Here is a 72,089-nt window from a genome sequence, read left to right on the forward strand (position 1 = left end):
AACAAATATATAAACATATACAGACTTGTAAACAAAACAACTTGATGGTTCACCCATCTTACGCCCTTGCGCCACCTCCTGTAATACAAATAAAACTGAGTGGGTCAGGCTTGAGATCTTGGTGAGCATATAGGGTTTTCAACCCACAATAAATAATTAAATTAATTATTATCAACCAACAATAACCCAATTACCCATTTCCGTTATTCTCACTTTATGTCCCTAAAATAACTAACACAAGGGGCCTAGTCTAAGAATATTTCATCGGGGTGACAACACATGCTTCGTGGGTTCCTCAGCAATATAAGTCAAATAAGGCAACCATGAGGGGGATGGAATACAACGAATGAACACCCAAGTTCATTAACACCTACAGGTTATGAGCCTGCTAGCGTTCCACTGGACTGTCTAGAAAAGTCTGTGGTCGTCATCTAAATTCCGCTAGATGACTGGATCAAAACAACATCGAGGCCTCTCATCTGTTTATTACACACCAACTATCTACCCATGTTCTACCCAACATATTAGTATATAAAACATACATTTTTATACATAGTTTCAAAACCTGTATAGCATGCTAAATCAATACATTTCCACATAACAGATGAGGCACACACACATAACACGTATCTCATATAGAAATAATCAGATCTGTAAGATAGAAGAAAGTGAATATACATTCACACACATAACAACAAAATATACACATAACACGTATCTCGTATAAAATACTTCATAATTATGCGTTAGAAGAAAGTAACAACACATTCACACATATAAACAACAATATACTTAATACACTCAAATCATACTTGTATTATTATCGTGTTTATGAAAGGTAGTATACACTCACTTGATCAAAAGATGATCGGACATCACTACGACTTGCAAAAGTAGTAATCCTCAGCAGATCTGGAAGATCTCTACAAAAATCGAACTTCTCGCGGGCAGAGCTTCGGCTCGGAAACCGCACTTCTCGGGATCTTCGGGATCTCGGGACTTGCTTCGGGACTTGTGAATATTACCGGGGCTTCGAGGTACTTCTGGCATGTAAATCGAGGTAAAACGGGAGAGAGAAGAGAGAAAATAGCAACCCTAAACGGCTGGCCCTTCAAATCTATTTATAGGGCAAATTTAGCCCTTGCCACATCGTGGCAACCTTTTTCCACGTCGTGGGTTTGGTCGTCACTGCATGCATCATCCCAAGTTGCATCTGGGGGCCTCCCGGAGGTGTCAGGACACTTGCCACGTCGTGGTCTCTGACAGTTTTGGGGTTTCGCGCCCCGAACTTCATAAATTCATAACTTTCGCATACAAACTCCGTTTTCGACGTTCTTTATATCGCCGCGAAGGTGAGATTATGCTCTACAACTATCGTTTAGACTCCATTGGCTAATTTTGACTTTATTTTTAATATATTATAAGTATATTACTTATATATTATTTTTAGTAGGCCGGGGCAGGAAAACTTCGTTCGAAATTCATAACTCCTTCATCTGAACTTCGATTCCGTCCATCTTTCCGTCGTTGCACTACTATCGATGAGATATTCAATTCTCATTTAGATCACTAAGGATAGATATCTATCTACCTTAAATTCACTATTTACATCGCGCTGGGTCGTGCCGGTTCTGTCGCGAAACTTCGACAGGTCATAACTTCTTCGTTATAACTCGGATTTCGGCATTCTTTATATATTCGGAAACCTCGTTTCAACTACTACAACATTATCCATAAATATAGGCTTTATCTAACATTTCATTTTGATGCTGATTTTTATTCTTAATTAAATTAAGACACACAATTTAGCACATAACACATAATACTCAAATAATACACTTCTATTATTTCAAAACGGGTTACAAAGGTTAACCTAGACTATTATACCAACATTAATGACAAACCCAGAAACGCAGGCATTATAGAGTCACAACTTAGAGTGTTCTTCGGATGAAGGTGAACTCGACGAGTTGTTCATACAACTCGTCGAGTAGGATGAAGGACTATTAGCCTTGGGTATAGAGAAAGGGACTCGGCGAGTTGGCAAGCCAACTCAGCGAGTCTGGTCAACTGGCAGTTGACTGTGACTTGACTCATGACTTGTTAAGGGTAAATGGACAATTTACCCTGAAGGCGGTTAACAATATTTAACTGAGTTTTTTGTGGGAATTATAATCGGAGGATTTCCGGAGCGGCAGCAGCAACAGACAGTCAATTTCCACACAGATCGGCAGTTACTTTGAGGTGAGTTTCCTTCCAATAGTAACGGGTCTAAGGCACCAAGGCCGGCCCGTATAGACGAGACATTAGTATTAGAGTGTGGGCCGAGTCCGTATCTCTTAGTTGAGTTGATTATGATATATGCCAGTATGGTAGAGTTGTCTATACTTGTTGTCTATGTGATACTTGTATGATATGGGTTAGCGGCTGAGTGTGGGCTAGGCCCGTATCTCTCTGAGAGTGGAGTGTATGCGAGGCCCGTATCTCCCAGATAGTGAAGTGTGGGCGAGGCCTGTATCTTCCGGCTAGCGGAGTGTGGTCAAGGCCCGTATCTTCATGAGTGTGGGCAAGGCTCGTATCTCCTAGCTGCATGTTGTATGCTTGCATGGTATGAGGTATTATGGGGGAGCTCACTAAGCTTCGTGCTTACAGTTTTCAGTTTTAGTTTCAAGTACCTCTTATTCGAAGGGGAAGGAGTTGGCGCGGTAGCGGTACATCACACACACACACACCTGCTCGTATTCCGCATTACGATATCTTCCTGGGAAAATTGTACTCTGATATTTTTATGATTATGACGATGTTTTCTGACATGCAACATTGAATGAATTATTCCTAATGTTTTGCTAAGTACATGTTTTGAAAACGAAAATTTTGGCTCGCATTTCTGGGATGTTACATTCATATTTGGACTTCATGTTAATTGAGTGTCATGCATGGGGTTTTGAACCCACTTCTCTCATTTTTCACATAAGCTGGTGTGTGGCATGTATCGAACATGCATATCCATAAAGTTAGGATTTTTGTGAATCAGTTGGGTGCAAATAAGATTTTTGGAAAGTTTGAGTGGTATAATCAATGGATTAAGGACTTAATAAGAGGATGGATCTGTCACCGTAACCACAAAATGGTCAGGTGTTGAGTACGATACGGTGGACTAATCCATCAAGATCCTTGGCTAAGGCTTTTCCACAATGTGATGGTCTATAAAATTGACTTTGACTGTTGGACATTGACTTTTTGACCGCATTAACTTTTGGTCAACTTGATAGTTTTAGATAGTAAATTGATGTTATACTTCTTATTTTATAACAAGTTGCGTGTAGGACCAGTCTTCTGATCATACAAGTTGTGATGTAGTATACTTTGATTGTGAAGTGAGTTTTCTCATTATACCGTATAGGATGCTAGACTGTCTTTGTGACTCTGCCATGTTTGTTATGTATGTTAGGTAGAGCCCGTTATGTATGCAAGGTGAGGCTCGTATTGGTATGTGGTATATTAGGAAAACCCACTAAGCTTCGTGTTTATAGTTTTAAGTTTAAATGTTCCAGGTACTTCTTGTAGCAATGAGAAAAGCCATGATTAATTGCATCGTGTCAACTGGAGTTTTCACACTTTTTTATGGTAATCTAATCTTGTTTTGGATTTATGATAACTTCATTTTATTTACTTCTTTTTATAGTTTTTTTAGCACATTCCATTCGCATTTTAGTTAATTTCCATGCATATTTTGGTTTTTGTTATTTTTATGACCATTTCGGGTACTTTTTAGTTTCTTGAGCATTATTGCATATTTTAAGGAAACTAGAGGAGCGGGAGTATGCGGGATCTTTTGGAAGGCGATTGGACTTGAAGAGCAGTGGGGATGTCATGCTTGATAGCTTTGGAGGTGATCCAGGGAGTAGGCTTGTCGATTTCTTGAAGGCGCAGAAGTGTTGAACTTTAAATTTAAAAGGGGCGCGAAAGAATTCTTAAGTGTGCAAGATCGATGTTTAAGAGTTTGCGGAAGTTTTGAGTGATGTGGAAAGACAAATTGGGCTTTAATTGAAGAAATATTGAAGAAAATAGACTAGGAACTGATTGAATCCGAACTGGGCCAATGGATTAGCTTTGGGGGCACAATACTTGAAGAAGCCCAAAAATCCCGTCGAAGCCCGAGGCTCGCGTAAGATTACCTGCGGCCCGCGTGGATTCCTGACAAGGGCAATTTCGGGATTTTGCTAAGAGCTCTATATTGGGAAGGTTGGTGTGCCTCTTTAGCTTCATCTTGAAGGTCTGAGTTTGACTTGTTCTCTTTGGAGTTTGGAGTGCTTTTGAAGGCCAGTAACACCTCAAGAACATCTTGATTTCACCTTTTGATTATTGTAAAATGTTTGGTACAATGTCATCTAACTTTGTTCCTTTGAGTTTAGTCACGCTTGGCTAAACAAATATTGGTTGATTTCTTGTTGAATCCTTTTAACTTATGTTGAATGTTGAAGAATCCATGAACTTGTTCTTAAATCTTTATGAAAATGTTTTGTGTTTTATCATCTTATCACTACTAGTATGTTTTTATTCATGAGTTTAAATGTGTTTGTGGTGATTAGTTGGCTAATTTCTTGATTAAGTAAGGGATCCTCAAATTAGCAAGCAACAAATGATTTTTGTGTTGTTTTTGCTTCACACAATCATAAAAACATTTTCTCCAACATGGTAGTGAAAGCAATTGACTCCTCTTGGATTTGGTGACTTTTTGGTTCTTAATGCTAGTTGACTTTCACTAATTACATGCTATTTGGAATTAGTGACTTTGACTAAGGAAATTGTTATGCGCTTCTCTAGCCATTTCAACAATTAAGAAAAGTCTAGGTAATTTCAAGCTCCTTGGATTACTATATCCAAATTAAGGATTTAAATCAAAGTATTGCACCATTGGATTCTAATGATATGTTCATCAAAAGTCAAAGTGAGGAAACTTTAAGTCAACCATCACTCACTTATTGATTTTACATAAAATCCTTATTTTTGTTGAAATTGTCCATTTAATTCATAGTTAATTCTAGTTTGTTTCAAGTATTTCAATACACCAAATCCCCCCTTTTATTTTTATTGTTATTTTACAAGTATTTTTACGAAGAGATTTTTCATAGAGTTATAAATTGAACCAATCTCCGTGGATTCGATCCTTTTACCACTATACACTATTTTAGTGTGTAATATTTAGGGTTATTATTTATGTTGGCATCGACAACCACCAATCTACTTTCGATACTATGATGATATTTGATGAAATGGAATGAATGATTTTTTATCTTTTAAAAATGAAAATTTTTCTATGAGTTTTGGGGACATTTTTAGTTTCGGGTGAATGAGGTTGGAGAATAAGGGAAACCCTAAAATTCAACATTATAATATATGGCTCAAGGTCCGATATCTATGATTTTGAGCCCAACCGCCATAGCGGTGTGGTCCGCACCTAACTGCATTGCCACTTAAGTATCTAGACCGCGCCACGGTTCCTTATCATCCGCGTTACAACATAAGGTTTTTCCCAAAACCTTATTCTAAAAATCCTTAAGTCTTTAGCTAACCATTCATGAAAACAGGTGTTACAGGTTTGTCCTTAGGATAAAGGATAATATAATGTAACACTTAGAAAATCACAATAATTTAAAATTTTCAAAATCAACAATTCGTCATCATTTTTTACAAAGACAGTCATTGTTTCAAAGGTATTATTTCAATTCAAAGTTTTCCCCAAGATTTAGTGACATGAACAGGAAGTTGTATATGGTCACACTTTTGCCTTTCCACGATCCTCTGAAGTACCTCAAATGATAAACTAAAAACTGTAAGCCAAAGCTTAGTGAGTTTCCCCAAAGTACCAACACACGAATACATATAATAACATATAATGGGTTCATATCCTATGTCTGGAATACCCCTACGAGGTCCTTAACATAAGTTTGGATTACCCCCGAGTGCTCCGTATGAGTCTGGCATGCCATTCGGGCCCTCTGCTGTAACGCCCGGGTTTTCAGGGCTAAGCATTTTTGTCAATGTAATAGTCTAGGTCAACTATTGTAACTCTTTTTGAAGTAATAAATATGAAATATTTGAGTATTATGTGAATTATGTGTGTTTATGTGTTTATTATTTAATTATAAATGTATAATTAATAAAGAATAAAAATGAGCGTCAAAATTAAAGTGTGAGATAATCCCGATATCTCTACATAAAGTTGTAGAATATGTCCCAAGGTTTCCGTGCATATAAAGAATGCCAAAATCCGAGCTATAAAGAAGAAGTTATGGCCCGCCGAAGTTTTACGACAAAACCGGCACGACACCGGGAGACGTAAATAGTGAATTTACGATAGAAGACTTTTTAGCCTTAGCAATCTAAACAAAAGTCGTAGAATATGTTAAACTAAGAACATCGATAAAAAGAACGCCCAAATCTGACTTCGTATGAAGAAGTTATGATTTTTCTAAGATTCGGCTTAGCAGTGCACGGCCTGAAACTCGAATTTTAGTTCGAGCGGTTTTTGGCTTACGCAACATAAATGAGAGTTGAAGATCTCATTAATAGGAAATCAACGGTAAAAAGACAGACAAAAACAGAGTCCGTATGTAGAAGTTATTAATTTTACGCAGACGTTTAACAGTATAATCTCCTTGTACTGTTAAATTTAAGATCGGTCGAGAATTAGCTGACGGTGTCAAAATGAAAGTTGTAGATCTTATTATTACCTATGCGTGGATATAAAGAACGTCAAAAACGGAGGTCGTATGTGAAAGTTACGGATTTTAGAAGTCGGAAGTGTGCTGTGCGAAAATGGGTGATGTGGCACAATCTTGGCCATTGCTTTCTCCCCAAGGCTTGCCACCAGATGGTGACATGTGGCACCAAGTTCAGCCACATTTCACCCTATAAATACCATCTCTCCCACCCTCATTTTCTTCACACCTTTCCCATTCTTTCTTCTCTTTACTCTCTCTCTCTCTCTAGAACCTCTCTCTAGCCCCGAAATCCCCCGAAAAGCCTAGGGAACCTCCCTAGCACGAGGCGGAAGCCCCGGAGTGCTCGAAGGCTCTGAGAAGAAGAGCTTTTCGGCTCGGGAACGCTGCTCCAAGCAAAGCCCGGTTTTCTATAAAACCCGCTGTAAGTGAGCTACGCCTACGCTATTTTTAATATAACTTTTATTTAATTATAGTAACGTTATTAGGAACTTATAATAAATACTTGGGCTATTATTATGGGTTATATAAGTTTTTTTTGACGCTTATATAATAATAATAATAGCTAGACTATTAATTAGTCTCGACGAATAATAAACTAAACTCTAGTGGTAATAATACTAGGTTTCGTCGAAGAAAAATTCTTTTTAAGAGGCGAAGCGCTGTTTGAGTTCGGAATCACCACCTTTTCCGGTGAGTGCATAGTTACCTTCAACTTACACATAGATATGAAGTATTTTATATAAATTACGTGCTATGTGTGCATATTATCTGAATACTTGCTATCTATGCTAGATGAACGTTGTTATACATGTTTTCAATGATTTAAACTGTATATGTATTTTATATCTACGAAAATGTTGGGGTAAAACATGGGTAGATGTAATAGGTGATGTGTGATAAAATGATGAGAGACCTCGATGTTGTTGTTGTTGATCCAGTCATCTAGCGGAGTATAGATGACGACCACGGACTCTTCTAGACAGTCCAGTGGAACACTAGCAGGCTCGCAACCTGTAGGTGTTGTGAACGATGTGTTCACCGGTGTACTCCATCCCCCACATGGTTGCCTATTAGGACATTTATTGCTGAGGAATCCCCTTAGCAGTAGTGTCCGTCCCGATGATGATCCTTAGGCTAGGTCCCTTATGATAGGTGTTTAGGGACGTAAAGTGAGGATAACGGGAACGGGTAATCGGGTTATTGTTGATTGATGAAATTAATAAACTTATTGTGGGTTGAAAACCCTATGTGCTCACCAGGCTCCCAAGCCTGACCCACTCAATTTTATGCATTACAGGTAGTGGCGCATGAGCATAGGTGTGATGTTTTGGACGAGGGATTACGGATATAGGCCTGTAGATATGAAATAATGTAGTAAGGCTTATATTGTATTGTTTATACTTTTGATCTGTACGAACATGACATCCCGAGTCTTTTAATGAAATACATTTCTATGGAAATGCTTTTGATAAATCTTTATCATATTATTGTTTTGGGACAAATTCCGCAACCCTTTTATTAAAAGATAACTCTGATTTTGAAATAAAGTATAAACAAAACCGGTCTTTTCTGGCCGTGATTTTGGGGATGTCACATCTGCTCATGTATGGAATGCTCCTGAGCCCTCGGTATCAGTATGGCATACCATTTGGGCCCTCAGATTATATTTGGAATGCTCATGGGTTTGTTTTCTACAACACAAAGTAGTACAACCTCAACCCAACTCGATATGTTGATATATGTAACAGATAAACATAACATAAAACCAACAAATACAAGTAATCATGCATATCTACTAATCAACCACAAACTAACATTATACTATCCTAACCAGGATAAACAATCTAGTGGGCCGACATTGGTGTCTTCAACCCACGGGTTTAGTGAGGAAGAACTCACATCACAATATGAAAGTAGTATGAATAAATCCCTACTCCAATAGTGTAACGACCCCAAAATAATGACATAAACTTTTCGTTTTTAGATTAATAAATCGTTAATACATGTCATTTCCATAAAACCAAAATAATCGAGATTTAGCAAAACATCATCGAATCAGAGTAAATCACATAATGTAGAAACATGTAGTATGTATTCTGCAATCATCCCAAGCTCTTCCATTTGAAAACCAAAGCACTTGAAATATAAACTGAAAAATGTAAGCACAATGTTTAGTGAGTTTCCCAATATACCTCATACTATACATAAAATAAACATATAGTGGGCCCCGCCCAGTCATAAAGGCCCCGTGCGGCATCAGATCCCCCCCGGTCATCGAGCTAAGCTCGGTAATAGATTGGGACCTCGCCCGACATGAATATAACATATATCAAATAAACACATACACATACAATATAGATACATAGGATAAAAATAGTCATCGGGCCCCACGAGACATTGGACCTTAGTCCGAAAGGCATATACACACATACACATGCAAGAGTTACGGAGACAAATAGCATACTAACATAACATAAACATGGGCCGACATTGGTGCCTTCGACCCGCTAAAACCAATAAGGAAACTTACATCGATCTGTTGCTAATCAGATAACACTTGGCTGCCGAACCGGAAATCTCACACTAACAATAAGTAAAACCTAATTAATAATTATGCCATAATCCAATATCTGTGTTCTCTAATCGAAATTCCTGACTCCTAGGGTAAAATACCATTTTACCTTTTCCTTAATGGGCCTAACCCAAGCTTGGCCCAAGGCCCAATAATGGCTCGACAACATAAATCGAGGCCCATACCAACCTAAGGCCCACTTAAAGTCATAAGGCCAAACTAGAGCCCAAATAGATAATTCATAGCCCAAATAAACAAGCCCAAACCCCAAAACAAGACCATGACCAAAAGCCCAAGAAGCTCACTGATGAACTGAACACATTGTATTCCCTGGTGGAGCACAGGGTGTTCGTTGCCACACCACAGATCAGGACCCCTAGCCTGAACGCGTCACGTTCCCGATATGAATGCACGACGTTCCCGACCATTGACCAAAAATCACACCAAACATCTTAATACTATAAATCTAATGTACAAAACCTCAAAATAACTTCATATGAATGACTTAACCCATAAATTTGTCAACTTGGCGCCTTTTCATGGTCCCAAAAGGACCCAGTCATGATTTCAAGCATTCTAACATCATAAAAAGGCCAAGATGTAAGCTTTTACCTTACGACCTTAGTCCAAATTTCCATATCTGTTTCAAAGGGAATTCTTAAGTCATAAAGATCCTGACTTTATGATGTTGGATTAGGTGTTTAAGCCCAAAACTATAGATGAGATGTACTTGACCCGATAATAGCATGGTCCTTCTGGGTTGCCTTCGCACTGGTTACTAGACATGATGACTGTCGAGGAGAGAAGCTGATTTATTATTAAGAATAACAAATTGGGGCATAAATATGATTTATTAATATATTATATGAACAACATATTAATTTGGAATCATATTATTAATTAGTATTTAATCAGAAATTAATTTTGATAGTCGAGGCTTTGGGCCATTGGATCACCCTTATTAGGGCTAGGGCGAAAATCCTATAATGATCTAGGAGTTTTCGTCCAAGGCCTAAGGCAAGGAGGTCCATGGACTCGCTTCGGCCCTAAGCTAAGGGATTAGGGTTTCCGCCCTGAAACCCTAGTTGGACCCAAGTATAAATAGGACCCCTAGGCTTGAGATTTCGGCCCACCTCTTGATAAACACTGGAAGATATTATTTCTATAGCAAGTTACCTTCTCTTATCTCAATCATATTCATCATTTCACTCTTGTGTGTTTATGAGCCATTAGAGGTACTACATTTGTGGTACTTGTTCTCAAGAGCAAATGAAATTCATGATTTAGTTGTATTACTATATAGCAACAAAGGTATGTATTATAATCCATTTTGTTTGTAAATTTCGAAATATTAGATGCATGTTGGGGTTTGCTTTTGTATTCATTTGTTGTAGGTCTAATGGTGAAAACATAGATCCAAATTAAGGTTGCATACACACATGGGATTGTTTGTATAAAACCCAACATATGAATTAGTAAGACTTAATGAGACCCAAATCAAAACCCTAAGTCCCAAACTTTACCAAAGGACCACAAAAACATGCATGAAAGGTTAATAATCATGAAAAATCCAAACTTTGAGACTTCATAACTCCAACAAGGACCAAATATGTACCTCAAAGGTTCCAAAGTAACTTCTACTCACAATAACCACCACAAAGGGACTAAAACCATAGCCAAAACCAACTAGCTAGATCTACATGAAAATTTTGCCAAGGTTGAAAATTTATACCTCCATAAGCTAGATCTATCTAAATAAAGCTTGGATCCAAAAGCTTTAAGACAAGATTTGACTCTTCAGGAAGTTCCTTATTTATTTTCAAGCACCAAAAAAAAAATCACCATGAAGCTCAAGAAATACACATGTGGAGGCTAGGGTTCCGTTATTACGGTTAGAGAACATGGAGGCTGAAGAATGGAATAGGTTTGGGTCCATAATGATGATTATAAAGGGGTCAGACCCTAAAAAGAAACTTCTAGAACAGTCCAACGAATGCCCAACATTCCTACTTTGGCCCACAACTAATCTTTCTTGAACGCCATGCATTCCCATTAGGTATGCCCTGCGTGCCCGGTTCGGTCCAAACCCTTATACTTCAAATCATCATAACTTTTGCACCCCTTATTTGTTTTCGACGTTCTTTATATCCACAGAAAGGTGGAGAGAAGCCCTACACTTCCTATAACTCACATCCACCTCAAAACCTCTCGAACAAAACCCAAAATCCATAAAAGACCAATTTATCAATTTACGATAATACCCTTAACCTCTGAAGACATAAGCGAACACCTGAATCACTTAAACCATAACACCCACACCCGAGAAGGGCCAAATTCTTCCTTTCCCAAGGCCCTAAGCCTCGTGACCACTGAAGATTGGGACACAACCCCAAATAAAGAAGTAGATCCGAAACCGAGTGTTACAACTCTCCCCCACTTAAATTAAATTTCGTCCTCAAAATAACTCCTTACCAAAAACCATATCAAAACGAACAGCTTGAGGAACTCAACCAAAAATTTTGGACCGAAGGGTAGCGTGGGAAAAGTCATAGGTCAACTTCTTACATGAGAAATGGATTTTTGTTCGAGGAGTTCTCAGTCCAAGATATATAGATATTATTGTGGGGCTTTTCAATATCTTTTTTGTGGATATAAAGAACATTAAAATCATAATTAAAACGAAGAAGTTATTATCATTCGAAGTTGGATGGTTTTTTAGTTTCAACATAATACGTTGGGTGTGCTAGGCAAGAGATGATTATGCAGTTGAACCTGATACGCTGGACGTACTAGGAGTACGCGAGGTGTACGTGGGTTGATTCCAAACCCTAAATTTTAGGGTTCACCCCTGTTTAAGGGCATTAACTCACCCTTGGGCCTCCCTTAATCAACATACACTCCTTCTAAACCCTAATATCGGGTGTATCCTCTGTGAGTGAAGATTTGGAAGCTTAGTTGTGAATTTGGTGGCCTTTTGTTGAATAAGAAGATTAGTGAAGAATGAGGGGTTTCTTGTAAGCTTTTGGATCCAAAAGCTTCTCCATTTGGTGTATCTTCTAAAGGTATGAAGTACATACCTTGATGAGTTTCCTTCTAGATCTCTATAAATGGGTTTTTGATGAACTTTTGTCCCAAAGCTTGGACCTTTGTCAGTATGGAGTACTCTAGAGCTTATTAGTTATCATTTCAAGCATTTTAGGCCTTGTGGATTAATAATAACGGTTATTTGGGATCAGATATGAGAAGTGGACTTAATGAATTAACCATTTAAGTCCTTAATGATAAGTTTGGGCCGTTGTGGAGTACATTGGGTGTACCCAGCTCGTACGCAGCGCGTACTGCCCAAAGGTGGCGTATGGTGGGCATAGATCGAGTAAGCAGGGCATACTTAGATTGTCAACCGTTGTTGACTTTTGTTGACTTTTGGGTTTTGGGCCATAATTGGACTACTAAGGTTTTTGGTCTTGTTGGTTCACTAGTCCTTTTTTGACTTTGGGTCATTGTTAAGCTTTGGGCCTTCTTGGATTTGGGCCCATAGTGGGCTTTGGGCACCATTTAGGATTTCATTCCATTGTAGGCTTTTGGGTGTCTTTGGCCAGGGCATGGTTGTGGTTTATCTGATGATATTTAGTCCGAAGGTTTTCCGGATCAGGAGTTCGAACATTTATGTGGTTGTTTTATTAGATTGAGGTGAGTCTTTTCTCGGTGCTCGTGAGCCGAAGGCACCAATGCCTTCTCACTAAATTATATATGTGGGATGTCATATATCCTTGTGACTCTTGCATGTTTGTATGAACTTGTGTGGTAGGATATCTGTATCTGTGATGACCAACTAGGGCTAGTTGTTGTTATTGTGCTATGTTGTTTATATGTGTCTGAGACAACTGATAACCTCCAGGGTTGCTGATAACCCACCGTGCGTGCTGTTAGCCCACTAAGACTGCTGATAGTCTCCATGGTTGCTGATAACCCACCGGGGGTGCTGTTAGCCCACTGAGACTGCTGATAGTCTCCAAGGTTGCTGATAATCCATCGGACATGCTGTTAGCCTACTGAGACTACTAATAGTCTACAGGGTTGCTGATAACCCAGCGGGTGTGCTGTTAGCCCACTTGGACAATTGATAGTCCACATGATTGATGATAACCCATAACTGTTTATTTGTAATGTGTGTGATATTTTAGGAAACTCACCAACCTTTGTGCTTACGATCTGTGCCTCTGTGGTTTACATGTTTCAGGTTTTCTTATATTAAAGGAGGGACACGGCTCGATTGCATCGCATCAATAAGGAACTTGTGTATTGATAACTTTTAATGATATTCTAATAAATGTTTTAAGATCATGCAATTGTGATTTCAATAAATACTTAAAGTTTTACTCGAAAAAATTGGGTTGAATTTTGAGGCGTTACATTGAAATCCTCGCACGTACGCACCGCGTACGCGATGTACACCCAACGTACTAAGCTCTTCACATGTATGCCTTGCATACATCCAACATACTAAGTCTCGGCCCAAAATTACCAAAATGCCACTTTGGGCCATTTTGCACTATTTCCCACGCATAAAGACATAAATGCATTATTTCTTCATATATAGAGTTTAAATTGAAATTACCTAAACATCGGGATGTTACAATCAATTTCCTTATTCACCATATTTTGTGGAGAATAATAATATTGTAATGTTACACGTCAACTAGTTTTTTAATAATAAAAAATCACTTTAACTATAATGTTATAATTTTTTAAGTAGATAAGTTATGATTAAATTAAGTATTTGGTTATATACTTAGAGCTTATAAATTTTATAAGGAAACATATATAATTTGAAGTTTTACAAAGATATACAAGTCATTACGAAAGTTGACTAGAATATGGATGAATTTGTGATTGTCTTTTTTATTGTCATTTTAAACTTATAGACAATTATTGATAAAATATATTTGAGGAAAAAAAATCTTTGAAGATTAAAAAACCAATTTTTTTAAATCTAATTTTATTTTCATAACATGCATACTTTAAAAAACAAATAATATTCTCAATACAAATTATAAATGTTTAATCCACCTCGTATTCTACATATATGATACACAAATTCTTACATCTAAAACAAAACGGAGAATTTCATATATGCCCAACTTAATTTCTAAATATCATATTTGCCCAACTTAATTTCTCAATATCATATTTACCCTTCAATAAACCTTCAAAATATCATATTTGCCCAAATCATTTTTATAATGTTTTTAATATTTTATAATTATTCTTTATACCTTACAATTATTATAATAATTAAAAATATTAACCATATGATCCTTACGTCTATGATAATGGAATGTGAACTTCTAAATTGTTGGAATGTCGCCTTCTGGACAAACAAAAAAAATTCATCTTCAACCCTCTATATAGAATATATATTTTGATTGTCTAGTTTTTGTTATTGTTGATTATTATAATGTTGTAGATAGAGGTTATTTAGATATTATCATTGACATTTTGATGTTTAAAATGTACATATACGATATTTTGATATTTAAGAAGGGTATATATATGATATTTTGATGTTTAAAAATGACCTATATGATATTTTGAAATTTTATGAAGGGTAAATATGATATTTAGAAATTTTATAAAGGGTAAATATGATATTTAGAAATTAAGTTGGGTAAATATGATATTTTAATGTTTAGAAAGGATATATATGAAATTCTCCCGAAACAAAAACCAACTTAATCAAAGAGATGGAAATGAATATTTTGAATGGAAAAGGCCATCATAAAAAGCAAGTGTGGACTAAAATTGTAAGAAATTTTTTAATAAAGTAAACTTGTAGGTTAAAAAAATAGTTAAGGGACCAAAACTGTAGTTTTTTCTCTAAAAAGAAACAAGAAAACATTACACTCCAACACACCCAGACTTCCGTTTCGGTGTCTTGTTTCCCCTCCGTTTCTCTTTCTCTCTCTAAAATAAACCAAAATTCGATCAATCCAAAAACCCTTGCCAAAGTCTTTCCCCATTATTCTTCATCCATCTTATTCACAATCAATCTAATTTCATATCAAAGGATTCAACCCCTTTTGTATGCTATCTTTTTTCTCTCCCTAATTCTTTCGGCACACAGAGATACATATGCAGAAATTGTCTCTATACACAGATACATAAACATTAGAGAGTCATTATTGTTATTTGTGTGCCAAGAAGAAAAAGATGAGTGGGGGTAGGGTTACCATTCCAAACAATGTACGGAAGACGATCCAGAACATCAAGGAGATCACAGGTAATCACAGTGAAGATGAGATATATGCAATGCTTAAAGAATGTTCCATGGATCCAAACGAGACCGCTCAGAAGCTCCTCTTACAGGGTACTCTTCCCCCTTTCTTAATTTCATGGTGGGATCTATTTTTCTTTGTTCGATTTGTGCGTTTTTATGTGCTTGTTGATTTTAGGGATTTGCCTTTGCAATTGCGTGTTCTATGTGCCTGGTTTGGGATTTTTTTCTTCTTCTTATTCTCTCTTCTAACTCCTAGCGTGCTCGTTAGATTGGTTATAATTGTTCTTGAAGTTTTATCTTTTATGTATTGTTTTCGTGTTTCTGTATAGCTGATTGGTGCTACCTTTCGTGATCCTTGATTTACAAGCTGGGAGTTCAATGTTTTTAACATAAATTCTCACTTTATAGTAGATAGTTTTACGGTGATTACTGCAATAGGAGCTAGATATATGTATACTGTTATTGTTTTCTCCTTTAATTTAAGCTTAAAACTTTGAAACTTATAGTAATTAGATTGTGCAGAACATGTTTTTGTCATGGAAAAAACTCTTTATTCAAAGAAGGGTGGGCCAAAAGAATGGAATCCAGTGGAAATTATAAAGAGAGGAACCACTTTACAGGCAGTATGACCAAACCATCTTAACCCTGTTGCCTTAGCTATCTACCATTGCCTCCTAACTTTCTTTTATAACCACTGTCTTTTTTCTTGCCATGTCAGTATGTGTCTTCTCTCATTTTATAAACACTGTATGCAATTCTTTTTTATGACCCTTATACATCTTCAGTAGTCCCCCAATCAAGAAAATAGACTATGCTGTTGATCATATTGATATAAAACCAATTTGATCAGTCAACATGTTCTTCTGGCCATAATCTAGGCCTTAGGCTCATTGCACCAAGGTAGTATTCTTCAATCCTTTGGTATAATAGTTGTCTTAGATGTTGTTGACACTTGACATGACTTGATCCAATAAGATAATCATAGGTGTTTCCTATTTTGTAAACATCATTTATCCAACCTTTTTTTAAGAATATTATGATGCATTAAAGCTTAGTGTATCTTAGCCCTTAACATTTGTTTTGTAATGTGGTATATTTTGGGCATCATGTGCTTTGATTATGTTTCATTCAGTTCTTGGATCTTCTATTGCATTCCAATTTGCACTCAAAGCACATTATGTTTTACATCAAGCGATGCATTATATATGTATATAAATTATAATAACAGCTTTTAACTCATTTTACACAGACCCATTTCATGAAGTTAAAAGGAAACGTGACAGAAAGAAGGAGGTAAAGTTACAATGATAATTTTTATGTTAATCTTGAAATACATGTCCTGATTTTTGTAGCAAACAAAGTTAAAATGCAATCTTTTTTCAGAATCCGAGTAAAGAATCTACAGAGTCTAGATGGAAACCTGGGATGCAGGGAAGGGGTAACAGGGGTGGCAGAGGGAACTACTCATCTCGCCACATGTCTAATGGTAATTCGCCATATTAAAATGCATCTTATTTAATCTGATTTTGTTCATCATTTTATTATGTTTTAAACTAAATGTAATCTAAACAACTCTGTGGTTATATTGTTCCCAGATGCAGGTGGTGGAAGAACAGGTCTTTCTGCAAAGGAAAACGGGATAATCAATAAAGGTGCAGAGGAAGGGGCAAATCAGTCAATTCCTCAGGGTCAGAAGAGTAAAGATACATCTGTCGAAAGTGATAAGAAGCAATCTGAAGTGACTTCATCTACTTCTAGTAGTAAGATGGAGGGCCAAGTGCCAAAGGTTGTTCCTGTTGAGGCAAGTAAGATCATGTTGACTTCCAAGAACACATCCGCATCAACATCGCCTTCACCAGGGGTATATTTGTCCGAAAAAGATCCTATTTTGATGCCATCACAAGATTCACGGTTGTCTGTGGGAGCTATTAGACGTGAAGTTGGGAGTAAAGTAGCTGCAGCTGAACAAATTCAAGAGACCCCTCTTGTGATCAAATCAACTGCTTGTGAGAACCTTTTTATTTTTTTTAAATAAAAATTTATTTAATCCCTTTTTGTTAGGCACGAGGACAAAGAAACTATTTTGTTTTGATGTCTCTGTGATTCGATGTAATTAATTGTATTTATGAATGGTTAAACATGACAGCTGGTTCTGAGCAAGGGAAGGTGGGACCCAGTGAGCTTCAGGGAGTGGGGAAGAATGTGGTTTCAGAGTCTTCTTCAAGACCAGGATCATCTTCTCATGTCTCCTTTTCCAGGCCTTCATCAAGTTACAATAATAGGATGCAACAAGCAATTGGACCTCAAAAAGGTATATCAAGACACTGATAGCTTGACTTTTAACTGAATGCTTTTATTAGAAGTGAAAGAGTAGAACTTAATAATAATAATAATGAACATGTTTGTGATGTCCTACAGTTGGACCTAGCATGGAATGGAAACCAAAACCAATTGCTCAAAGTCAAGGGTCAATTAAGGTGCCTGTGGCTGTGGTTCCAGTTGAAGCTCATACTCCAACAACAGTTTCTTCTGCATCCTCCGCTAATCTTGATTCAAAGGAGGATGAAGTTGAGAAGAAGCTAAAGGAGTCCCACATTTCAGATGATAAACAACATGTGATTATCCCAAATCACCTTCATGTTCCTGAAGCCGAAAAACTCGGCTTCTGTTTTGGGAGTTTTGATGCCACTTTTGGTTTTAATAAAACCTCCTCAAACTCAAATGGTCCTGTGGCTGTGGCTGTGGCTGTGAGTGACAAGACTTCTGAAGCATCTGAGGAGGCTGATGAAACTATAGAGGACCAAATACAGTCCAGGTTTATTTTCTTTTTCTATCCATTTGTTACTTATTGGAGTAGACAACATTTTCTGAGAAATAAATGTATTTTTTATTTGGTTCAGAAACGAAAATGCTGATGGAGAGGAGGATCATCTTGAACGCCCTACCACATCTTCATCTAATGTACCCGAGAGTTTACCAATGGAAGGTGACATGTCATCGAATGCGGGACCCGAGTACAGAGAGCCAAAGCAAGAGATTTCTTCTTCTTCACTTCCTACTCCAAGTCATCAATACCCAGTTGTTCATACATCTCCAAATCCAAACTTCAGTTTTGGGTTCATGCCACCAATGATTGGAAGCCAAGTCACCTCTTTTGAAAACACCGAGTCTCAGACACGCGATGCTTCTCATGTCCCAAGCTTTGTAGTAAGACCCTACCACCCTTTATTTATTTATAATCCGTTAATTAATTAATTTTAAAAAAAATGATGTATTTGAGAAAATTACTTTCAGGTTCAGCAACCGTTTGATCCAGCAAGCTATTATGCTCACTTTTATCGTGAGAGTGATGGACGCATGTCGCCTTTCCACTCAACCACAAAGTACAATGGAAATGTTCCACAACCTTCTCTCTCTTCTCAAGAGGTTTGTTTCTCAAATGCCAACAAATTCATTAACCAAGATGCATTGAATTTGCCAATTTGTGATAGTTTTTTAATTGGTTGCCATTGTACTTCATTATATGTCTCTATTTACTAATTAATGGAAACAAAACAACAGGTTGGGAACTCACTAATGTTATCCACCACCAGTCCAACGCCAACAGCCGCCACGCAAACCGCTGGAGTCATGCAAAGCTCCATATCCGTCACTCAACAACCACTACCTGTTTTCCGGCAGCCAGCAGGGGTTCATCTACCCCATTACCCTCCAAATTACATCCCATACGGTCCATATTTCTCCCCATTTTATGTCCCTCCACCAGCTGCTATCCATCAGTTTTTAAGCAACGGGACATTCCCACAACAACCACAGCAAGGCGGTGGCGGCATGTATCCAGCACCACCACCAGTGGCCGCCTCTAATTCTAAATACCCGCTTCCACAGTATAAGCCCGGAAGCAATAACTCGGGACATATTGGAATGGCGGGAAGCTATGGACCATATGCTTCACCACCCCCTGCTGGTTATAACCCTGGTTCAGCTGCTGCCAATTCCACCTCTAATGAAGACCTTGGTGGGTCCCACTCCCACTCACACTCCCAGTTTAAGGAAACTAATGTTTACATCACTGGTCAACAGGTTAGTTTCAATTACAAAAATTTACAATCCATTCCATTCTTTCCCCGATTCCCATCATATACTTGTATGATACAACTATTATGCACTTTTTCTAATTTTTTTTTTTAAAATGTTTTGTTTTGTTTGTAGAGTGAAGGTCCAGGTGTATGGATAGCGGGACCCGGACCCGGACGAGACATGTCGGGTTCTTTCTATAATCTTCCTCAAGGTGGTCAAGTGGCATACACCACCCCAACACAACAACCTAACCACGGCCACACGGCGGCCTTTGCTAATATTTATCACCCGCCTCAACCGGTAACCACGGGTGCGGTTCACCCGCTGGCTGGCGGTGGACCGGGTAGTGTGGACATGGTGGGACCCGCAGCAGCAGCAGCAGCTAGTGTCTATCAGCAGCAACAACCCCAACCAACTCAAATCAACTGGCCTAACAACTACTAAAGTAACAAACTTCAACAATCAAAACCCAAAACCCATAAAGGTATGAATGGATGGATTATTAGGGATTTGATTTGAGTGTAAATCATCTTATTATATAGGAGGGAGAGGAGGTTGGAAGTTTTGATACAAGAGATTATGTTATTGTTGGAGGATATAATATATATATCATTATCATATATATATATACATATAAAAAAAAAAAAAAAAAGATGAATTCCTCTTGTAACTGATAAAGCGACCATTTTTTAAAAGGTAGAGAGTGATGGGGGGTGGAAGTTGAAGTGTTTATTCGGTTTTTGGTCATGAGTCTGGTGGATGTGGATGATCTTCTATTTTCTGTTTTGAAATTTGAGGTTTTATAGGACTCATGGATTTAGGGTCTAGAGGCTTATTATGTTTTCTTGCTTGTTTTTTTTTTTTATTACCTTTTTGGTGGTGTTACTGTTGCATGTAAAGTGAATTTTGATAGCAAGAAAAAAATGTATTTCAACTGTTGTAATTGGTATTGGGTATAATCGGAAACATCATTCATAATCCTTCATTCGGTATTTTCTATTTCAATGATGATATGACAAAATATGTTGTATTATATTTGGCATGTATTGAATTCGTTTGATACCGATGTCGATTGTTTTGTGTCTCATCCTAAACGTGGGTTAAAATAATTCATCATGCACATTTAGGAAGTAGTGCATGCATATTTCGTCTTATTATATTTCTATAAAATTGTCAATTAGTCCTTATCTTTGAAATTTTGATAGAAGTTGTTCTATAAAATTATTTAATTATAAAAATAGTTCTTATGTTTGAGAAAATTACATAAATGGATCCTGTAAAATTATATAATGGTCCCTATGATTGAATAAGTTATTGAAATCTTTGCTGCAAACAATTATCTAATGGTTCTTATGTTTGAGAAAATCATAGAAAAAAAATAATTGTGTAAAATTTACATTTTATTTAATGGTCCATATGTTTGGGAAAATTATAGAAATATTTTTTGTTAAGTTGTCTAATGACTAATGGTCTCTATTTGAATTTACATAAATTGTTCACTGTAAGATAAAATTATAGTAACAATTCTTCTGCAAGAGAATGTTACTTAAATCCCTATGTAGTAGCCTAATTAGAGAAATAGTCCCTATCCTACATTCCTATGTAATATCAAAATTACAGAAATAGTCTCTGTATAAGATAAAGTTACCGTAATGGTCCCAATGTAACAATAAAATTATAAAAATTGTCTTTATGTAAGAGAACATTACAAAATAATATCAAAATATCAAAATAAAAAATATGAAATAAATAAATCCACAGGAACGTGTCGGCATCTTAGTAGTCGAAAAAGTAAAAAAGAATGATAAATTTTGAAAACGAGCCTATTATTCTTGAAAAAAGAATCCAATGAATTAAGCTCTGAGGTGAGAAATGGACCCATCTTAATTTTACACTTAGTTTCAAAATGTTTTTTAGTAATTTCTTTGTCTGCTCTTTAAATATAAAAATAGTGATTAATTTTTTTTAGAAAAATGCAATCTAGTATTATTTGAGGTATATAATAATGATTTTGTTGGCATGTTGTCTGTTAAAAGGTAAATATACATGTCTTGTCTTTATCTGAAATGGATTTATATCACTTGTTTAGATTCTCATACATGATTCCTTCCTTCTAAACCCAAATTCCAACGAAATTCCCAATTTTCCTCTTGTGGATTTGGGTCTAAACACTTGTTTATTTGATCTTTATTAAAGCATCTAGCCATCTATAAATAATTAAATATTAAACTATATTCTTGAATTTAATTTTGGTTTATAAATCACAATGTTTTCCCTTGTTTTTATTTACAAAACTTCTTTTTAGATATGAAACCAACAATGGAACAAATCCAAACAGATATATACATAATTTGATTCAATTAAAAAAATAAAAATAAAATAAAATAGTGTCATTTCAACAACCGGTAAACATCATGTGGGTCCCAATGTTTTTAATTTACTTTATTAATAGTATTTCAAGCTTTAAATATTACTTAAAAAATTATTTAATCATATCAAAGGAATGAGGAAGAATTATATCTTCTTTGATAAAGGACAATTGTAAAACTTCAAATGAGATATGAAATTAATTCTAACATAGTTCAACTAGCCACTTTTTATTTATTTATCATTTGTGAGGATTGAAGTAATGAAATGACTAGGTTTGCTTACGTGTCAATTTATTTCTCAATATAGTCAAAATTATATAAAGATCCCGTTCAACGGCTTCAATAATAGATCACAATATTCTCCTCCTCCATGGGTTTGCCTTCATGAGTGTTGAGCTTCAAAGACTCATCTAAAATTAATTGAATTGGTCTATTCATGAACCGTTGTTGTATCGTTGATGCAAAATGTTCAATTTCATGGACTTTGAATAACCCATGAGGAAGATTTACGAGTTGCATTTTCCGGTCAAATGTTTCAAATTAGATGCATTTAAAAGTTAAGATTAAAGGTTTACTAATATTTATGTTTAGGGTTATTGATTAAACTAATCATAGTTTTAGCTATATTTAATGAAAATAAACCCACTTTTTGGTAAATTGGCGAGGTGGACCAAAGAACTTCCGAGAAGAGTTAATGTATTTGTTTGATGTCTCTTATTAGATAGATTACCCACACGTTTTAATCTCTCTAAAAGAGGGATGGATTTGCACTCTATAATCTTGTTTGTGATAATGGAGGAGAGACCATTGCTCATTCTATGTTCGGTTGTCGGTTGGCGAAGGATGTCTGGGTCTTGTTGCCAGATGGTGTGATGTTCGTCTTCCTGTCTCGATGTCTCTCAAAGAATGGCTCACATGGCTAGATGACATGAAGGGGTCTGTTTTGTGGCGTAAAAGGATGAAAGCGATTATTTTAGCAACTACTTGGATACTTTGGAGATTCAGAACCTCCATAGTCTTTGCAAGGGATAATATAAAGAAGAGTTTGTTGTTTGATTCCATTGTTTTGTATTCTTTTAATTGGCTGAAAAACCGAGATTCCAACTCCGGAGTGTTTGGAATTCTTGGATTCTTTGCCCTCTCTAATGTTCTCTTTTTTCTTGTTTGTTTTTTGTATAAACTCTTTTGATTTTCTAGCAGTTCGCTAGAAAATCTTTGTTTTTATTTGAGTTGATGTTGTTGTTGAAAAAAAATCAACAACTTCGTAATGGTTCATTCCGGACTCTTAGTCCTAAATGGCTCGTTAAGCAATGCTACCGGACTGAGTGGAATCCATATTTAATCCGGATTGCGTACCAAGACATGACATCTCATACTTATTGATGAGTTAAAACATGACACTCGGTCCTGAGGATGATACTACTGAGATTTTACTAACAGATTTCTTATGAATGTTGGCCTACATTCATTTCAATGTAACTCTAGGCTTTATAATTAGCTCTTTCACGTAAGCCTGATAATTAATTTTGGAGTTACAAGAGAACTAAAACATCTTCGTATATTCTAGTTGAAATAACAATTTGAAAAATGCTTTTAATAAATCAACATCTTTTTGAAAAGGGTTATTTTGCACATCAAAATTTTTGCGTTTGGTTTTAAATGGCTATTTAATTTTTTTTGGGTCCATTAAACCTTTAAAATCGAAATTTACATGTCTAAAATATCATTTTGCTAAAAAATCATTCGTTTTCCCAGTTACATTGACTTTTGATAGGCAATTGTTTGTTTAAAATACATTTTTATTCGTGCATTGCATCTTGACTGCATTATTCATTACTTAAAAACACGCTCAACTCTCTCACGCTTCTTCCTATCACAACATCGAATTAGGGTTTTATGTACAAGAAAGAATATGTATCACACACCGTCGATTTTTAGATTCATGTACTCTACTCGTTATCGTTCTCACATGGACTGGAAATTTAGGGATTTGTTTTGTATGAAGGCTTGACTCGACTCCACTTGATTTGGATGGCATTTCACGTTGCTCGAAGACTCCCGACTGCCTTTTCGGAAGCAGTTGTTCTGCATTATTGTAGTCTTCAAACTCGCTTGCTAAACCTGGATTTGCTTTAAGATTGTTAACATTCAAGAAAACCTCCCACTCATTATAGTTATTGGCCTTTGTCGTAGTGGAATTTGCTTCAATATTATGAGAGTTTAGGAATAATTCCAACTTAAGATCATCTACTGTGGTGTTATTGTCAACATCTATATCGAGAAACATGGTAAACACTTCTTTCGTTGATTCCACCATCCACTTCCTTCTAATCAAAACGTTGATGTGTTGGTATGCCCCATCTTGAATGATTATCATCCTCATGTCTTCTTATGATTTATACTTCAACAACTCACCAAGAGTCAAATCTCCAGCATTTGGCAGTGATACATTTAGCTCTCTAATCAACATCACCTTATCGTAAATTAACCAACCAATAATGTAAACTAGATGATGCACCTCCAATATAGCATGTCAAAAATTCTCCCAACACCCTTTCGACTTAAAGAAACTACACTCTCCACCATCTTCTCCCCTGTCCAGATCAACTTTAGGTAACGTCCCTTCCATCGTGTGAACATCCTAATACAAATTCGTAATCCCACCGTATTTCACTAGTAAATAACTATCCTTAAAAGAACTCCCCGTCATTGGTTGATGTTTCATTCTTCTCTTCACAAGAGGTAAATTGGAGTTGTATTTGTGTCGCTAAATTAGGTTTTGACTGTTACCAGATGTACCAATAATTGGGAACCAATCTCCAATAAGTTCGCTAGATTGAATCCTTTCCGCAGAGATCATAACAGCATCGATCAATTCAACAATTGGCGGTGGATTTAATTCCATTGGCTTCAGAAATGTTTGACTATTAGAAGTCAATGTATGACTGAGCAATTTAATTGGAAAACCAGGTAATTTTTAGCAAAATGGTACTTTAGAGAGGTAAAATTTGAGTTTAATTGTATTATAGGTCCAAGAAAAAGTTAAATGGTCATTTAAAACCAAATGCCGAATTTTGATGTGCTTTTATGTCAATAACCCTATTGAAAAATAAAAGTCCTAAAATAATCAAACTTTTAGAAACAAATTATTATATTAAAAATAATTTTACACAAGGAAACATATCATTCATAATCAAAGGTAATTTTAACATGAATACCCAATACCATATCTTTCAAAGATGAACGGTCTATTAATATCTTTTTAGCCAAAGTTTAAAATGTGTAACGAGTAACATTGGGTTTATACATTACCATTGTTTCATCGAATAAGCAATTAAGCGATCCATTGAAAGTCATCTACTATGTGCAATAAAGCTCTCATCGAACATCATCTATAACGAGCAATATGGATCTCATAAATGATGAGAAATGAAATTCACATCAAAAGTCATCTATAATGAGCAATGAAGCTCTCATAAACCAAATGAAACTATGGCCACCAACTCGATCTACTATATACTCATCTTAACAATATAGTTTTTATTGTCATTCAAGCTTTCCCCATCCTTTCAAAAAATCAACAACTCCATTGTATAATTACATACAATGTCATCATTTAACTACTCATAATCTACTAATTTAAGTTAATTTAAACTTAATTAGTGTAATTGATTCTCATCTATATGAAACTACTAAAACGAATAAATGATTTATAGAATAAAATAAAACGTAACACTCCAAATCGTTACATGTTTCATGTAAATTTTATGCGGCATGTTTAATTTCTATCAATCCTATGGAAACTAAAAATATAAAAAATAGTGTAATATAAATTTAATGTAAAACGATCTAAATAATAATTTTATTATATTATAAGGTTAAAAAACTTATATAATAAAATTTATTAAGATTACAAAAGTATGTTATTTTTTTAGTTAGAAAGTTATATTGTAAGAATTATTAAATTAGGGAAAGTAAGAATATATGAAAGTAGTGGTGACCAGGATAGCCGTGGAGTAAAAATCCCATGGTCCGAAGCTGAATCGATTCCCAGAGAGAAACCAGAAAGAAGATAGAGAGAAGAGAGAGGAGAGAGAGAGATGGGAGAGGAAGATGGGCCAGGGCTATTCCATCACAAGAAACAAACACTAATCGATGAAATCTCCGGTAAGATCATCAACGGTGATCTCCTCACCAAGATTCACGCCGCAAGGGAGATTCGGAGCATGATTCGAAACAGAAATTCCTCCGACAAGATTCGTACTAAGCTCGCTGCCGCCGGCGTTATTCAGCCTCTCGTTCTCATGCTCTACTCCAGAAACCACGATGCTCGCGAAGTTTCCTTACTTGCACTCCTGAATCTCGCCTCCAGAAACGAACGGTTAGAATTTCATCTCTACATCACATGTGTGTTTATCTCCATACAAGCCTCCCAATAGCTGTTTCTGTTATCTCAACTTCTGCTCGTTTTAGGGTTTTAGAAATAATTAACCAGGTCAGAGAGGTTCTTCTTTTAATTTCACGATTTATTATTGTATGCTTAAGTTGCAATTGATATCAACACTTTGTTCTGCGAAGGTGTGTGTTGGTCTCAAATTTGAAGCGATTGTGATGTTTTGGTGTCTGCTAATTCTGTTTTAGTGCTAACAATTGGGATAATACTAAACTCCTCTGGTTTCTCTGGTACTCAAATGTTAGGGTTTTTCTTTCAATCAATAACGTTGAATGTAGCCTGTGGATTAGGTCATGAAAGATTACTAGCTTCATCAAGCTATTACTGTAGAAATAGATGAATACAACCTTTACTAAAACCTGTTTTCATAATATGCAATGGTTTTCTGAACAATCACAACAATCTAGCTTACTCTTTCACTGAATGCTAGATTCCAACTTCTTCTCTTTTGATGAATTGTATATGTTATGGTCAGTACTCTGTAGATTGCTTGTTTGTGTATTAAACTTGAAAAATCCCCATTGAATTTCAGAAACAAAGAACAAATAGTGACATGTGGTGCTATCCCTCCTCTTGTGGAACTTCTCAAGTTCCAAAACACCAACACCTTACGTGAACTAGCCACTGCTTCAATTCTAACTCTATCAACAGCCTCACCAAACAAAAAGACCATAATAGACTCTGGAGTCATCCCACTACTCATCCAAATCCTCAGCTGTGGAACCGTTCAAGGCCGAGTCGACTCAGTCACCGCCCTCCACAACCTCTTAACCTCACAACAACCACCATTAATCCCAGATGCTAAAGCCATCCCCCCTCTCATCAACCTCTTAAAAGAATGCAAAAAATCCTCCAAATTCGCTGAAAAAACCACAGCTTTAATCCAAATCATCTCACAATCTGAAGATGGGAAATCCGCAATTACAAACACTCAAGATGGGATTCTAACATTAGTGGAAACGATTGAAGATGGATCTTTAGTAAGCACAGAACATGCGGTTACTACTTTGCTTACAATGTGTGTAAGCTGTAGAAGTAAATACAGGGAACTTATATTGAATGAAGGTGCGATTCCTGGGTTGTTGAGGTTAACTGTTTATGGAAGTGAAGAAGCACAAGAGAAGGCTAGGACACTTTTGGATTTACTTAGGGAGTCTTCTTCAGAAAAGAGATTGAGTTCATCTGTTCTTGAGAAGATTGTTCATGATATTGCATCAAGGGTTGATGGATCGGAGAAAACTGTAGAAACTGCTAAAAGTTTGTTGCAAGATATGGTTCAAAGAAGTATGGAAGTAGGTATGAGTGAGATCCAAATAAGGGCTTCGTCTTCTTCTTCTTCTTCATCAAGTTAATAGCATTGAAATTACCATTTGAAGAACTATTTGAGGTATTCTTTAGGCTGTGGTTGTTACTTGTTACTTGTTACCCAGGACATAACAGGTTGGACTGTGTTTAGATTTTGGACTGATGTCAATGGGACAAAAATTGCAATTGTCTGTGCAAAAGACATGAATGAAAAATTTGACTCTCTGTCATGTGACGTGTCATAGAGAGTGTTGAAAAAAGGTGAGGTGATTTTAACTAATTTTAGAGGGGATTGTAAATCTTTCATAAAGAGGTTTGGAGGAAAACCATGTTTACTTGTATATTTTATCTCAAGTTCTAATGTAGTGAAATGAAAATTTTGCAATTAGCTTCTAGTATATGTATTATCCCATTTCCTATTTTGACAAACTAGTGTTATCCTAACTATTACACAAGTTTATTTGTTATGGACATAATATATTATACAATGTTTGGCATATAGGAGACTGATGTTACAAGGACAAAAATTATAATTTTTTTGTGAAATCCCAAAAAGTGGAACAAAGTGCGATAAAAAAAATCTCTTTTAAAAGTTAAAAGTTTTGTTCTCTGCAAATACATAAATCTCTTTTTCATTCCGGTTTTAAATTAAAAGGCAGGAAATAATTGTAGAAAACTTGTTGTATATACAATTCTAGCTTATAACACAAAGGTAGGTAAAGATTCTGTCATTAGTGGTTTGATTTTAATTGCAAAAAAAGTACTGGAAAAAGTGATAAAAAGCTTATGCTAAAAATTCGGAAAACTATTGTATGGAAACAACGCTATATTATTTGTATCAATAGGGTAAAAAAAAAGTTTAGAAACTTGAATTAAGATATGGGATGATCATTCAATATTGTGGCATAAATGATGAAAGAAACAGAATATATCCGTTTCGTCAAAGAAAACTCGATAAACGAGAAAAAAATAACCAAAGTTTTTCAGTTTCTCAGATGTATAAACCACCGGAAACTTTACACAATTGATGATATCTACAAAAAGTGTAAGTTTGATTGCAATTCTTCACATCGGGCAAGTGTTATTATCTTCCATTTCTTTAGAAATCATCATGTGGTTTCTACACAGAGGGCAAGTAATGTTCCAGCATTTTAGCCATTTTTCAAGGCAGGATTTATGAAAAACATGCCCACACGAAAGCTTATTTATCTCTGAATCTGGTTTAAACTCCGTTAAGCAAACGGAGCATTCTTGTTTGGTGGCACGACGGAGGGAGATGTAACGGAGCGACGGCGTCCGGCTTCTGAACTCCTCCATGTATGTCTCCGACGGACTTCCCCGTCGCTCAGAAGCTTCCGGCGAGCCTTGATTGGTTGATGATGATGATGATGACGACGCTACACGTAACCCCACCACATGAAGAATCGAACAAACTATTTCCTTCATGATTGATATCGACATCGCTGTGTTAACCAGAATTACGCACAACACTCCTGCATCCGATGGGTTTGAGTATGGCGAGAGCCCCATTTCGTTGTTTAACCTAAAAAAAAGTCGTCAGAATCATTACTTCTAGTTTATCAAGCAAAATGACTAACAATTGAATGTTTTTTCTGCAAACTAAGAATCTGTCAGATGAATCTGGTGCTCAGATTGGTCAGATAGGGAAGAAGATTACAAGAAACCCTAACAAAAGGTACGATTCCTGGCACCTTTTTGATTACGATTGCGTTGATTATTATTCATCATACATCGCGAAACGAAAACAAATACAGAAGTTAGATTCAGCTTTGAGTATTTCGAGAAAAGATATATACCGATTAATCGATGGAAATTAAGGTGAGATCTAGAACAGATCGAATTAAGCAGATAATCACTTGAAACAGTATAGATTACAGTAAAAAGCAATGAAGATAGGGAGAAAATACGTACTTTGAAGCGGATTGTGGTTGGAATTGTTGAATTGAGATGGGATTTTAAGAATTTCCAGCAAGAAAGAAGCTGGGAGTGGGGGGGTGTGTGTAAGTGGAGCGGAAGAAGGGGGTGGGTGGGGTACTGCTGATAAAGTGATAATGGCTGATGATGACGGCACTCTATTAAATAGTACAAATCGTCGTGCTCCTTTTTAAAAGATTGGTACCAATTTATAAAAGGATTTTTACGAAATTGACAAAATGAATTTTCAAAGATTATAAAAATAAATAAATATATAAAAAGATTGTGTCTCGTTTATGAAAATGACCATGCAATCCAAAATGTGTTATTTTGATACCATATACAAAATTAACCTCACGTTTATGGGGTCCCTATATTTTAGAAAGTGTGGTATAGGTTGTTTATAATTTTAATGTCCATGCTTGTTTCGTGGTTATCTATCATGTAGTTAAAACAATAAAAATAAAACAATGCCCGAAACAAATAAAAACCTTGTTCATAATCTGAGGAATGTGTAAATAGGTATTTTATATGTGTATGTGTTTTGTAGTAGTAAGGTGATATTTAAATTTTTTGAAAGTTATACACAATCTCATTTACCATCTTAATTTATTTATTTGGCAATATATATATATATATATATATATATATATATATATATATATATATATATATATATATATATATATAAACTAAGACGTGTAACATTTTATGGCATGAAAAAGTCTCACATCTTTTCCAAAAAGAAAGAGGTTATGAGTTTTTCATTATAAATAAATATTTTCTCTTTCACACCTCCATGTCATAAGCTTGCGGCTTACTCCAAATTTTACGCATGTTGAATCAAATGTTTTTTTTTATTGAACCTGGTTTTATCTTTGATCAGGTTTGGTTCAACTCGGTTAGAGATGATGTGATTTTAAATTCTAGACTCGCCAATAGTGGTGATAGTGATCGTGGTTATTTTTATACATTAAATAATATTTAGTTAAAAATTGGTGTTTGAAATGAAAACCTCAATCTTTATACTAACTCAATCTTCAAACCAATGTTTCTTCAATTGAAAATGACTTTTAAGGTAAAACTTATTCTAAAACCCGAAATGTGTTACAAAGCTTAGGATTGTAAGAATGAAATTGGACCATTGAATTCAATCCATCACGCGGTGTAATAATTTGAGAACTAGATCAATTTCATCCGACAACCATAATTTGTTACTAAGAACTTGATTACAGCCTATGGATTAGATGAAAACCAAAAAAAATATGACTAAGAATTCGATCACAACCTTTGGATCAAATTCATCTAATAACCATGATTTATTCGGTCCTATTATTTTGTAACCGTCCATCCATTTTGTAACTGCCTATACATCACAACCAATGACTTTGGTCCCAAGAACAAGATCTAATCCTTAGATTCTCACATCTTTTTTGTATGTTGTTTGGAATTTACATACATGTGAAGATTTCAAATTGTTTGGTGTGTGTCCCAATTATTTTTGCTATGATTTTTATTTATTTATATGCATTTTACATAATTCTATAAAAGTGTCTCCTATATCGAAGATATACATTCACATCCAACACTAATATATATTGTTCGTATGGGTTCGATTTCTACTGGAATTAAAACTCCTACAACTGACTAAAACTTTGACCTTTGATCATCTCTCATAACCTCATAAGCCATGGAGGATGTCCTCGTGATGAAAACATAGTGGTTGATGGATGTAATTTCATATGGTAGGTCCAAGATTCAAACGATGACATACTCAAATTATTATTAGTGTTTCACGATTGACCTTTCATGTTGACTAATAGTGTTGTTTACTGTTTTTTTAAGCCATGGGAGTCTATAATTTTAAAAATGAAAAATTAATGCTATACATACATATATATAATGTATGCATATCATGATATCATGTGTTGTTATTGTTATAAACAATTCATTGTATATATTAGCTTGTTTTATTATAAAGAATCAAGAGATATTCCGAAGATAATAATCGTTATAAATACGTTCAGTGTATCAAAAGAAAACGATGCAAATGAAAAAAAAGCGATCATGCACCTTTCGTTTATGGTACTATGGTAGTGGATGGAATTTAATGGCTAGTGGGCCTAAAAGCCCATGTCAACAACATGTAAAGCTGTAAATTGTGTAAAGCTTCACATGCCGGAACATGCTGCTATGCATGCCGTACAGGAGATTGATGTTGGCCCACAAACGTCGTTTTCAATATCTCTGGCTTTCCAAAATCTTATTAGTTGTAGAACGATGTATCCATTAGATATTTAGATTGAAAAGACTTCTTTAACTATCCTTAAGGTTTAACACAATTTAAATTTTTTATATTAAAAAAGAAATAAACTATTATTACGGATAATCATAAAAGGACAACGTGATTATTGAAAATGTAGATAATTAATCCAACTTTATGGGAGTATCCAATTTGATCACCATCTCTAAAAAATTGCATTTCGGGCTAAATTGACTTTGCCTCGAGCTAGATTCGTGTAAACTAAAAAAGTTGGGTTATTTACACTAATTTTCATTAATTATTTGGTCAATTATGTGTTATTCCTTATTATCATCGTTAGAATTGGGTGGATCGGTGTTCTTGTCATTTCAAAATTTTGTAAATTTTTTCCTGTTTTATTTTTTCCCTAGCATTGTCGCTTGATAGCCTTTGTGTCTATAAAATTTGGTCGTTTCCAATAAAAGAATTAACAAAACATGATACAACATATTAATCGAAAATTAGAAGCGTTGATGTTTTCAATATGTTTAATTAGGGGACTCAACCCGATTAATCTTTTTATTTAATAAACCTATTATTAGATATTATTAGATGGGGCATCTTCCACAAAGTCAATTGGAACTAGAGTTAATGGGTCGACCTGAATTTGGTTCGGGTTCAACCCGTTTTTTAAATGGATTAAATATCTTGATCTAACAAATTTGTTTATTTTAAATGAGTTGAAATTTCAACTCAACCCAACCTATTGAATAAACGAGTTGCCATAGAGTTAACCTGTTTATATACTTATCAACCAAACCTATTAAATGAGGCATATTGAGAAGTGAGGTCCTGATTATATAGTGTTGTCGGCACCAAAGTTAGAGATTGGAATTTCAGTTGCGCTTTTTTAAAACATAAATAATAATATTACATTATAATTGTTAGGAGTAAAGCGGATAATTAGCAAAACAATAAGCACACAAGACACAATATTTATGTGGTTCGGTCAAGGTGACCTACGTCTACGGGCAGGAGGGTAGTACTCTTTTATTTTAGAGCTCTCAAACAGTGGTTACAAGTACAATTACACAAAGATTCGTCTATCACTCTAAAATTCAAGATACAAAATGAGCTAACATGCATCCCTATTTATAGTTGAGGAATCAGACCTAAATCCTAATGGGCCAAGTCTATTAGCCCATAGGCCCATGAAAGATGTCAACCAATCACAATCTACCATGCAACATCTTTTGGAACATTCATCCATGTCAAAAAAACCCATGAGTATCAACAACACACATTATGGAGCACCTTGTGCCAACATCCATCATGGTGGCATAACATGGTGTAATCCTTGAGCAATACCAACTTCTGAGCATCATTGAACGATCCTGAGCATTATAGAGGACTTCATAGTATACTTGGCTCATCAAGGACCAAGATGGTCAAACTTGCGCCATGATGGCGCAACAGGAATATGGATGGCGCAACAGACTTCAAGTGTGGCACAAGAACATAAAGATTGGATCAACAACACCACCTTGGCACAACAGGAACATACATGGCACAACAAGGCCATGAATGGCGCAAGAGCATCTACATGGCTCAACATGAGTACCCAATGGCACAAGAGGGATACCCCATGGCGTAAGAAGGAGTTCCCTTGGCACAAAAGCATCCTTCTTGGCCCAAATCTTCAATACCCTTGTTGCTCCATTATCACTCCCAAGTGCTCCAAACCTCTTCCAGGTGCTCCAAACCCCCGTCTGTATGATCCATTCATTTGGCACTTGATCCGTTCCTTTATCAGACAATGTATTCCTTTCTCAGATGATCCGTTCCTATGTCACATGCTCCATGAACCCCAAGTGCTCCATTGAGTTCCAAGTGCTCCAAATGCTCCATGAACATGATCCAAATGTTTCGTGAACATGATCCAAATGATCGAGTCACATTTAACAATATCCACCTTGACTTGAGCATCCTATGAACTCCACCTCGAACAAGAACTTCCTTTCCTTACCTGCCATTCGTCCCCGAATGGACCTACCTCCTACGAACATCAACCAAGTCCAAGAAAAACTTGAACTTCTCCGTGGGCAACGACTTTGTCAACATATCTGCAGGGTTGACCTTGGCATCAATCTTCAGTATTGAAAACTTGTCTCCTTCCAGAATATCCCAAATGAAAAGTTTACACGGCCCGTATAAACATGGACATGGGTTTAAAAACAATTTTCATCTTTCTTAAAAGTATGCAACCGGTTTCATTTTGGGGTTTGTCGATTTTGGGAGCTTTCTGGGCGATTTTCTGGAGGATTTTGGAGTTTAATAACACATAGAAACATTTGGATTTCGTTTCGTAAGAACTTTAATTTCATTTCCTAGGTTTGTGATCTTGTTCTAGTCATTTGTGGCTAGAACTTTAGTTTCTCTAACTTTATATCTTGACTTCTTAGTGGTGATTTCAATCATGTGACTTGATGTTTGTTTTCAATTTCCATTTAGTGAATTTGATTTTGCTTCAATCGAATGTTTGATTCTAACTGGCCATTAAATTAGGGTTAGGTCATTCAAGTTATCCAATTGGAAAATTTGTAATTATTTTGTAAATTGGATTGAGTAACAAGCACTAAACTGATTTATGTTGAATGAATTTAGTGTAAATCTTATTCGCACACTCTTACACTCCTGAGTTTATGAGGAGTATTGAGAGTTGTTGGGAACATTCACATAAATCTCATTGCAACCTTTTAATTTCTATCTAAGAGCTTGTTTAGACTTAAATTTGAAGGTTAGGTTATTTTCAAAGAGCTTGTTTTGAATATGACAATGTGGTGACTGGGAAGTGTTAGAGCTTGTCAACACTTCCAAGTACCAACTTAAATAAAATTGAACAAATATTGTTTCAGCCATGGAATCACATTGCCAGACAGTCTTGCATAGATTTGGAGTCCTTGCAAATCTTGAATCTATTTTATTTAATCGATCATTTACTTATTGTTTTATTCTGTTGTTTAAATCATTACAAATCTTGAATCTATTTGTTGAGGGTAGGTTGGAAAGAGGGTCATGGGGAGCAAGTAGGTAGTGCTCAAGACGACCGAGCTTATACAACAAGTTAGATAGAGATTATTGACGGCTCATATCCGCCAGAAGAGTTATCCGGATTGGTGGTGCTCTGAGCTAGAGTTTCAGGTGGGGGATTTGGAGCTTCTGAAGGTGTCACCCTGGAAGGGTGTTATCCTCTTTAGGAAGCGGGGCAAGTTGGGACCTAGGTTTATTGGTCATTTCTGAGTTTTGGCCCATGTGGGCAAAGTGGATTACCGATTGGAGCTATCGGAGGAGTTGAGACAAATTCATGATACCTTCCATGTTTCCCAGTTGAGGAAGTGTATAGCTAAAGAGATAGATGTGGTCCCTTTTGGAGAACATTTAGGTCGACGATCGTCTGAACTACGTTGAGAAGCCCATGGCAATTCTGGATTGGGGAGTGAATACCTTGGGTAACAAGGTATTGAACTTGGTCAAAGTCTAGTGGCAACACCAGACAGGCTCGGAGTAGACGTGGTAACCCGAGTCCGAGATACGTGAACACTATCTTGAGTTGTTTGTTGAGGATGACTTCGAGGGCAAAGTTTGATTCTAGTGCGGAGAATTGGAACATCCGAATGTCAGGTATTATTATTGCTCTATAAAAAGTTGCATAATTGGTCCCTAGAGGAAAAGGGATTCGCATTTTGGTCGTACGGTGGACGTACTTGAGGGTAAGCATAACGTACTCGTGTAATGTGGAAATGCGAATGATCTGCTAGTATGCTGGTGTAACACCGTAAATTTTCAAACAACAATTTCATTTTAAAATCACATAATTCTCATAACACATTCAAAAATATCCCAATTATTTAATTAACAAAACTCAACTCCATAATTGTTTGATTAATTATCCAGGATCCTAAAAACATAAATTTTTCTCTTGTGTGTACAATCAAGCCGACGCCTTCCCGCGATCCTGAGTAGAACCTGAAACATATATCACATAACACGGTAGACACGAAGCTTAGTGAGTTCCCCAAAATACCACAAATATCCCATTAGCCTCTCATGGCTATACTCAGATAAGACCCTCCGGTTAATGTGTCTCAGTGGGACCCTCCTATCCTACAACTCGGGTGGACCTTCCGGTCCTAACTCAGTCAGTTCAGAATAATACACAACATAAATCACAAAGACATAATGCAAGATATCACAATACTCAATATAACACATAAGACCCTCCGGTCACACAAGGATTACCACTCTAGGTAAAGTATAGTGAAAAGACTCACCTCGGATGATAAACAGCTCCTATAGATGTTGTTGTTGCCAAGGTTCTAAATAACGTCAGGTGTGTCTTGGCGGAAAGGTAAAAGTTAAGCCATGACAAGCCTTGGCGAGCCATGACATTTTTCAAGGCGTGACTATATTACATACATTAAAAGATATAAAATCATATAATTATTGAATTTTATCAAATATATGAAGTTTTTAGAAGTGTTATATTAATATATATATATATATATATATATATATATATATATATATATATATATATATATATATATAAAATAGAAAAAAGTTGATAAAAACTCATTTATTTTAGGCCCGATAAGAAAAACAACAGAAAAAAAAATCCGCACCTTGAAAAAAACTTGCACCATAACACGATAATGCGCGCATTGACACATTATTTGGGCACCAAGCTTAACAAATCCGCGTTGGACGTTTTTGTAATGGCTACACCACGCCTCAAGCCATGGCACGCCTTGAGGCGCGACATGGCGTGCTTTTTAGAACCATGCCTACTGCACACCAGCCTCTAACATTGGACCAAAATCCATAATTACCCAATTAAGATCTAAGTCAAAACTCTCACTCTTTAGGTCTAAAGGTAGTCCACCAACTAACCTATCAATAAACTAAAACCTATTGGGCCCACCAAGCCCAATAATGAATGGGCTCTCCCGAGGCCCAACTCTCAAGTCCAAATGACGAGCTCAACACAAGGGCCCAAGTATATATATATATTTCTTTGATCAAAATCCCTAGTACAAAAGCCCAAAAATCTAGGCCCAATCCTTAAGTCCCAAAAAGCCCACAGCAAGGTTATGTGGGGCGTACCTCCCTTGCTACGCTCAGCGTACACAAATATGCATGAAACCTGATCGGGGACACCAACCCAGTACGCGGGGCGTACTAGGATTACGCTCAACGTACGTCCAGTCTTGCTTTTTCCCATTCTCCTGGTCTTAACCCGTTAAGACCATAGCTACACTTTCAGATCTGGACTCCCTAAAGGCTCATACTCCATAAAGTTTGTGACTTTAAGCCTTTGCATGGCTGGTAAAGTCCCAAACACAAAAAAAATCTCACTCTTTACTCTCAAATTTTCTAATATCTCATACATGAGGTGGTTCTCACGTCCACGACCTTGTTTTATGGATCCTCTCCATTAGAAACACTTAAAGATATTAATCTCTAGAGTGCAACAACTCATAAAGCTTCAAGCTTTGGGACCAAAAACCCTAAAATGGACCATATCATGCACAAATCAAAAGGATGGGAAAGCTTTGAGCTTTATACCTTTAAATGATGCTCCATCCACAGAAAAGCTCAAATCCAAAGCCTGGACTCCAACTTTATTCTCTTCCTTGCTCCTTCTTCACTCAAAATATCCCACAATAACACTTATAAGCTCATAATGGTCACTCAAGCTAAAAGAACGAGAATTAGGGTTTTTGAGAGAGTTGGGATCTGGAAATGATGGCCAGGAATGAGGCCATCTTATTCTTTATATAGGGACACCCCCTCATTTAGGGTTTTCGCTCTGTGCCTAGTACACCCAACGTACTAGGTGGCTTTGCTTAAAGTTCAAGCGCATGAGTACGCTAAGCGTACACACACGTACGCCCAACGTACTCAGCTGCCACTTTTCTTAATTAAGGGACTTATCTTGCCAAAACTTCAAACTGTCATAGCTTCCTCGTTATAAGTCTGTTTCCAATGAACCTCATATGTACGAAAAAACGATGAGAATCCCTACTCTTCTAGAAAATTGTCAGTGCTCCAAGGCTTCCTCATGCCCGGGTTGCACCCCACGAACCCTAAATTGCGGGCGATCCGGAACTGAATGTTAAAATTCTCCCCCACTTGATTTAGATTTCGTCCTCGAAATCACTCCTTATGAACACATAGATCGAACCCGATAACCCAAGAAACACCATCGACCTCATATCATACAACAATCTCCTCCGAAGAGATCTGAACCCAACAGGAACTCCCAATCCCGATGAAAAAATAGACTCATCTGTCACTGCGGTACTCGTTCTGTCTCTCCAGAACTTGAAAACTCTAATGGTCTGTCTCCCTACCAGACCGTCCTCATGAGATATCATCATGTTAATCGCTCATCGAATAACATACTTTAAGAACACTCTACTAATTATGATTCTCTAATCGATCCCGGTTGTAACTCGAAAGGAATGGAAGGGTCATATCCCACCAAGGACCCACCGCCTGAATAGCTATCAAAACTCTTCTGAAGGAATGATCCTCAAAACTCTGCCCTCCGACACAAGGAATTACACATGCCAGCTCAGAACGATCCTCTGACACCCATAATCATGAGCCCCAGATCCTCTCAAATGTTCCTTCTGACACTGAACACCATGTCAACTCTTGACCCAACATTGGGACCTCCAAGGGATACTCATTGCCCACCCAACAAGTCAACTTTATAACTCCCTTTCGCAATAGTTATCTCAGCCCTTGATGTGACACGTGAAGTCATGAAGTTTTCCTTACCTCAAGTGAACACTACAATCCCCTTCTGAAGTCGCTTCACCTCTGATCTCTGTCGTCTACTACTCACGAGTTCCATGCATCTCATGGTCGTTCCCAAACCAAGAAAGTAGACTACTCAAGTCTAAAACATCAGATGGAAACACATACCTTTCAAAATGAGATCCACCCAAAATCCCAACCTAATTATCCTCCACACAGATAGAGCCAAACTCGCCCACAAGAGTCTGGTCCGACACAGAATTGGAACTACTCGTCCCGATCTAGCACTCAACTTATGACCCATGTTCCACGATTATACGTATGCATTACACCTCGATCCGTCCAATCCGCGACAGCCCCTGTCTAACTTAAAATACAATGATTTTCGACTACTGCTGAGACCCCAGTCTCGTCCTTGGTTCGGCCACTAGGTTCTCACAGACTCCTCTGGTAAGGCTACCCAGGCCTACGAGCCGCTCTGTGTCACACCCGGACTAGTAAGGCTGCGACTTCCCGCAGTTATATAACACTCTCTCTTACTGACTAACAAGTGCTACGACTCCCCATAGTCCTATGGCACTCTCTCATTGCCTCACGAATTCTACAGTCCCCCGCAGTCTTACGATATTCTCTTTTTCTTTCTCGCTAGCTCATGAATGTTACGGCTCCCCGAAATCTTACAGTACTCTCCCTCCCCCCTCTCTCTCTCTAACTCACGAATGTTACGACTCTCTACATTCACTCGATAATCTATCCCTGACTCACGTATGCTATGGCTATCCGCAGTCACACGATACCGTTTCTCCGACTCACATATGCTATGACTCTCCGCAGTCACACGATACCCTTTCTCTGACTCACATATGCTACGGCTGTCCGCAGTAACACGATACCCTTTCTACGAGTCACATATGCTACGATTCTTTGTAGCCACACGATACTCTCTCTCTCTCTCTCTCTCTCTGACTCACGTATGCTACACTTCTCCACAGTCACACGATACTCTCTCTCCGACTTACATATTCTATGACTCTTCGTAGTCACACAATACTCTCTCTCTTATTCTCCATGGGCTCTCTCCCCACGATCTCCCCTGACAGTCCTAAGAGATTACTCCCACCCGGATCTGGTCACTCTCTTATCACCCCATATTCTCATCCTCAAGTCGTCAGCACACTTAGTTCACTATCGAATACTCCATGGCCCAACATAGATAAGTACACACACTTACCCAGGTTAAGCATCACTACTCCTGACAATAATCGTTGTGATAAAACACATTCTCTTGCTACAATTCACATTCTTGGATAATCCCGTTTGATGATAATTAGATGAAGAGCTTCCACTGGATCAATAGTCACTTGGTACTCCACTCGCCATCTCACCAATCAAGTCCCAAAGAAATCCTAATTTTTTGGGTATCATACTCGGATACCTCGGTACACCATCACAAATCTCACGATGTCTTGCTACGACCACTGATCTCCCTCTCGAAAATCTCATAACCTCGAAATACTTCAATTCTCCATTTGAAGCACGGAGGAATCATCAATGTCTGAGAACACATCGACAATAATCCAAAACCCCATCCTCTCCTGAGCACATACAACATGCATCATCACGCTCTGTCTCTTGCCCCATCCACCAATAACCCAAGTCCCATGTGTCCATACCGAAGATCTCCATAACCAGTTCTCTAACCGCACTCGAACAAATCTATGACCCTCTCAATAAAATATCCAGTTCTCCCCCACTCAGGTTTCGAACCATCACCACTTGGAATACCAACAGTCTACTCCACAGAATGTTTCACCAGGTACATCACACTTGACCCTTGGAACGTACTTCGTAACACTCGATGGTCTTCCCGATAAAGACCAAGCAACTCCAAATATAGCGAATCTCAGATGAAATCCTTAGAATTCCCCTAAAACGACTGCCTATAATCATCCCAAAATATCATACCGACACACCGCCGGGTATCCCAACTGTCCCGAATTAGTCACGACTCTCAATCTAGAAATAATACGTTATCACACACCTTGGCTTTGATCCCTCAACCAACCTTCCATCGCGTGGTCACCATAGAACAAGTAACTTTACTCTCACAGTCGATACACAACGTAGGCAACGAAGGCCGCTGCCCCGGTGCACTCCTCTTGATCACCGGGAATTGCTGCAAAAATTATGCCTTACTCAGCTAAGACATCTCCTTGTCCCCTTCCATCTCAGTCCTTACTAATGACTCCCTCATGGTATAGGAAATACCTTGCAGCAAACATACTACCCAAATACTCTAGTGAAAAGGTCGCAACATATGCTACCCCATGGGGTTTACCTCCAAACTCTGAAACCGGAAGCTCGTTATGTCCTTTGCTTCTCATAGGAAACGGGAAATTCGCAACTCTTGTCACAGAAAGTGACATCTCAACTACGGGCCGACTGCTCAACTCAGACCGCCATCCTCCATATAGCCTCACCTCTACTCATCCTCGAGTATTGCGACTCCAATTGGCGTCTCACTTGTAAAATCTCTCGGAACTTAACTCAGTTCCCTCTCAAGGTACACTCCATTGAAGCTTGTTCTACATGGCCATCTGGCCCCACATTCTATCATATCCGTTCTTAGTCTAAACAATCACAATGGGATAACTGGTAAAGTCAAAAGCACTATCTCTTACGAATCATGGTACTCGGACCATGTTATCTCTTCCCTATCTGCTACGAATCATGGTACTCAAACCATGTGATCTCCTCTCAATCTTTTACGAGTCATGGTACTCGATCCATGCTATCTCCCTTCAACCTGATACGAGTCATGGTAATCGAACCATGTTATCTCCCTTTAATCTGTTACTTAGAACCCCTGGAATTTTCCCTGATTCAAGTATAGCTCTTCTGTTTCAGTAGTACGGGCTCGTACTACCTATCACATCTACCCATACTTTAAACACGTATCATCCCAAATTTCCTAAGTAACTGCTCAACCTCTTCGATCGCCAATATCATTACACATGTTCACTCTCCAGCGAGTACTCTCCCTTATCAGCGTACTCATATGACTAAGGTTACTCCCTAGGCTCTTCCTAGATTCTCACACTTCTTTGCCATCAGCTGCTGAAGAACTCCTCATGATGCCAGCCATCTACCTCCTGAATATCGTCGTATTCACTTAGTAGTTGAATCCGATCATCAAGAGTTCCATAAAACACAAAGCAAGCAGCATTGGGAATTCGAATAATCCTCCACCGGCACATAACTCTACTCGAGCATGCAACTCCACTTGCTCTACTCACAACTCAAAAAGCATCACCGAACTCATGCTATCTTACCTCTCGTGGTATCTAACTACTCTTCTTACTATACTCCTCAAATGTTCATCTAGGTATCTCTCCTAGATTATCCCTCAACTCAAAACTCTCTTTAAGTGATTCCAGCTAGATACTCTTACTCAGCACATACTCAAGGCACATAATAGATAGCAACTACTCCTAGGCTAAGGCATCAAAAATCAAGTAACTCTAGCCCTAAGTGTGAATTACTTAGCCTATCCTCTAGCATGCACCACTAATATCTCATAAATATCTCATAACATAAATAAGTAAGGGTATTTTAGGAAATCACCGTTTAGGCTCTGGCTGATTGTACACGTTGCTCCAACTCGTTTTCTCTTAAAATTCTTTCTCATTTTAGAAAAATCATTTCATTTGAATTTTTTTTCTCAAATCCTCAGTATGAGTTCAAACACACACGAAGGTACACCTGAATCCATCAAACCAAGGCTATGATACCAACTTGTAACACCGTCAATTTTCAAACAAAATTTTCATTTTAAAGTCACATAATTCTCATAACACATCCAAAAATATCCCAATTATTTAATTAACAAAACACAACTCCATAATTGTTTGATTAATTATCCAGGATCCTTAAAACATAACTCTTTCTCTTGTGTGTACAATCAAGCCGACGCCTTCCCGCGATCCTGAGTAGAACCTGAAGCACATATCATATAACACAGTAATGACGAAGCTTAGTGAGTTCCCCAAGATACCACACATATCTTATTAGCCTCTCATGGCTATACTCAGATAAGACCCTTCAGTCAATGTGTCTCAGTAGGACCCTCTGGTCCCACAATTCAGGTGGACCCTACGGTCCTAACTCAGTAAGCTCAGAATAATACACAACATAAATCACAAAGACATAATGTTGGATATCAAAATACTCAATAGAAAACATAAGACCCTCCGTTCACACAAGGATTACCACTCTAGGTAAAGTATAGTGAGAAGACTCATCTCGGATGATGAACAACTCCTATACATGCTGCTGCTGCACACCGACTGTAACACCTCGAATCTAGAAGACCTAGGAAGGAAAGGAAAACCTCAAAATCAAGAAGCGACTCATCAAGTAGGTGGGATGACTCGACGAGTAGGAGCATGATTTGGGTCGCGGGTTAAGTGACCAACTCGACGAGTCGGGGGATCGACTCGACGAGTTGGTTTAGGTTTGGAAAACCTTAAATTCGGGACTTGGTACCCTATTTAAGCATCTTATTCTCCTTCTCATGGTCTCATTTCCCAGCCTCCAAGACCAAAACCCTAGATCTCGAAACCCTAATGCTTGTGAGCCATTTTTGAGAATATTTTGTGTTCTTGAAGTCAAGAAGAAGAAGAGGAAACTTGAAGGCTCAAGGAAAGGCATGCAGATCCATAAGTAGCTTCTCAATCTCATTATTTTCTGGTAATCAAGTCTCTAACTTGATCGTTAGTTCATTAGATCTATCCTTTCCCCCTTTTATGAAGGTTTTGGTCCAAGAATGGTAGCTTTTGGGATTTGGACGTCCCAAGCTAAGATCCTTTCAGATCTGGAATCTATAAGAGTGGTTAAGGCATAAAGGTGCAAACTTTATGCCATTATAACCCCCCATGCAAGGTTTAAGAAGTTGTTATGGCCTTTTGAGCAAAAAGGGCCATGCATGGATGTAAAGGCAGAGGCTTTGCATGAGATATCGACCCTAGAAGATTAGATATGGGTCCCGGATGCCTTGTGCTCGAATGAAATCATCTAAATAGATTTGGACCTAGGGGGACTCGGCGAGTCAGGTCATGGTTTCCTAATATTTCCTGTTTCTGTGTAATGTAGTTGAGTCCAGAAGAGGAATCAGCAGGTTGGATGGGTTGTTGGACTTGTAGACCAAAGAACTCGACGAGTTCAAGGTTGAACTCGGCGAGTTGAGGATGAATGGACCGACTAAGACGAAGATGGACTCGTCGAGTTCAAGGATGAACTCGACGTGTCATGAGCAAAATGTCCATACTTTGTATAAAGGAGTAGTCGACGAGTCCAAGGAGAACTCTACGAGTAGGGAGTGGAAGGTCCCGACTAGGTAAGGGAAAACTTGATGAGTTCAAGGAGAACTTGACGAGTAAGACCGAAGTCCAGAGTTATGTGTGGATTGTGGAACTCGACGAGTTGGTGGGTCAACTCAGAGCATTGACTTTGACCAAGTTTGACCTGGTTTGACTTTTGAAGGTATTTTGGTCTAAGTGTCATTTTGGTAATTGATAGCTCGGGGAAACAAGTGATCAGTAGTTCGAGGATCTACTAGCTTGCGCGGGGGGGGGGGGGGGGATTATTCGCAGGATTCCACAGTCAGCTTGTGAGGTGAGTTCTCTCCAGTATGAACGGGTCTAAGGCACCAATGCCGTCCCGTTTATGTATGCTATTGTATATCAGATTTAGATCCAATGATGAGCGAGTCCCGAGGAAGGTTTATATGCATGTTTTTCGAGTTACGGTCCGATGCCTTGTGGTAACCGAGGCAGTAGTGTATGTTTAGTTATAATTGTTGCCTTTGTGATACTTGCATGTGCCTGGTAGGGAGGTGAGTGTGGGCGGGGGGCCGTACCTCATCACCCAACTGAGTGTGGATGGGGTTCCATATCTCATTAGTAGCAGAGTAGGGGCGAGGCCCAAGATAGGCGGGACCTTGAGACTAGCAGTTATAGTATAGTGATTGTGTGTTATGTGATAGCATGATTATATGTTATTTTTTGTATGTGTATAGCGGGCGGGGACCGGAGACAGACGGGGCCTAGTAGAAACAGATCTGTATATTGAGTGACGCACGATGCCAGGCGGGGCCTGATGCCGGATTTGTACGATGCCGGGAGGGGCCCGATGTAGCGGGCTAGGCCCAATGTTTGTAGTATGTGTATATATGTATGGTATGTGGTAGTATGGGGAACTCGCTAAGCTTCGTGCTTACAATTTTCAGTATCGGTTTCAGGGATTTCCGATAGCGGATGGGAGGAGCTCGGGATGACTGCATGGCACACACTAAGAAGTTCTAGCCTGGGATGTTTACTATGATAAAAAGAACATGTTTTGAGATGATACTCTAATTTGATAAATGTTTTAAAAATAATTTTTGGTCATGATTTTTGGAATGTTACACCGGCCTCTAGTACTGGACCAAAATCCACAATTACCCAATTAAGATCTAAGTCTAAACCCTCACTCTTTAGGTCTAAAGGTAGTCCACTAACTAGCCCATCAATAACCTAAAACCTATTGGGTCCACCAATGCCCAATAATGAATGGGCTCTCCCGAGGCCCAACTCTCAAGTCCAAGTGGCGAGCCCAACACAAGGGCCCAAGGCACATATATAAATATTTTTCTGCTCAAAATCTCTAGTACACAAGCCCAAAAATACAGGCCTAAAAAGCCCACAACGAGGTTACACGGAGCGTACCTCCCTTGGTACGCTCAGCGTACACAAACATGCACGAAACCTGATCGGGGACACCAACCCAGTAGGCGGGGCGTACTAGGATTACACTCATCATACATCCAATCTTGCTTTTTCCCATTCTCCTGGTCTTAACCCATTTAGACCATAGCTACACTTTCAGATCTGGACTCCCTAAAGGCTCATACTCCATAAAGTTTGTGACTTTAAGCCTTTGCATGGCTGGTAAAGTCCCAAACACAAAAACTCTCACTCTTTACTCTCAAATTTGCTCATATCTCATGCATGAGGTGGTTCTCACGTCCAAGACCTTATTTTTTGGATCCTCTCCACTAGAAACACTTAAAAGGATAGATATTAGTCTTTGGAGTGCAACAACTCATAAAGCTTCAAGCTTTGGGACCAAAAACCCTAAAATTGACCATATCATGCACAAATCAAAAGGATGGGAAAGCTTTGAGCTTTATACCTTCAACTGATGCTCCATCCATAGAAAAGATCAGATCCAAAGCCTGGAATCCAACTCTATTATCCTCCATGCTCCTTCTTCACTCCAAAAATCTCACAAGAACACTTATAAGCTTACAATGGTCACTCAAGCTCAAAGAACGAGAATTAGGGTTTTGAGAGAGCTGGGATCTGGCAATGGTGGTCAGGAATGAGGCCATCTTGTTCTTTATACAGGGGCACCCCCTCATTTAGGGTTTTTACTCTGTGCCTAGTACGCCCAACGTACTAGGTGGGTTTGCCTAAAGTTCACGCACATGAGTACGCTAAGCATACACACACATACGCCCAACGTATTGTGCCGCCACTTTTCTCAATTAAGGGACTTATCTTGCCAAAACATCAAACTGTCATAGCTTCCTTGTTATAAGTTTGTTTCCAATGAACCTCATATTCACGAAAAGGCGACGAGAAGCCATACTCTTCTAGCAAATTGTCGCTGCTCCGAGGCTTCCTCATGCCCGGGTTGCAGCCCACGAACCCTAAATCGCGGAGGAACCGGAACATGATGTTACATTTAGGAGATTATTAAGTGATTTTGGTGTATATTGTTGAAGAAGGAGTTGTAGCTTGCAAGCTTGTAGATCCGGGAACCTTTCCTCATTATGCATCTTTTTCAAGTATAAAGTTTATACCTTGATGAGTTTCCTATTTGATCTCCATGGTTGAGTTATGAGCTTTTTGTCCCCAAGATTGGACCTTTATGAGTTTGGAGTACTCTAGAGTATCTTAGCTGTCCTTTCATGTATTTTAGGACATGTAGATTCCTAAAAATGGTTGCTTGATCATTCTCTATGGCCCATGCATGAGTAAAATAACTTAGAGAGTGATGAAAGTTAAAGTTTGTTGCATTGGTTCCTTCCTAGCCATGCAAAGGCTTAAAGTCGATGACTTAATGGATTAAGACACCGTAGGATGGTCAGATCTGAAGTTGGGTTAGATTTCTTAGCGAATTAAGACACAAATTTTGTGAAGGCTGAATCAGACGGAGTATTTCGGGTGTACTTCTGGCTACCCCCCGCGTAGCCAGTTTCGTACCCCATTGGTCGTTGATTGCCTAGCTCGCCCAACGTATGCGCTGGGCAGTTGACATTTGTTGACTTTTGACCTTTGGTCAAGATTTAGGGTTTTCGACCATGAGAATGGAAAAATTGTCCGTTTTCCCTTAAAGGACTTAGTTTTGGGATTTGGACTCACTAGGGCTAATTCTTTTGTTGACTAGGCGGAGTCTAGTTCAGGCAGCTTGGGTGTGAGATTTACTTGTCGTCAGTATCAGGTGAGTCTCCTCACCTATTCTTACCTATGTGGTAGCATAACTGTATTTGTGATGACTAGCTGGGTCTAACTATTATTATTCATTATGTTGATTATGTGTGACTGAGACTGGGGATAGCCTCCAGGATTGCTGATAATCCATATGGCATGTTGTTGCCCACTGGGACTGATGATAGTCCTCAGGGTTGCTAATAACCTATAACTGTTTATTTATGTTGTGATATATGTGGTATCTTGGGGAACTCACTAAGCTTCATGCATAATGTTGTTGATTTATGTGTTTTAGGTACTTCTGAGGACCGCGGGAAGGCGAAGGTCTGATTGTACATACTCGTTGGGAGTTTTGTTACTGGGACAGTTTGAGAACTCTAATATTTTATGATAATGGTTGTTTTGGATAATTATGTGTTTGATAACTTGGTTTATGAAACTTTATTTTGGTAAATTAAAAATGAAAAATGTGGTCTACAATTTGAGGTGTTACACTACTTGGCCGACATTTGTGCCTTCGACCCATGAGTACAGTGAGAAAAACTGACATTTCAATGCAACGAGTAGCAGAAAAGTTCACAGCACCAAGTACATCTCTAACACCAACTCTATAGATCACCTAAATGAATCTGGGACTTTAAGCTTAGTTAATAATCCCAAAAGACCTAAAATACCCAAACTACTCTTAGTCAACCTTGGAGAAAAGGTCAAAGTCAACAAACCAACCGAGTCAACCCAACCGAGTTAATCGATCTGATTCAACCCAGCCGAGTATGCTGGGCATTCCCAGTGGAACGCATGGCGTACTCCTATTGACCAAGAAGGTGGGGGATTGACCACATACAGACAGTGTACCATTTGGTATGCCCAACATACGTTCCTAATCACCTCAACTTCTTATTAAGATCTTAATACATCAAATCCTTACATCCAAATCCAGAGAACAATTGCTCTGATACTGCTGATGGGTTTTATAGATTAAAAAAATCAAATTTTGGCAGAAAACATAAAACACGAAGTTCACATAAACCCTAAAGATTCTATGTTCTCACTGTGATTTGTAAACAACAATTTGAATTCAAGAACCGTAAAGGACATTGCTATTTTCGATTTAAGGGATAATAGAAAACATATATTTTAGTTTATTATTGTAAAAAAACTAGAAATCCTTATTTATAGAACTTCAGAAAGCCAACACCAAAAATCGTGTGCCTCTGATGGCTGACACCCAAACCCTAGCAGTTGGAGGCTTATTGAAGAGAGAGGGGAAATGAGAGAATTTTTGGAATTCCTTTGAGGAATGAGAGTGCCAAAAATATGAGACCAATGGAGGGTTTATATAGATGACTAGAGGGGGTTGGACAAGGCAGTTTTTCTTAGATAAACCTTATCCCTTTTGCTTTCCCCCTAAGTTTCTTAGAGCCCAAGAAAAGCTCTAGAAACCATATAGAATCCCATCCTAGAACTATCCACCCTTAGGGAGGTTCTAGAATTAGTCATTGCTCAATCTTTTAAACATTGTCACCTTTAGTCCTTCTACTTTTAATTATTCCAATTAATCCAAAAATTAATTCCAATTATTTTATAATTAAACAATATAATTTCGAATTAATATATTTTTCTCAAAACATATTAATTAACTATTTATTTTGATTTCTAATTAACATTCCAGTCTCTCTCTCCAAATAACATTCCAGTCTCTCTCACTAGGTTTGAGGACAACCCAAAAGGACTTTGCTAACAATTTAAGTTTATAATAATTTAGTTAATAACTTAGATACCTAATCCAACACATACTACATTAAAACTAAATCCTATCATACAAATTATATATATACTGGAGCACATAATATATTGAGAAAACTCACATGTGAATTTATTCAAACGATTCACAATTATCTGGGTGATTATATTGGTGATCCAATCTGGCTGGTAGCGTGTCTAACAAGTATTAACCTATAATACTATAACTTATTAATTCCTATGACAATTTGGTAATGGAAGCTAGATCTTTCACTAATCTCAGTGAATGTTGAGAGTTCTATCAAATAAAAATCAACCAGGCAGGAAAGTTGGGAGGCAAGACCATTTCGGCATATAGCATTTATGAAATCCAACAACCAAACCAACATGACAATTCTAGACACATCTCCTACAGATCAATCAACATTATAAATGAGATTACTGATAAATCTTGTTTATATATTCATAACAACGACTATGAAAATAAATATAAGTTACACTTAAAGCGTAGTAAGTGTAGCCTAACTTACAAAGAGTTTCTAGTAAATACTGGAAAAATCGTGGGCAGAACTTCGACCCAAACATTGGCTCAGCTAAAACTTCTAGAATCTAGGGAAAACTTGGACCAAAGAAGTAGAAATTCCAAATAAAGAGAGCCCTGGAAGTGTGGAAGAAATGGGGGAGGGGTGATCCTATTTATATGTGATTTTTGGGGGTGCGCGCCACACGTTTAAGGCAACGTCTCCCCAGCCTATTTGTGTCACGTGTCAGCTTCGACGTGGTCCGCGTTGCCACATTTTAGAAACGCATACCGTGTAAAACACATATTTTATAAATTCCTTAACTTTTTCATACGAACTCTATTTTTGATGTTCTTTTTATCCTTGTGTAGCTATCGACAAGGAATACAACTTTCATTTAGACTCTGTTAGCTAATTCTCACCTTATATTTAATTTATTATTTTAGAAAATTTAGACGGTTAAACTTCGTTTAAAATTTATATATCTTTTATATGACATCCGTTGTCGATTGTATTCATATCGATAGAATTGTATCTATGATATCTTCAACTCTCATTTAGATTGTTTCAGCTAACAATCGACCGATTTCTGTTTTGATTTCTGTGTCGCACAATGATGCGCTGAAACTTCTAAAAATCATAACTTTCTCATACGGAGTCAGATTTAGACATTCTCTTCATGCATACTCTTGGTTTTACGATTACTGTGACTTTCGTTTAGATTTCTTTGGCTAATAAGAAACCTATCTAAAATTCACTTTATACGACGCGCATAGCCGTGTCGGTTTAATCGCAAATCTTCGAAGAAACATAACTTTTTCATATGAAGCCAGATCGAGTGTTCAATATATCTATGGAAATCGTATTGACGTTTCCTACATGATTATGAAGTAACATATATTTACTTTGAATTATATAAACAACGATTTATATTGAGTTCAATTGGAATGTGAAAACGAGATGTTACACGTGATGTATGTAGGACGGGGCCCGTTATGTTTGTGGGCGGGGCCCATATGGTTATGTTGTATTTTGGAGAACTCACTAAGATTTATGATTATGGTTTTATGTTTAAATGTTTCAGGTAATTTTGGTTCCAAAGGGAAGTGTCCAATTTGATCGCATTGCATCCCCTGGAGTTTTGCGTACTATCTTTAAAGTTTTCCGCACTATCTATTTTATGACTTTAATCTGATGTTTTGAAAATACATTATATTTTGATTATCATTTTGAATGATTTAATGAATGGTTTTGGTTGACGGGAATATGAAATTTTTATCTTGTATATTTGAGACATTAGAGTAGCCTAAATTATCAATTCTTCTTCTTCTTTAGTCTTTATCAAATGTGGTATGTTGAACTAAAACTCGTTAGATTAAATGTTACATCGAATTAAACATTTCAACCTGTATACTTAAAGTGTAAACTCGAACCCAACCTTACTTTATTTATTATAAACTCTAATTACAGATAGTATTAATAATTATATTTAATATTTTATTAATTTAGTAGTACATGTTGGGACCACAATCCATAATTAGGCATTGTTCTTGTTCAAAGACCAAATTTGTGCACATCATATTCAAGAAAGGAGAGTTAGGTATCACGATTCATGCATCTCTACCTTGGTCTAAGCCTACAAAGTAAAAAGGAAAGCATATATATGGATATTAAATGCGTTTAAAGGTATTCGTTTGGTAAAAAAATCATGCGTGGTATCTTATTTCAATATTATGTTAGTTAGGCCATGTGATATTTGATGTTTTCCTTTTTTGACTAAAAGAAAAATATAAAAATAGCTATCACTCATCTTTATATGATAATGGAAAAAAGATGCATGTAAATAATGAAGAACAAATAGGGCATAATATGGAAACAGTTGTAATAGATTGCAATCGATCGTTTCTTCATATTAATGTTTTATATTTACCTTAACAACTCTTTTGTACATTGTAGAAGAATAAGAGGTTAGTAGAAATATCGAAGTGAAGCGGGGGAATTTGATAAATTAATAACAACTAGATCTGTTGGGTTTTTGAAAGTCATGGTCCACTAAATGAATGTGAACTTGTACAAACAACCAAATACCGAAGAAAATGGACTGAAACAAAGTTTCTCCCAACAATAATAGCTAAACGATAAAGGAACAAAGTAAATAATAATCAACCACATGGGAAAAAAACATTTGTGGTTCCACTATCAACATGAAGTTGTCTAGTGTGGTAGCCTCTTGCTGGAGAGTGCAAACCACTTAAATCTCGTGTTCTTTGTGGTTAGCTTAATTTCTTGGTATCTTGTTTTGTTTATTGAGTTGTAAGTATTGCATGCATGATACTTTGTGACTTGCTATTTTTAATATAATGATTAATGTCTTTGTAGACCAAGCCTAAAATGACTTAGATATTAGACTTATAAGAGGATATCCTTTACATATTTGACTTATAAGAGGACATTCCTTAGAGTAAATAGTACTTTATTTGTGAAAAACATCACTAGTGTTATTTGTGTAGTTCAAATTTATTTTGATGATATTTGTTTTGGTTCTACCAACAAATGCATCTAAGGTGCTATTTAAATAGACTAAAAGATAAAGTAGAATTCAGAAATAATGAGGTTTTAATCCTATGTTTGATTATATTGTTGAAATTCATTTGTGTTATGTTTGATGTACTAGCTCTTAGCTGAAAAGGTAATTAATAGTTGAAAAGCTATCTATTAAATAAAAAACTAACTGATAAAAATGTTGTTTGGTTGAAAAAGTAGCTGAAAAATATATAATGACATTTAAAATAATGTGTTTCTATAATTAATTAAGGGGTATATCTGAAAATTTCTTAAAGAAAAACTCCTAAAAAGCTAGTCTAAGTAGCTTTTAAAAAAATTAGCATATAAACTACTTTTTGGCTTGTCAAACATGACAACTTAAAAAAGCTCGAAAAAGAAGTTAGCTTATCAGCATAATCTTGGTATATGACATTAAATCATATCTACATAAGTTAATATTTGGAAATGTTAACAAACTCTAACGCTTCCCATTCATCGAACTGATAAAATCAAAACAAGCTCTTTGAAAGATACTTAATCTCCTAATTTAAATATAAACAAGTTCTTAGAAAAAGATCAAAATATTGCATTAAGCTTTGTGTGAATGTTCCAAACAACATCTAATACTCCACACAAGCTTGAGAGCGTAAAGATGTGTGAACTTGGTTTACGTTAAAATCATTCAATGGAATTTAACTTGATTTTTGTTATTAGATTTAATTCACAAAACAATGACAAAATTTTCAAATCAATTAACCAAATGTTGCAACAATAATTCAAGTGGCCAACAAGAGTCAAAATCAAAATCAAACTTTTAATTCAAACAAAACAAAATCCACTAGATAGGATTGAAAAAGAACATCAAATCAAATTAATGAATTACAAACCATAGTCTAGACACATACTTAGAAAGCTAGGATTTTATCCAAACATGAATTAAATGAATAAACAACTCTAGTAGTGCAAGATAATACACAAATAAAACTTACAAATCCAACAATTAACGTTTCCAAATGTTTTATGATCAAAACCTAGCAGAAGTCTTTGAAATCCCTTGTCTCTATAGAGGTTGGGGTTTTGAAATGAAACGCCTGCGTAAAAATGACCCAAATCCTATAATAAGGCAAAAAAGGAAAACTGCCAATTGGTTACAGGCAGGACCTAGCGTGTCAATTTAGTGCAAAAGGAACACGACCCATATTAAGGGTAAAATAAGTTGCCTTATAGATAGGATTGAAAAAGAATATCAAAATCAAACTTTTAATTCAAACAAAACAAAATCAACTAGATAGGACTGAAAAAGAACGTCAAATCACATTACTGAATTACAAAACATAGTCTAAACACATAATTAGAAAGCTAGGGTTTTATCCAAACATGAATAAAATAAATAAACAACTCTAGTAGTGCAAGCTAATACATAAATAAAACTTACAAATCCGACAAGGAACGTTTCCAAATGTTTTATGATCAAAACCTAGCAAAAGTCTTTGAAATCTCCTGTCTCTAGAGATTGAGGTTCTGAAATGAAACGACTGCGTAAAAATTACCCAAATCCTATAATAAGACAAAAAGGGAAAACTGCCAAGTGGTTACGGGACATAACCGTGTCAATTTAGTGCAAAAGGAACACGACCATATTAAGGGTAAAATAAGTTGCCTTATATGAGTCTTCATCCAAAATCCAATGCTAAAAAGTGTTCATTTCAATTGAACACAAACAATCTCCATTTAGTGTAATTGAACCCGATCTGTGTCTGCCAACAAATCAAACTTTTTCTTCGGTCAACATGACCCATGTCGAACTTCACCACATGAATGTGCAAATAAAGTTGTTCACTAGAATAACATGTATTTTCTGAAAATGTGCAAGAAATGAAATGTCTTATGCTATTTATGATGCAAATATTGGTTAAAAGACATGGCAAAAGATGCACAAAATGCACCCAACAAGTGTAGTAAGCCGTTGATGTAGAATCTAACCACAATATGTCCTTGTGTTTGGTTTGCAATTTTCTTCCCTATACTTTAGTTTGATATAGTTGTGATCATTCAAGTTGTATAATTTTGTGTTGCTTAAAATAATTTTGTTCAAAACATTAAATCTCCCTTCCTTCTGCGCTCAATGCCCTTTCAAAAACTCATCGGATGATGTTAATTGTTCAATAACTCACTAAATATCATCTGAATTTAATGAGGTTTGAACTTAATTAAGCCTAAATCATCGATAATATTAAAACTTAAAACATAAATGCTCAAATATGATACTATTAAATCTTAAAACATAAACGCTCAGATATGCGGCTAATATTCGAAGATTGCAATTGAAACTTCAAAATCGGTGGTTAATCGAATTTCGATAACCAATTACAAAACTAGCAAAACACATTTTCACATGAGAAGAATCATCAAAACTACCACAAAACACAAAACCCATCCTACAAAAAGTTGTTTAATACTCAAACCCTAATTCAACTTTGATTTACATCTCCCATTTTTTTACATACCAACAAAAACACAACAATTATCACAAATTTTTCTATCTCATCATGCATCCAAATATGCTTATGTAGATACATACATAATTACATCATAAGTCTACACTAACAATCATCATCCATGATCCCAACAAGTCCACGCCCGCGATGACAATAAACCCTGTGTTCTTTCAACAAAAAACATTTACCATTTGAAGAAACAAAAACAGACTAAAACCAAGTTTAGCCCGAGGGGTGTTGACATCACGACAAATAATGTTGTTCTTGGAACTGGCGCGAAGATGTGGGAATCAGATGATTCGGATGAATCTTGAAATCGGAATCATTCGCATTACTTATTTTCATATCATAAAGACACATGTCAAGATTCTTAGTAGCTTCGAGTTTGACTCATGGGATCATAATCATACGCATCACCAGCCTTCACGAATCGCCCTTTCACACGCTTTCTTACATCTGCCCGTGCCTTTCGTGTTGCATATCTTACTCTCTTCTCAAATCTACCAGACGAAAAACACAAATTTAGGGTTTAGGGTTTAATATCAAAGTCAGGATCTGTTTGGTAATATGGAATGGAATGAACAAAGTAACTGAATGAGCAATCACATATTCTGCGAGGGAGGGGAATCCTATATTCCATTCCGTCATAATGCTCAATTCCATTCCCTCTTTGACTACGGTATACCAAACACTATCTTTTCATTCATATCTCATTATAGAAAGAGTAGTAAAGATACTCACTTTCTCATCTTCTTTTTTTCCCTGTAACGGAGGACAGCATCACTTCTGCTACCAATAGCGGCGGTGGTTTGATCAGAGCCACCACCACCACCCTGGATGAACCATGGTGGCTCACCCATTAGAATCATTGAAGAAGAAGCTCCACAATCTTGATATTCACCAGCACTACTCTCTCCTGTGAGACTTGAGAATGAGATGTTTGAATGTTGTCTTCCATAACAAGGATTTGGCTCTGTTTTGCAGCTCATTAATGAATCGGCTGATGCTGCATTGCTGCATGCTGGTTGCACTTGATTCCCATGTCCAGTTGATGATTCCTAAAAACACATAAAAATTACATCTTTTTTTTAATTGAATTAAAAAATTCATGTGTAATTGAGTGAAAGTAATAATACCTTGGCAGCATATGAACCATGAAAATTTGATTCAGCACCACCAAACAAACAATCAATCCCATCTTTTGCAAAAAGATGTTCAGGATCATTATGGCCTACACCAAAGAGTTCTTCATAGTTCTCAATGCTCAAGTCAACTTCATCCATATTAAAGTCAACATAGAATCCTTCATCATCACATGCTTCAGCATCTTTTTTCCCTGAATGTGATATCTGCATGTAAACAACACACGAAAATTCCATCACCCGATGCATGATTAAAAAAAATATACAAATGTGAGGGTGTTTGCATGCACTTTTTCATAGTTATTAGAAAATGTTATACATTTATCCACTCCAAATCTTTAATCTTTTAACCATAAATAACAATAAAAAAGCATAAATCGACCCAATTTACCTTTGATGAAGAAGAATTCAACTGTCCAACTTGTTGAACTACATTTTCCTGTTTATCATCAACACAAACACTTGAAGAACCTGTCCATAAATTCGATTCATTTACAACTGCATCTTGATTATTGTTGCTTCTAGAAGGTCCTTGACTATTATCAGCAATGCTCATTGACCCAATTCCTTGTTCACAAGTGGAATCAATAACCGAGGGCAATTCCGTCATAAACGACCAAATAGATGAAAGTTCAACAGCCGAAGGGCAACCCGAGTAGCAATTCAATGTTTGTCTACTGTGTGTGGTTGACCCGTTATGACCAACCCAATCACAATTTTGACAAAGTGAGACTTTTTCTTCTACACATCTAACCACTGCAGGTTGTGAATTACACCTATCACATACAAGTGTTCTTGAATGGCGTTTTGATAGAGCATTTGCAGAATGAACAACACGATCACATGATAAACATAAGTAGGCTGCATCTGATCTACAATACACCATTGATCTTGCTTCCCCACAATGATCACATTGGTACCCCATTTTTCAAGAATACCCCTTTTGACCCCTTCTTACTTCAATGGTTAATGTGTTCTATGCAACCTGTGCATAGAAGATCGATACATGAGAAATTGATTATAAATTTGGAAAAAGAAAATTCTCTTTTGACCGAAAAGGGACACGCTTTATTGATTCAGAATATGTTCTAGGGTAACGAAAAAGGGTCAATTCAAGAACAAATTATCTTAAGAAATTTGATAGCTTATCTTATGTGAAGAATATAGTAACATTTGTCTAGTAAAGATTGGAAAGGACATTTTTTTAAGATTAGAGTCTTGATCTGCAGAATGTTAAAGATGCGAAAGGGATAAAAGTTAAATTGAAAAGGTTCTTTTAGCATCTACAGATGCTAGCAAAAAGGTGAAGAATTTCGAGAAATCAGATTGTAGTATATAAGTACATGTGAAAATTGTGTATAGATACTATGACTTATGTAAAATTCATGCTGGAAAAGTAAAATTAATGGCGAAAAGAGTTTCATTGTTGCAAGAAATGTATGAATTAGTGTGAATTGAATAAATATGAATAAAGATTGAAAAAGTCAAAGCAAAATGAAGCCGGCCAGATCGAGCTTTAAAATATCAAATCCACGATGAAAATTTGAGCACAATTACAGCACACATCAACAAAAGAATCAGGGGAAATAGAACAAGAACAGAAATTGACAAGAGTTCATATTTTTACAAGAAAGCATCGAATTTTTCACAAAAAGAGACCAAATTCAAACCAACGAATCAAACCGACAACTTCTAGATCCAGAAAAACCGAAGGGATCCCGGAAAACCCATCTTTGTAAAGCAAAAACAAAAAAAAAATCATGAAAACTTACCAAATTATAAACCCAATTACACTGAAGCAAAGCAGATGTATTTCTGTTGTAGGATTTAAAAACCCTAATCAAGATCGGACCTTTCTCGTCTTCCTCCTTGTTTTCTGCGGCTGTGTTGTGAGGTAGGCGTTGGTTGTGGATGTTCTTTACTGTTTTGTTGTGTAAGATATCTGACAACACAAAATTTCATAAAGAAATTGGCAAAAAGTGCACAGAAAGGGGGAGGGAGGGGGGGGGGGGGGGGGGGGGGGTCGTGGTGGGGCCTGGTCACTTTCATGACATTGAAAAATTAGGCCCTCTCACCTAATCTTTGGCTCAAATGCAAATTTAGTCCTTGGACATTTGAGAGTACATTATTTTAGTAACTCAACTTTGAATTTTGGCTCACTTACTTTACTCGATTTGTAAAACAAAATTTCTGTAATATTCATATGGAAATGCTTGCGACATGTTCAAGAGACAAGAACATGATATGAAAGAATCTACAGATGATTAATCTACATTTCCCGATCTAATTATTATGGTTCCAAATTTTGACAAAATCACAATCATGATCAATTTAACTACCAAATAAGTATTTGTTATGACTTTATCCAAATAATTAGCTTTATAACATGTGTAAACATCTCATTGATCTTTGTCAAGGAGGAAGAAAATTTGAAGTTATTCAAGATGTTATTTTTTTAATTTGTACCATGACATAATAATTAAGACAAAAATACTTTAAAAACATATATGTTGAAACGAAAATATATGGGAAGTATTAATACAGTAACTATATCATACCCATATCAATATAAATCAACTTCGATGTAATCATATTTCTTTTACTTTAATAACAATAAAAACAAAAATCACTTCAGATATATTGGAATATTATGAAGGTTACAAATCTTATATATATATATATATATATATATATATATATATATATATATATATATATATATATATATATATATATATATATATATATATATATATATATATATATATATATATATATATATATAATGACCAAATGTAAATTAACACATGTAAAAGGATGAAAATGTAAATTAGCATATGTATAAGGACCATTGATAAAATTAAACCCTTTTGCCGATTGCTGAAAATCTATCTGCTATAGTTTATGATTAAGAATCTTATCCATCCCTTGAATATTTCACTTTTTTAATTTCTTTGAATGAAATAAAAAACTTTTCTTTTGGTGCTTTTTGGACCCACCATCTTGTAAAGGAGTCACTTTTCAGATTATTCAATAGTAATGGCTAAATGGGGTCCATTTATTAATTATTATTAAACTACTTAATACGAAAGACATTTTCTTTCTTTTTCTATATTTGTAGAAAAATAACGTTAGGTGGTTGTCATTTTGTAAATTTGTGTTGTAATTTGAAATTATTTTTGAGAAAATTCTAGTTGGCACGTAGTACATACTAGATTTATTATCGGATATTTGAAATTTTGTAAGAATTATAATTAATATGAATAAGAAAAAAAATACTTATATATTGAATTAAAGGTAAAATTTAATAAAACAAAATTATAACAGCATGCCTCCATAAGTTTAACCTTCAATTTATCAATTTTGATTAAGATTTAACCTTAACATTTGACTTGAAACACACACACATTATGTCAGACATCCATTAAAATCATGGGTTTATAAGATAAACAATAAAATTAAATTGATAAAAAAAATTCAATAGGAAACTTTATTAAAATATGATTGTCAATATAGAATAATATTGTACTTTAATAAATAAGATTTGAATGATTTATAATTTTTTTTTTTTCATTTTTCATTTTTTAATAGAAGATGATCAAGATAATTGTAAGATAATATGATCTAAAAAAGTTTTTATCTCTTTATGAGAGGAAAAAAAATAAACATCTTATAGATATAAAAAAAATTATTAGTTACTTTAACAAATATTTTTATATGATTTGTGTATAATTATATCTTTCAAATATATCAATAGATCAATACTTCAAGGATTTAAATTGTAACTTTGGAGTTAGCCATTCAAAATATGTGAATTTTTTTGTTCAAAACATTTAAGATACAAAAAATTATTATATTTAATTATAAGACCATCCACGGTGTGTCTTTCAAGAAATGCAATGCCACTAATCAAATTTTATTGACAAAAGGACTTTGTATTTCAATATATTAAAGACTTGCAAATGTCATTATATTAATTTTTTAATCAAATCAATCATATTTAAATATTAACAACCTATATATATATATATATATATATATATATATATATATATATATTCAAATATTCTAACTATCTATTGTGTGGATGAATTGACCAATCAAAATTTAGGAAAAGAAAATCATTAATTAAATAATAAATGGTAGTTTAGTCCTTATGTATAGTACATTTAATTATATTCCAAATTTAAAATCCCTAAAATAAGTTTGATTTCCCTTAAATACAGATGCCTAACTCTAATGTTGCAACCCAACAACCATATGTCGTCCTCTTTCCATCACAATCGTTCACTCGCAATGGTTCTAATACATCCACGATCGAAGAAAATACGAGTGCTGGAGTTGGTCTCCTTCATCGTCGAGGATGGTGTTACCAAGCTTTTTCCTAACTTGAAAATGGAACATCAGATTAGATTCTTGTTCACCTTTATCACCATCCGGCGTCTTCCTTCCTTCCTTACCTCCGGAACCAACAAGCCTTATGCGCAAGTACAAAGATTTAGTCTTAATACATTAAGAAATGTTTGATGTTGTTGTGGTTAATATGAACCATTTTACCCCTGCAAAATGTCCAACTCACAAACCTATTAAACACATTAATATTTCTTTTTAACCACTCAAAACATCAAACTATCATTAGTAAAAAAGATTTAGTCTTAATACATTAAGAAATGTTTGGTTTTATTGTGGTTAATCTGGACCGTTTTACCCTTGGATCACATTAAGACATTAACAATTGATTGTTGTTATACTTAATCCGGACCATTTTACCCCTGCATCGTGTACAATTCACTAACCTGTTATTCACATTAATATTTCTTTGAAACCACTCAAAACATCAAACTGTTAACCACTTGGGTTGTGGTGACTTGGTAAGGCATGTGGAAGATATGGTGGATAACCTATTGACCCATGTTCAAATCCTAGCACCACTCAGCCCTTGTGGCCATGGAGGTTCGCCTGCAGTGACTCCAGGGCATGAAACAAAGCTTTATGTTTGCAGCGGGGGATTAGTCGGTGCGCGAAAGCTGTCCCGGAAACCCTCGTTAGGGAAGATCCCTTTCCAAAAAAAAACATCAAACTGTTATTACACAAAAATATTTAGTCTTAATACATCAAACAAAATACAACATTGACTCTGAATACAACTTCAGTGTGTACTACTTCTTAAACACAAACAACAGAAAGAACTCAATCATCAGAACTTTATGAGTAAGTAGCTTTCATTTGATTTTTTCAAACTCTTGTCTAACAACCAAATTTTCTTGTTCCATCTTCATTTTACATATGCTGATCTGGTTTTCCAATGTAGAAATTGAGGATTAAATTGCATAGTTCTTTTTGGTCATTCCCAGAACTGACTTCATTATCAAGGGTTTCAGGCTCCAACCATTCCCAGAACTTGCATTTTGGTCATTTATTCTTGAAAAAAGTAACAAATGGATTAAAGAAAGAACAAAGAAAGAATATTAAACCAAAAAGATAAAACATTTGATTTACCATGGAGTTAGGGCACAATCTAAATTTTTTTCCTGGATTATCTTTAGTTCGTGAAGTTCGTATGCGAGATGGTAACCCACAATAACAAGGATTTTCAGGTTGAAATTCAGCAGTTCGTTTGGAAGAGATAGAAGAAGACAAAGAAGAAGAAGAAGAAGAAGAAGAAGAAACATCCATGTCGATATATGGCACAATTGATGAGAATGACGCATATTGGAGCTTAATATTGTCTGACTTGCATTTAGTAAGCCACGTGTATGCCACATAATATCACGTTATATCCACATAAGCAGTAACCTACAACAACCGGTTGCGATGGTTTTAGTGAGCAGGAATATTAAGTTCAATGGTATAATAAATACAAAATAAATAAATAAATAAATAAAATAAAATAATAAGGGACCTAATGAAAACAATGCGAACACTTTATTACCCTCAAAGGTCATTTTCCCTTTTCGACGAGTTGGACCCTGATATTTTTGACGTGTTGAAAGGATTAAGTAGTATTGACTGTCTCCACCGTATGCCAAGTGTGTGACGATTTGCCTCAACGAAGCTTACATAACAAAATATCTGAAGTTGTACCCCACACCAAGTGTTTGACGGCTTTTGATTTATTGAGGTTAAAGGAAGGACGAAGGAGATTTATCGAGGTTAAAGGATTTTGCCGGCTTAGCTTTGATTAGTGATGTGGAATAAGGAGATGCATACCATTAAGAGGTAATTTCTGATTTGTTTTGGTTAATGTAACGGGAATTAAATCGAATTATAGTCCTCACCGTAGCCATAATCAAATGAGTTCTTATTAATGTAAATTGAGTTCAAGAATCCATGCACTTCGATTTTTTTTTTAACAGCATAGGGCACAACTCACAAACATGTGTGTTCACCTCAGTTACATAATTGCAGTTTTAGACTTTTTCCTATTTGCATATTATACTTTGAAAAATCTATCCAATTATAGAATTAACATGATTTTGGTTAATCTTAAATAAATGTAATGTCCTTTTCTATTTGTCCGACCTACATCATTAAATTATTTTGAATTTGGATAATTTTATTATACTTTGATAGATTTTTCAAACTAAAAAGCTGTTGCGTCTTTATGCCTTCTTTCATGAAAAATCATAGTATATTTTAGTGTGCTTCTATGCTTAATTTGGTGTTACTTGGTATATAGATTCATTGGAGAGTGCTTCGTAGGATTGTTCCAAATATGATATCAAGGAAAGACAAATTAAAAATTCCGATAACATTTGAAGATTGTTATATACCCAAATCAGTTTCATATATAACTGCATTATGTTTACCCATTGAAATAACAAACAAAACCCCTCCTGATCCTTCCCTAGTTACCAATCAAATATTTATATTGTTTATAAATGATAGCAAGAGGGGAACTTTTTCAAAATGAATACTACACAATTACTAATTAACAGTAAATTAAATTTAAACTAACATAACTTACAAAGTGAGCATTTATATTAGATAATAGAAAACAAAAATATTTTTAAAACAAAGAATTAATAAAATTTGCAAAAAGAAAAAAAAAAAAAGAAGAAAACAAGTTTTGCAACTAATAGCATCACGATTGAAATAATTAATTATTCATAAAGCCATTCATGATGACGAAAACCAACGTCAAATATTATTTTATAAATGTTGAATATATTTATGATATTAAAAAGTCACGTTTTTAAGCTTAAAAAATAAAAATCAAATAAACTTTTCTACATAATTTAATATTCATTAAATTAAATATCTAATTCAAAAACTTTAAAACTGAGCGTTATTTTTTGATATTATTTATTAGATTACTTAAGACATAAAGACCCTCAACGAATTAATACTAAAATGTTCAGATCCTATAATTTTTTTCAAAACCCCCAAGAATCTCATATTTTGTTGAAAAAAAAACATGCTTGGCGCTCTCTTCTCAGAAGAAACCTTCTTTGGCATCCTTTTCTCAGGAAAAAAAAAACTACATAACCTAATTATTATTTTTTCTTATTTATAATTTTTCTGAAAAAAAAAACTACATAATTTAATTATGTTTTTTTCTTATTTATAACTACTTATAATAGAGCTCGTCAATTTTGGTTCTAAAACGTCACTGTGTCCCGCACATGTAAGCCAACAATCAGACCAATTTAACTGTTCACGTGTTCTTTCTTTTAGGTCCACATGTTTGAATAAGATGCATAAAATAAAAGGAAGAAAAAGGTATAAGGGATTACAAGGTAGATAAAAAGTTACGCAATAGATGTTCATGTGAATCTAATCTTATATCCTCATAAAAGTGTCCAATACTCAATTTCTTTCCATGACAATGTAGAAAAAACTAAAGCAACTCAAAAAAAGGCCAAGTTGAGTGAAAGACTAGTCCACCTGAAAAGGCAAAGGTGTTTGTTTGATTGGCCATCAACTCTATTTATTCCTCGTAGAAGATAAGTATACATCATCCTCATTCCTCACTAGTAGTACAGTCAAAGCGTGCACTCAAGTTTTTTTTACACATTTACATCACAAATTATTTCCCACTACAAGACCATAAAGACTAAATCTTAAAATTACTTACCAATCTAATAATATTTTTAAATAATTTAAAATTTGATCAAATTTGTTATAGTATATACTATATAAGTTAATGTTTGTAAATGGTCATTTGACATGCCTCTTACTGGGTTCGTGGGTTTGATTTCGTCAATTCAGTCAAATTCTGTAAACAATTAAACACAACACGTTTTTTTTTTTTTTAATATATAAAAGAAATATATATTGGAAGTTACAACTTTCGTAACAATTAAATACTAAAAACATATTTTTGTAAATTTTTCCTTGTGCATTTCATACATTATTTTCATGCTTACTTTTTTTTGGATCATTGTTTCATATATCGACGATCAAATATGGAAGTTGACATCAATTATTTGTTACAAAAAGAATGATTTGGTGAAGTGAGTGTTTCATAACGAGAATATGAGTTGCCATTTTTTTTTTTTTTTTTTGAAGAAATAAGATAAAAGAAATTAGATCACGGATTTGGTGAAGTTATACATGTGAATAAATAATACAAATTTTGGTATTCTCTAAGTCTAAAAGGGAACATGGTGTTGGCTGTTGACAACAAAAACTGTCTTTCTCAACCTATAATTTAGTATTTAACTTGTTGGAAATGCAAGTGCATACGCGTTGAATCCTTAAAAATCCCGTTTTAAGATTTTTAAGTGTTGTTGTAATCTCATCTGCAAGTGTAGGTGAGGATTTTGATTGTTGATTGGCTGGAATGTGAATTTGATATGGAATGATCTCGGATGGATATATACCCCTGTTAAAAGTTTCATTAATACTATAATTGAAATTGGCCCTATATATAAAAAAAAAAATTTTAAAAATGTAAATTACACCTTTTTAAACATGAAAAGTTTAAAGTGACTGTTGCCTTCCTGCGATGTTTTGGATCAAAGAAACAGAGGTCTAGGTCAAGTTGATCCGCTGCAAATCGAGATATTAATGTAAATTAACAATTTCCTATTATGCCCTTGGATGGCTATAATTATAAAATGAAGGGAGAAAAGGGATAGGAATTACCTAAGGGTGTGCGAAATCTTGTAGAAATTAGGTTTTTAAGCTCTATTCTTGAATGTTGTATTTCTTCCATTACATCTAATAAATTACCAAAAAGGGCACCAGTCACCTATAGAAAACAACATGAAGATTAGAAGAAAATTGATCCTTTTGTTTGATGGAATTGAATTAACAAATCTTGAAGTATTATGATTAAATTATGTAAGAAGTAGAGTTAAAACGATACATTGAATTCACATATTATATAATAAATTTATTTATATGAAAATCATTTTGTTTCCAGTATGAAGATGCTTACTTGAGTTTCTTTTGCCAAGTTTGACCCATCAACATGCTTCTGTGTAAATACAAATCTAAATGCAGTGCAAGCTTCCATATCTTTGAAAATCTACATTAAAAAAAATAATAAGATGTAAATAATGCAAATTATATAAACATTAAACAATAAAAACTTCATGGTGAATGTTCATTTGCAAATATATAAAACGTCTTACCTTACTAATATTTACATCATTCAGTTCATAAGAAATGGAAACACTCGGGACTCGATCAGCATTTAGTGATAACCTGTAAATCACATAAATAAATATATAAAAAGATTTAACTCGAATAGAAGAAAAACTATATTTTTTTTTTCAAAAATCGAACAAGTTTTCATTAGGAACCTTTGAGTCATTAAGTCAAGATAATTGAGATCAACACTGTGGCAACCGTTTCTATTCTTCAGATTGTCTACAACCCAAAGCTGAAAGTGGAGAGGGTATTTTTGGGATTAAGAAAAGTTTCATTGAATGAAGAGCATCATTTAACATAATTAATTTAGTAAATTTAAAAACCTGCATATCCTTTCGTATGATCTGGCAGCATGCTTGCTTCCTCAAATGGTTATTCACAAATGTGATAGTATCAAGGGAGCTCAGTTCTTCTTTCATCTTACATGACTTGTGGAAAGATTTGGTCAAACTTTCAATTTTTTGGTCAATATTATTTAAATCCAGTCTTGTTGAAGACACTTTGTCACTCTCAATTTGACTCTGAACAAACCATACAAAGGGTAAGAAAGTAAAATATCAAATGAGATTTAAAAAAAAAAAAAGGGGACAATATTTAGGGTTTTGTACCTCTTGAATGCCGTTCATATTGACTGACATTGACTCACTTGGCGGGAAGTTTGACTTTAATTCTTCAGACTCTGATATTCCAGATGCAAGTGATTTTACCCTTTTCTACATAATAAAGAGAAATAAGAAGAAATGAAAGTTATAATTACATTGCTAAATAGATGAGGGTAGTAAATAGTAAATACCAGTAACATCTCTTGTTTCACTTGCATTAACTGCAACTTTGCTTTCTCATGTACAAATTTGCACAAGAGCAATTTTATTTCTGAGGCTCTGAAATTTCCATTTGTTAAAAAGAAAACTCAAGTTTAGAAATCAAAATCAAAATGGAAAGAGTGAAGTTACCTTTTATGTTGCGATTTTTTGCTGATATCTACACTTTTCTGTATATAACAAAAAAGAATTTCAGTCTTAGCAGATAAAAAAACTAGTTGCAGATTAAAAAAAGGTCAATCAAAAGCTTTTTAAAAAGTTTTTATGTAGTCTTTTATTATTGGAGTCTGGAGAGCATCACTTATTAAAAAATTTGTATCAACCACTTATTCAGTTTAACCCTCCTTTCAATTACATTTTCATTTTACCTCAATTAAATTGTAATCTTAATTTGATTCTTTATTAGTTTTTGAATAACTAATCTATTTTATTGATTATGCAAAATAAAAAAGAAACTTTATTATAGAAAAATATTATTAAAAAGAATTTGCCAAGAGGATCAAATGACACCAACATCAGATACTAAAAGGGGATAATCACAAAAAACAATAAACTAGAGGAAGATTTATAAAACATTTGAAATAGATGAGGGATAAATGTTTAATTGTCAGAAAAGAAAAAAAAAAAAATTGCATTGGAGAGGATCTTTAAAGATATGTTTTTGTATGATAAAGTTTGTTAAATAAAATTATTACTTTGCCAACCTGAGACTGGATTTCATCAGAGAGAAGCTGATATGTTTTTGACATTAAAAGTTGATCCACAATGTCTGATAAACGATCAATCTGCATAAAAAAATAAAACTAAATATTAACATTTATCAATGTGATTGCTTAATATAATAAGATAAAGAAGCATACCACACGCAAATTAAACTTATCAACAGAATGAGATAAAAGTTTCTCCACTTCATTAGAAACCATTGTCTTTATCTGCAAAATAGAATCACAAATAAACATTAACAACTCAAACCAGAAAAAAATCCTATGAAAAAGAGAAGCAGGTTTCAATATACCTCATTCGGATGGTTTAATTTTTGCACAAGTGTTGATATTTCATTTTCTTTTGAGATTTCAGGGTGTACATGAGCTTTTGGACTTGTGTGAGTTGTAGCAGTTATCTCAATCATCATATCTTCATCTTGCAGTGAATTGTTATTGCATGGCTGTTTATTTGAAGGGCTTTCACAAAACTGATAATGTAAATTCTGAATACCATGAACAAGAGTCAAACTAACTTCAACAAATATAAAAACTTGCTGCACTTTCATTAAGTTGTAAAAAGCCAAGAATCAAGATTAACAGCTTTCAAATTGTCAAGAGAATAGACTTTGCATATGCTAAGTCAAATTTTAAGGGAGGGAATGATGGGTGTGTTTTATTAGCATTGAGAATCTTTAGTAAAAAGAAAGAATTAAAGAAAAAAAAAAACACTATGTTTTGGAGAGTATTGCGATTTAACCACTATTACTTTATCTTTTTCAAATTTAACATTTTGTTTTATCATGTTTCACCAATAGTTTTGCTTATGTGGCATATAAAAACATTATATTTCTCAGTAGTTAAACTGCAAAGCTTCCAAAATGATGTATTGGAACAATATTTGAAACTAGTGGTTAAAACACAAAACTGCCCACAAATATCATGGTCTTTTTTGTAATTTGCAATAGTAAAATACAATAGGAACTGACCTTCTTCCAAGATTGTTTATCTGTCCCTTCATCAAAAACAGGAGAAGCTCCTTTCATCTCTTCAAGAACAATGTCACTTCCCATAAACTTGTCTTCAAACTTCTCATGTTCTTCATTTTTCAATAAGATTGTAGGGTTATCTTTAGTTTTTGAGTCACAACAAACCTCGTGAAGAGAAACCTCCCTAATATCCACCATTTCATCTTGAGTGGAAGAAACTAATGAACCAGATTTTTCTATCCTCAAAGGGCTGCTTCTAAATCCTGTTGTATTTACAACCTTTAACCTTTTCTGTGAAGAAAAATCCAAACTTTGAGGCAAAACAGTTGTGTGTTTAGAGTGTGTGGTTTCATGTGGTATCAACAATGGTGATGCAATTTCAACAATCTTTTGCAAACGAGTCACAGGGACAATATTATTTGGTGTCTCGAACCTAATATCATTCATGTTTGTTGAACTTTCTCTTGCTCTCTTTTTCTGAACATCAGATGATAAATGACCACTGTCTTTTACAGAATTGAGTAAGGGACTTTTGTCGTTTTTCTCCAACAAAGTATTCAAAGGAGTCATCTTAGAGGGTCTGGTGACAGATTTGATGATTGAATCTTCAAGTTTAGCACTCAAAGCAGCAGAAAAGGGAGAAGCTTTAAGCATCTTGAGTTTGGAAATGCTTTTTTGCATGGATTGAATACTCAAAACATGTTCTTCATCTTCTGTTCTTACAAAAACACTTGAACGATTATGAGAAGGAGTCACATACATTGGTGATTTAGATGGAATAACACCATCTATAAAAGGAGATTTATGTTCCTTTCCAATAACATCATTTATATAAATTGTGGTTTTAGGACTAGGATTGCTTTGACCAATTGTAGAGAAGCCTAAGTTTGACTTTATCTGAAATGCATCAACATTGACCAACTCATGACCACTAATCCCTTGTAAATCATTATCTTCATTACAACTCAAATCCATGAGGTTATCCCCATTTTCCATGGTTGCTTCAACATTTCTTGGTGATTTCAAGATAGAAACACCAGAAGGATCTGCCATGAGTGCATCCAATGTAGGAGATAGTTCTCCATAGTCATACTTATAGTGATATTCTCCAACAATACTCATATCATTCGACTCAGATGCAGTGCTTAATTTGGAGGTGGATAAAGAAGGTCGATAATCTGGCTTCTTAGCTAGTGTCATTAACATTGAATTTCCTGTATTATTGGGAACAGAATCATGAGTTGGGGTTTTCTCATCAAAGGAAAGGTGGACCCCAGTTGAGGTTTTCAGTTCCACTTCTGAGTCTGACCTAGCAATGCTACGAAAATGCATTGAAAAGGCTGTTGAATCCATAGTTTGATCATGATTTGCATCTGAAGCTGAAGAGTCCAGTAAATCTCGTCTGATAAAATTTGCTGATACAGGACCAAAAAAATTATCTTCTGCAAGCAGAAAATTACCTTGTTATTGATGAAAGTGATGATCGAAACAATCTAAGCAAACAATAAAACTAAAATGGAAAGCTCAAAGAGCTGAAATTTGTTAGGAAAATAACTTTTAGTCTCAAGACAAACTAGAGACATACATATCAGCATTAGCTAAAGACATAAACTAGAGCTGATGTTTCATGTTTGGATATACACTTGTCCTTAAACATTATTGTTTTGGAAATATACACTAGAAAACTACAGATTAAGAATCAGGGAAATTTGACCAAGCAAGAAGATGATTTGAAGCGAGAAAAAACTTACCGTCGTTGGAGTTAGCAGAGCCAACTGTACTTCCACCGGAGGACGGAGAACCAATAAACCGCAAAAACGGACTCCTTGATCCGGGCTCATCCATGTCATCATCTTCGTTATTGTTATCATTATCATCTTCATCTACATTCCAGAACAACTGGCCCCGTTCATGATTGAGCTCACCCGAACCTAATTCATCTGATGGAGAACTAGGAGGCTTAGGCTCCAATGGAGTTCCTGAGTCTTCATCACGGTCAAATATGTGAACAGATGTGTTCTCTGCAAAGCTCACGCGCCGAGCCCGCTTCTTGTGAAACGCCATTGTTCCCTCCTCTGATTTCGTATTGGAGTTATCGTCGACGGGCACCAGCGACGCCATTGCTGAATCTAAATCCCGGGGGGAGGGAGGGAGGGAGGGAGTGGATTTGATTTCAGGGAAATTTGGGGATTGTGGACTAGGGTTCACTTCACTCCCTGGAAATCTTTGCGGGAACTTTTCAAATATTGATAAATGAAAAAAGATATTTAGTTCAGGGTCAAATGTGATTTGTTATTGTGTCCAACATATTTTTATTTTTTTCTTTTAAAAGATAAAATAGAGTAAAAAAATAGGATAAATAGTATTTATTTTCAATTTTATTTCATTTTTTACTTTAAAATATAATTTATATTTCAATTCTTCCAACTTACATGGATTGTTAAAAATATAATTTATATTTTTTTCATTACAATAATATTAAATAAATAAAATTATACTAATAACATATTTATAAGCTTTTATAAAATAGCCTATTGTTTTTCAAAATCTCAATATGTATTTAGCTTTTTATAAGAATTTGATGAACAAAACACGAACTTTATATTTATAATTAGTTAATATAATTTAATATATAACAAAATATTATAAGTATTAAATATTACATTTAAATTATAATTAATAGGTAAAAATAAATTAAAAATATATAAATATATAAACAGAGAGACTAAAACCGAAAACACAAAGTTCATCCCCATTTTAAAAGAAATAAATAGTATAACACCATATTTGGTGTATCCCCAAAATGAGAGAATAAATGAGGATGGGTTGGAGAATAATAGAGGTAAAAATAGAAAGGAAATGGAAATAGTAGTGGGTTAGAGATGTTCTTAGAGGGTTTGTTTTTGTGGGAGGAAAATCTAAAAAGTTAATAAGTTGATTTTAAAAAATGTTTGGCTTAGGGTTGTTTGAAGTTATGTTTAGGGGTAAAATGGTCAAAAAGATTAATTATTAGGGTAGTTGAACGGGTATATATGTAATTTTATAGTTAAAAAAAAAACATAAAATGGCTTTTTGAAACTCATTTATTTTGCCTACCAAAAAAAGTAATTAAAAAGCTCTTTTGAACAATCCAAGGTTTATTGGTTTTTTAATAAGTCAATTTGAGAAACACTCTCAACCACTTACTTATTATTAGGTAAATTTGTGGTATGTTACATGATGATTTTTTCATTTTAAGAGCATCCATGGTAAAAGAGTTTTTTGTGGAACATTTGCATGAAACATATTTACTGATAAATTTTAAAAATATTTACGAATAAGTATTCGTGTATTATTTGAATAAAATTGTCTATTTATAATTTATTAAAAATCTATAGGATTTGATACAGTCACGGAGGAAACTCATGCAAAAGCTTGTAAATTTATGAGCTACTTGAAAAAAGGGTGTTGCTAATAACACACCCTTAAACACCCTATAATCATTTTTATAAAAAGTTAACCTATAATCAACTTTTTATAATCATTTTTTTCGGAAAACAATACAATTTCAACCGATAAAAATATTTCAAACATTAATTAGAGTTGTCTAAATGGTAAAATAGGATATCTTTTTAGCCAACCCCTTGAAAAAATCTTTTAATAACTTTTTTTAAAAATTTTCAAAAGCTTTTTTTTGTTAGAAAAACTTATTGAAAAAACTTCTATTGGTGGATATTCCAAAAGTTTTCATTGAAAAACTTTATCAAAAATCGTGCACATCGTGGATGCTTTAAACATGAAATTAAAAACTATATAGACTTTGTATGTAAGTATTTGATACAAAAATAATTATCAATCAAAATTGAAATATTATGAAATTTATGAATTTATTAGAAAAACTTATTGAAAATATATATATATATATATATATATATATATATATATATATATATATATATATATATATATATATATATATATATATATATATATATATATATATATATATGAACAATCAGGACCGGTCCAGACGGTGGGCAACCCGGACGACTGCTCAGGGTCCACATCTCTAGGGGCCCAAAATTTATAAGCTATGTAGTGTGTATATATAAAAAAAACTTATTACCTAAATGATTTCTAGAGCATAAAGTTTTTTCAAACTCAAACTAGCTTAAAAATAAAAAAATTTGTTTGTTTGTTATTGCTAATTGAACACGTCTATAATAAAGAA

The 72,089-nt window shown here is 35.4% G+C and overlaps 5 protein-coding genes across 11 annotated transcripts; 2 read left to right on the forward strand and 3 right to left on the reverse strand.

Annotated features, from left to right (window-relative positions):
* Positions 1–15,224: 15,224 nt before the first annotated feature.
* On the forward strand, positions 15,225–20,642 carry LOC145004434 (uncharacterized). Of its 2 annotated transcripts, XM_078963350.1 has the most exons (11): positions 15,225–15,667; positions 16,827–16,870; positions 16,961–17,063; positions 17,173–17,583; positions 17,724–17,888; positions 17,996–18,392; positions 18,478–18,784; positions 18,872–19,003; positions 19,139–19,660; positions 19,790–20,141; positions 20,354–20,642. In XM_078963350.1, exons 1-10 carry the CDS (start codon positions 15,511–15,513, stop codon positions 20,099–20,101), a joined length of 2,550 nt encoding a protein of 849 aa, XP_078819476.1. In that variant the 5' UTR covers positions 15,225–15,510; the 3' UTR covers positions 20,102–20,141; positions 20,354–20,642. The 2 variants fall into 2 exon arrangements, with proteins under 2 accessions (XP_078819476.1, XP_078819475.1); XM_078963349.1 differs by having other exon boundaries at positions 19,790–20,642.
* A 5,383-nt stretch (positions 20,643–26,025) lies between these two features.
* Positions 26,026–28,182, forward strand: LOC145004458 (U-box domain-containing protein 17-like). The gene is made up of 2 exons (XM_078963384.1): positions 26,026–26,407; positions 27,012–28,182. Exons 1-2 carry the CDS (start codon positions 26,127–26,129, stop codon positions 27,829–27,831), a joined length of 1,101 nt encoding a protein of 366 aa, XP_078819510.1. The 5' UTR covers positions 26,026–26,126; the 3' UTR covers positions 27,832–28,182.
* Positions 28,183–28,631: 449 nt separating this feature from the next.
* Positions 28,632–29,862, reverse strand: LOC145004459 (putative E3 ubiquitin-protein ligase XERICO). Of its 4 annotated transcripts, none has more exons than XM_078963385.1 (2): positions 29,717–29,862; positions 28,632–29,327 (listed from the first exon to the last, which is right to left on the reverse strand). In XM_078963385.1, exon 2 carries the CDS (start codon positions 29,312–29,314, stop codon positions 28,850–28,852), a length of 465 nt encoding a protein of 154 aa, XP_078819511.1. In that variant the 5' UTR covers positions 29,315–29,327; positions 29,717–29,862; the 3' UTR covers positions 28,632–28,849. The 4 variants fall into 4 exon arrangements, with proteins under 4 accessions (XP_078819511.1, XP_078819513.1, XP_078819512.1 ...); XM_078963387.1 differs by lacking the exon at positions 29,717–29,862 and adding an exon at positions 29,602–29,716; XM_078963386.1 differs by lacking the exon at positions 29,717–29,862 and adding an exon at positions 29,463–29,595.
* A 24,662-nt stretch (positions 29,863–54,524) lies between these two features.
* Positions 54,525–57,727, reverse strand: LOC145005294 (zinc finger protein CONSTANS-LIKE 9-like). The gene is made up of 5 exons (XM_078964374.1): positions 57,541–57,727; positions 56,160–56,753; positions 55,763–55,975; positions 55,368–55,684; positions 54,525–55,126 (listed from the first exon to the last, which is right to left on the reverse strand). The coding sequence occupies exons 2-5, from the start codon at positions 56,691–56,693 to the stop codon at positions 54,997–54,999; spliced, it is 1,194 nt and encodes a 397-aa protein (XP_078820500.1). The 5' UTR covers positions 56,694–56,753; positions 57,541–57,727; the 3' UTR covers positions 54,525–54,996.
* Positions 57,728–64,231: 6,504 nt separating this feature from the next.
* On the reverse strand, positions 64,232–70,089 carry LOC145005721 (uncharacterized). 3 transcript variants are annotated; one of them, XM_078964833.1, is made up of 15 exons: positions 69,631–70,089; positions 67,880–69,321; positions 67,205–67,381; positions 67,050–67,121; positions 66,885–66,974; positions 66,322–66,359; positions 66,162–66,249; positions 65,977–66,081; positions 65,692–65,889; positions 65,521–65,600; positions 65,350–65,422; positions 65,154–65,243; positions 64,859–64,964; positions 64,675–64,762; positions 64,232–64,595 (listed from the first exon to the last, which is right to left on the reverse strand). In XM_078964833.1, the coding sequence occupies exons 1-15, from the start codon at positions 69,998–70,000 to the stop codon at positions 64,415–64,417; spliced, it is 3,198 nt and encodes a 1,065-aa protein (XP_078820959.1). In that variant the 5' UTR covers positions 70,001–70,089; the 3' UTR covers positions 64,232–64,414. The 3 variants fall into 3 exon arrangements, with proteins under 3 accessions (XP_078820959.1, XP_078820957.1, XP_078820958.1); XM_078964831.1 differs by having other exon boundaries at positions 67,205–67,396; positions 69,631–70,088; XM_078964832.1 differs by having other exon boundaries at positions 66,894–66,974; positions 67,205–67,396; positions 69,631–70,087.
* Between the last annotated feature and the right edge of the window lie 2,000 nt (positions 70,090–72,089).

This window comes from Lactuca saligna, chromosome 7 (assembly GCF_052625555.1).
Source record: "Lactuca saligna cultivar CGN05327 chromosome 7, ASM5262555v1, whole genome shotgun sequence".
Classification (NCBI taxonomy): Eukaryota; Viridiplantae; Streptophyta; class Magnoliopsida; order Asterales; family Asteraceae; genus Lactuca; species Lactuca saligna.

Coding starts and splice junctions, on each gene's coding strand:
- LOC145004434 (XM_078963349.1), top strand. CDS start 15,511: ATGAGTGGGGGTAGGGTTACCATTCCAAACAATGTACGGAAGACGATC. Junction 18,393..18,477: donor GAGGACCAAATACAGTCCAG/GTTTATTTTCTT, acceptor TATTTGGTTCAG/AAACGAAAATGCTGATGGAG. Junction 18,785..18,871: donor CTCATGTCCCAAGCTTTGTA/GTAAGACCCTAC, acceptor AATTACTTTCAG/GTTCAGCAACCGTTTGATCC.
- LOC145004458 (XM_078963384.1), top strand. CDS start 26,127: ATGGGAGAGGAAGATGGGCCAGGGCTATTCCATCACAAGAAACAAACA. Junction 26,408..27,011: donor CTCGCCTCCAGAAACGAACG/GTTAGAATTTCA, acceptor ATTGAATTTCAG/AAACAAAGAACAAATAGTGA.
- LOC145004459 (XM_078963385.1), bottom strand. CDS start 29,314: ATGGGGCTCTCGCCATACTCAAACCCATCGGATGCAGGAGTGTTGTGC.
- LOC145005294 (XM_078964374.1), bottom strand. CDS start 56,693: ATGGGGTACCAATGTGATCATTGTGGGGAAGCAAGATCAATGGTGTAT. Junction 55,685..55,762: donor ATGGTTCATATGCTGCCAAG/GTATTATTACTT, acceptor ATGTGTTTTTAG/GAATCATCAACTGGACATGG. Junction 55,127..55,367: donor GAAAAAAAGAAGATGAGAAA/GTGAGTATCTTT, acceptor TTCGTCTGGTAG/ATTTGAGAAGAGAGTAAGAT.
- LOC145005721 (XM_078964831.1), bottom strand. CDS start 70,000: ATGGCGTCGCTGGTGCCCGTCGACGATAACTCCAATACGAAATCAGAG. Junction 66,082..66,161: donor TGAAACAAGAGATGTTACTG/GTATTTACTATT, acceptor TTTATTATGTAG/AAAAGGGTAAAATCACTTGC. Junction 65,890..65,976: donor ATATGAACGGCATTCAAGAG/GTACAAAACCCT, acceptor TGGTTTGTTCAG/AGTCAAATTGAGAGTGACAA.